Source organism: Arachis stenosperma, chromosome 6, assembly GCF_014773155.1.
Source record: "Arachis stenosperma cultivar V10309 chromosome 6, arast.V10309.gnm1.PFL2, whole genome shotgun sequence".
NCBI lineage: Eukaryota > Viridiplantae > Streptophyta > Magnoliopsida > Fabales > Fabaceae > Arachis > Arachis stenosperma.
Genome location: NC_080382.1, coordinates 120302705 through 120374793, shown reverse-complemented (window position 1 = coordinate 120374793; position 72089 = coordinate 120302705). Strand labels below are relative to the sequence as shown.

General features: G+C 38.3%; 5 protein-coding genes across 5 annotated transcripts; 3 read left to right on the top strand and 2 right to left on the bottom strand.

The window, feature by feature from the left end:
* Positions 1-5492: 5492 nt before the first annotated feature.
* LOC130934498 (vegetative cell wall protein gp1-like) lies at positions 5493-6113 on the top strand. Its single transcript, XM_057864062.1, has one exon. The coding sequence runs from the start codon at positions 5493-5495 to the stop codon at positions 6111-6113; it is 621 nt and encodes a 206-aa protein (XP_057720045.1).
* A 12329-nt stretch (positions 6114-18442) lies between these two features.
* LOC130934497 (uncharacterized) lies at positions 18443-19626 on the top strand. The gene is made up of 2 exons (XM_057864061.1): positions 18443-19390; positions 19606-19626. Exons 1-2 carry the CDS (start codon positions 18443-18445, stop codon positions 19624-19626), a joined length of 969 nt encoding a protein of 322 aa, XP_057720044.1.
* Positions 19627-25442: 5816 nt separating this feature from the next.
* On the top strand, positions 25443-26045 carry LOC130934495 (uncharacterized). Its single transcript, XM_057864060.1, has one exon. The coding sequence runs from the start codon at positions 25443-25445 to the stop codon at positions 26043-26045; it is 603 nt and encodes a 200-aa protein (XP_057720043.1).
* Positions 26046-28619: 2574 nt separating this feature from the next.
* Positions 28620-29608, bottom strand: LOC130934494 (uncharacterized). Its single transcript, XM_057864059.1, has 2 exons — positions 29164-29608; positions 28620-28699 (listed from the first exon to the last, which is right to left on the bottom strand). Exons 1-2 carry the CDS (start codon positions 29606-29608, stop codon positions 28620-28622), a joined length of 525 nt encoding a protein of 174 aa, XP_057720042.1.
* Positions 29609-52741: 23133 nt separating this feature from the next.
* LOC130934493 (uncharacterized) lies at positions 52742-65845 on the bottom strand. Its single transcript, XM_057864058.1, has 3 exons — positions 65680-65845; positions 54222-54716; positions 52742-52812 (listed from the first exon to the last, which is right to left on the bottom strand). Exons 1-3 carry the CDS (start codon positions 65843-65845, stop codon positions 52742-52744), a joined length of 732 nt encoding a protein of 243 aa, XP_057720041.1.
* Positions 65846-72089: the final 6244 nt, after the last annotated feature.

Genomic DNA, 72089 nt, shown 5'->3' with positions numbered 1-72089 from the left:
TTCATCTCAAGGGTGCATCAAGACCACTTCTATGAAGTTGTGGCCTTGAAGAAGGTGATCCCCGAGGTCCCTTTTTCACTCAAAAAGAGTGAATATCCGGAGATCCGACATGAGATCCGAAGAAGAGGTTGGGAAGTTCTCACCAACCCCATTCAACAAGTCAAAATCTTGATGGTTCAAGAGTTCTATGCCAATGCATGGATCACCAAGAACCATGATCAAAGTGTGAACCCGGATCCAAAGAATTGGCTTACTATGGTTCGGGGGAAATACTTGGATTTTAGTCCGAAAAATGTAAGGTTAGCATTCAACTTGCCCATGATGCAAGGAGATAAACATCCTTACACTAGAAGGGTCAACTTTGATCAAAGGTTGGACCAAGTCCTCACTGACATTTGTGAAGAGGGCGCCCAATGGAAGAGAGATTCAAGAGGGAAGCCGGTTCAATTGAGAAGGCATGACCTCAAGCCCGTGGCTAGAGGATGGTTGGAGTTTATCCAACGCTCAATCATTCCCACTAGCAACCGGTCCGAAGTTACTCTAGACCGGGCCATCATGATTCATAGCATCATGATTGGAGAAAAAGTGGAAGTTCATGAGGTTATAGCCCAAGAACTCTATAAGGTGGCAGACAAGTCATCTACCTTGGCAAGGTTAGCCTTTCCTCATCTCATCTGTCACCTCTGTTATTCAGTTGGAGTTGACATAGAAGGAGACATCCTCATTGATGAGGAAAAGCCCATCACTAAGAAAAGGATGGAGCAAACAAGAGACCCCTCTCATCATGAAATCCCTGAGATGCCTCAAGGGATGCACTTTCCTCCACAAGACTATTGGGAGCAAATTAACACCTCCCTAGGAGAATTGAGTTCCAACATGGGACAACTAAGGGTGGAGCACCAAGAACATTCCATCCTCCTCCATGAAATTAGAGAAGATCAAAGAATCATGAGAGAGGAGCAACAAAGACAAGGAAGAGATATTGAGGAGCTCAAGCACTCCATAAGACCTTCAAGAGGAAGAACAAGCCGCCATCACTAAGGTGGACCCGTTCTTTAATCTCCTTGTTCTTTATTTTCTTGTTTTTCGAAAATTTATGCTTTATGTTTGTCCATGATTGTGTCTTACGATCATTAGTGTCTTAGTGTCTATGCCTTAAAGTTATGAATGTCCTATGAATCCATCACCTTTCTTAAATAAACAATGTTCTTAATTGAAAAAGAGAAGAATTGCATGAATTTTAAATTTTATAACAGTTTAATTATCTTGATGTGGTGGCAACACTTTTGTTTTCTGAATGTATGCTTAAACAGTGCATATGTCTTTTGAATTTGTGGTTCATGAATGTTGGCTCTTGAAAGAATGATGAAAAAGGAGATATGTTACTGAGGATCTGAAAAATCATAAAAATGATTCTTGAAGCAAGAAAAAGCAGTGAATACAAAAGAAAGAAGAAAGAAGGAGAAAAACGAAAAAAAAAGAGAAAGAAAAAAAGAAAGAAAAAAAGAAAGAAATAAAGTTGTGATCCAAGGCAAAAAGAGTGTGCTTAAGAACCCTGGACACCTCTAGTTGGGGACTCTAGCAAAGCTGAGTCACAATCTGAAAAGGTTCACCCAATTATGTGTCTGTGGCATGTATGTATCCGGTGGTAATACTGGAAGACAGAGTGCTTTGGGCCACGGCCAAGACTCAATAAGTAGCTGTGTTCAAGAATCATCATACTTAACTAGGAGAATCAATGACACTATCTGGATTCTGAGTTCCTAAAGAAGCCAATCATTCTGAATTTCAAAGGATAGAGTGAGATACCAAAACTATTCAGAGGCAAAAAGCTAAAAGCCCCGCTCATCTAATTAATACTGATCTTCATAGATGTTTTTGGAATTCATTGCATATTCTCTTCTTTTTATCTTATTTGATCTTCAGTTGCTTGAGGACAAGCAACAATTTAAGTTTGGTGTTGTGATGAGCGGATAATTTGTACGCTTTTTGGCATTGTTTTTAGTATGTTTTTAGTAGTTTGAGTTGAGTTTTTAGTATATTTTTATTAGTTTTTAGTCAAAATTCACTTTTCTGGACTTTACTATGAGTTTGTGTGTTTTTCTGTGATTTCAGGTATTTTCTGGCTGAAATTGAGGGACCTGAGCAAAAATCTGATTCAGAGACTGAAAAGGACTGCAGATGCTGTTGGATTCTGACCTCCCTGCACTCGAAGTGGATTTTCTGGAGCTACAGAAGCCCAATTGGCGCGCTCTCAACGGCGTTGGAAAGTAGACATCCTGGGCTTTCCAGCAATATGTAATAGTCCATACTTTGCCCAAGATTTGATTGCCCAAACCGGCGTTCAATGTCACCCTCAGAATTCCCAGCGTTAAACGCCGGAACTGGCACCAAAATGGGAGTTAAACGCCCAAACTGGCACCAAAGCTGGCGTTTAACTCCAAGAAGAGTCTCTACACGAAAATGCTTCATTGCTCAGCCCAAGCACACACCAAGTGGGCCCGGAAGTGGATTTTTATGTCATTTACTCATCCTTAGGCTACTAGTTTTCTATAAGTAGGACCTTTTACTATTGTATTTTCATCTGGAGAGCTTTTGATCATGTTTTTATGATTGAACTCACTTTGGGAGGCTGGCCATTCGGCCATGCCTAGACCTTGTTCTTATGTGTAACAACCCCGGTTTTCGAGTACGCGAGATCTTTTCTGAAAGTACGGAGAACTCCGGAGGATCAGTAAGGGGAGAAGCTCTGATATATTATCAAGTATCTCAATTCTAATTGTCATTATGTCATCTTTAAGCTAGAACCTTTTATGAGGCAAGCTTGATAATGCAGTTACGAAGAACATAGTTTTTGAACCGTATCGGTTAGGAGTTTTGATCCGGTTTTTCGTAAATAGTCTCAGTTTGACGAACCGGACTCGATTCATGAGAGAAGAGAGATAATAGGGTAATATCATCATTATATGAGTATTAGAAGTTTCTTGAATGATATTATAAGGTTACCTGGTTAGTTTTAGTTAAAAACAGAAAATCGGTTTAACCGGGTTCACAGTTTACTGGTGCAGCTTAGCACCAGCACTCTCTGATGACTTTAGCAATGCTAAGGCCTCATTATTCATGTTTTATTCTTATAATAAATATGTTACTAGTGTCATTTATGCTAGTAGCTCAGAAAATAATTTTTAGAGATGTTTTTGCAAGTGTTCCGATACACCTAGTTTTAGTAGTTATACACCTGAGATATTTTAATATTATTTTAATCCACCTCCAAGCCAACCAATCACAACTCACCCTACACCCCCAAAACCCCCAAGGCTGGCTCATTTTCACTTTGTGGCCGAAAATAGGTAGAGAGAAAAAGAGAGAAAAGTTCTTAGTTCCAAATCTTCAAAGCTTAATTCCTGCTGAACTAAAACTCAAATCAAAATTCCAATCCGACCAAAATGATCCTCTCTTCTTTCTCTACATGATCATATGACTTATCAAGGCTGGGATCAAGGTGAGTTGGCTGCACCATCTCTCTTTTGATTCGGTTTCAAGGAAACATGGTTAAATATGTGTTTCTTGGTGTGATTTAGGAAGAAAAAGTGCTTAAGGACCACCTGAAAGTTTGATTGAATTAAGAGCAGCAAAACCAGGTAGGGTGTCACGAAATTAATCTTGATTATTTGTGTTTGAGATGTGTGAATGTTGTATTATTTGGCTGTGCTAAAAATTGGTTGCATATATGATTGATTCTTGGTGAAAATTTGGTGAAATTTTGATGAAATTTGATGAAATGCAAGCTTTATGTTGATGTTCTTGGAGCAGCTGGAAAAACGAAACCCTAGGCTTAAATTGAGGTTCAATTTGTGAAGAAATCATGTAGAAAAGATGGGGTTTTAGTGGCTGCTAATTTATTATGAATTATAGTAAAAATCGATTGCTGAAAAGACTGAAAAACGGGTAAAAACAGAGAAAGAATTTGAAGAATATATGAAGAACATGAAGAACACTTTAAGTGTGGTGAAGAACATTGAAGAACACCTTTTAGATCTTAGAAAGGGCAAGGAAGTAATTATTTTGGTGTTTTAGGGGTTGTTTGGTAATTTCTGAAAGTTAGGGTGGTAAAAGTAGAAATATTAAAAGTTACGGGTGGTAAAAAGTGAATTTTAAAGGTTAAAAGTAAAAGTGAGTTAATTTTCGAAAATTTAATAATAAAATAATAAATAATAATAAAATATTAAATAATAATATTTAATTAAAAATAATATTTTAATAAAAATAATAAAATAATGCAAAAAAGGCAGTTTTCTGTAAAAGCTTTAGAAAGACAACTTTAAGTGCAGAATCTCATAATTACCTTCATAACACACTTAGGGAGTGGTAAGAACATATTAGTGAGGCAAAGATAAATAAAAGATAAAAAGTTGAAGAAAAGATAAAAATCGAAGAAAAAGTCTGTAAAGTTTTAATGACAGAAAAGCAGACAGACATTAGTGAACAAACTAGGGCAACATAGTTAGTCCTTGAGTTGCGACTAGGATTAGGTATTATATGAAAAGTTAAACTGTTTCAGTATAGACTTAATGAACCTATACTTGGGACAAGCTAACTATTCATACCGAAATTTACATAAGCTTTAAATACGTACGTTAAGCAGAGAAAAGAGTAACCAGAGCAGAGTAAAGAGATACAGAGAATAGAGTAACCAGAATAGAGAAAAGAGATCAAGAGAAAAGAGTAATTTGATAAAGATGGTTTGAATTAAGATGTTGTAAAAGTGAAAGATGTAAAGTTTGTACAGAATGATTGAACAGAGAAAGAAAGAGGTACTGCATAAGAATGTGAAAATGATGATGATTAATGAGAATGATGATGAATGATGATAATGAGAATGATTATGTGATGATCTGTTGCTTGAGGCAACCCAAGAGCTTCTGTAGGGAAACTAGGATACCTACAGCAATTTTCCGTTCACAAGAGCTTCTGTAGGGAAACTAGGATACCTACAGCAAGTTTCCGTTCCCAAGAGTATATTTCCTGCGAGTAGAAAGCAGAGGCTGTCTCAATAGAGCTGCTAATAATTATATGCGCATTTATTTGAACGGAAAATCGTATCCGGGAAATCGTGAACTCGTGACCGGATAAATGTCGGGAATGCAGGTGCTAACCGACACATGAGCTCATGGCCTGTGCTAGGACTAGACATGCATCATTTTTGTCTGCGCATCACTCTCTGTTGCATTTCTTTCTGTGTGTGATCTATTTCTTTGTGTTTGTCTGCTTGTATGCTATTTCTATGTTTTATTTTCTTGTATTCTTTTGTTTGTGTTCTGCTTTCTATTGTCTCTACTTTCTCTTTCTGTTTTTATCTTTTGTTTAATGTTTCGCTATATTATGTTATTCGTCTGTTAATTGACCCCAAATAAATGAACGTAACTAATAACCCCGACCCTACTAAGAACTCCCCAGTTCTTACCCCTTCTCTCTCCCTTCCTCCCCCTCAGATGGAGACGGGCGTGATCTTCTATGAGTTCGAGGACCCTTACGTCTACGAGGATCCAGTACATCACAGTTATTTCATCATGGGATTGGAGCCTCGTATTAGACGATACGCGTTACCTGATCGAGCCTTTCAACATCCTCTGTCTAGCCCGCATTTTGACCCTGATGCTCCTTACGACTTTCCCTTATCCTGGTTACATCCTGACGCACCTGTACATCCTTTTCCTGATGACCCCGAGCACCCTATACCAGCTCAACCTTTGAATGAGGTGGAACCTGAGCCTATCATTCCTGATGAGCCCGAGTTAGCTGGTGACTACGTACCTGTGATACCACCAGAGTGGGACCTTCCTCCTGAGCCGATCCCTGACTTTCCACAGCCTGATGAGCCGGCACTACCGGATGATGGGGTAGCTCCTATATACGCGAACGGACCTCTGCTCGCGAACGGACCTGTGCTCGCGAATGGTTTTGTACATAGTGACAGCAGTGTTTCTGGTGGATCTGAGGGTACAGTTGTAGCTGCGGATGATGAGGAGGAGGAGGAGGATCCTGAGATAGGGATAGAGCAGGATGAGGAGATGGACGAGCCTCACGGCGATTCTCCGAACGGCCACGAGTAGATATAGTTTGACTACGAAAGGGGCATTCTTTTGATGACACTCTAGTCTAACATTATCGGATAGATAGTCTCTCACTTGTGTTAGTACACCCGAGAGCTAGGAGCTATATAGTGGTTAGGCTAGCCTGGGTGCCAGTTTAGCGGCTTTTTGTATGGGCCAGGCCCTGGGAGTGTCGTGTATATATTAGCTACGTAGGTTGACGAGGATGTAAACTGACTTGATCTTGTGTAAACGCTACATGTTTTGTTATAGTGTACATGATGTATATTATCTGCTATATTTCTATATTTCTCTATGCTTGCTTTTATTGCTCTCAATGTATGCTTGCTTATTTTACATTAACATCCGCAGTGAATAAAAAAAAAAGTTACTCGTAAAATTGGCAACGTTCTAACAAGGAACAGGCTCATATATTAAGTAATAGTTAATAATTAGGAAAAATAAGTTAGTAACACTTAGCTTCTTGTATGACCATGGCATACTGGGAGTTGGGTCGTTACAAGTTGGTATCAGAGCAGTTCGTTCCCAATAAAGCCTGGGGAGTGGACTGACTATGCTTCATTGCATGCTCTGTTGTGTGTCTCATGCTTATAGGATATCTATGTGATATGTGTTGCATGATTGTCTCTGTGTTTTCATTCTGGGATTGTTCACACTTGACTTGAAGTATTAAGACTGATCACCTTAATAATGATTGTTTGGTGTGAACAGGACCACGATGGGTTCACAGAGACGAGGCGTACGGGAAGGAATTCCTAATGTTAACTACGAGAGGGAACAGGAGACGTTTATGACTACCATGAACGCTGTGGCTGAGGCAGTGCGTGAGGCTGCAGTAGCAGCGGCTAGGGCTGTTGATCGTCTTGGAGTGAGAAACGGGAATGAGAATGAGCATGGGGAAGATAGTGGAAATGATGAGAATAACTTAGGGCATCTCGAAAGACCTATGACCCTTGCGACTTTTCTGAAGGTTAAACCGCCTAAGTTTAAAGGTACACTTGTTGCGACTGATGCTGACAATTGGTTTCGAGCTATTGAACGATCACTGCGAGCACAGCATGTTCCGGAAGGCCAACACGTGGAATTTGCTACTTATATGCTGGAAGGAGAAGCTGAGCATTGGTGGCAGGGGAAAATTAGATTTCACGTATAACCGGCAAGTATACCGGGTCGCATCAAGTAATAAGACTCACTAGGAGTGAGGTCGATCCCACGAGGATTGGTAGATTAAGCAACTTTAGTTAAATGGTAGATTTAGTCAAGCGAACATAGTTTTGATTTTATGAGCAATGTGACTTTTGAACATAATTGCAAGAATTTAAATGGCAAGGAGTTTAAGAACAGGAATGTAGAAATAAAATGAAAGTAAATAACTGAAACTTAAATTGCAAGAAACTCAAATGACATCAAAGATAAATGGCAAGGAATTAAAGGGTGCAGAAATTTAAAGAACATAAGAGTAAATAGCAAGAATTAAAAGAACAAAATGTAGATGACAAGAATAATAAATTGCAAGAATGTAGAAAGGAATTGGGCAATGGGTATTCAAACACTAAGAGCAAAAGAAATGAGAATTAGTAATAGAGAGGATCATTAGGGATTAGAGATGCAAGTTTTCATGAATTGATGTTAGTCAAGTCCTTCTCAATCATGGGTATAGATCCATGGCAAGTGGGTAATTGAATCCCAATCTCTTGGTGATTCAATTTCTCTCAACATAACCAATTGCCACTCTCGTGATCTAATTGTTCATGAGAAGAGATGAAGCTCAAATCTAATCCAGCCACACAACTCCCATAACCTCAACCCAGGAGAGTTACATCTCACATACTAACCAAGGTGTATTGATTAAAGAAATCATGAAAGGATGAACTCTAAACTGAATTATGTGGCTCATTCCTCAAATTCACCACATAATTCATATAGATTAACCCCTCTCTCGATGGTGGTTGAATCTTTGAAGAACAAGAGTTCCCTCTTTAGATCAACCACTAGAATTGAGGAGGAAAAGATGAGTTCACCAATGCATTCCAACAAGCAGAGCTCTTCCCCCTAATGAAAGTGGGGTTTAGTGAGTCATAGCTCCAATTTCAACAACAATTGCCATAAACCAAAATTAAACTAAATGCAAAGAAAGATGAAGAAGAATAAGGAAATGCTTAAAGCTTAAGAAATGAAGAAGAGAAGTTCCAAGAAGAACCAAAAATGCTCTCCGGGTATCCTCCCGGAAGTGCTAAAAAGTCTCAAAATAAAAGTGCTAAGAGTCTAAAAAGTCTAAGTGTCAAAAAGTCCCCAAAAAGTACAAACTCAATCTCTATTTATACTAGTCCCAAAACTCTTTCAAAGATCTTGAATTGGGTTGGAAATATGGGCTTCCTCTTTGTTGAATTCTTGGCTCAATTGGAAGAAGTGTTGCTAGACTTGGAAAGGAAGAGTTCATTCATCATGCTTCTGGCCCAATGGCTTGGCGTTTTTGTCAATAACGCTGGCCTTAATGCACGTTGGCAACGTGCATCACAATTTCCTGGGAGTTAGCTTTGAGGCTTGGGCGTTGCTAGCCCAAGTTGTTGCTAACAACTTGCTTCTCCTCTTCTTGGCTCTACTTTCATGCTAAATGTAGCCCAGAATTTGAGTGTCACCCTTCTGCTTCAATATGGACTACTATACATCATTGGAAAGCTCTTGATGTCTATTTTCCAATGCCACTGGAATCACCTCAATTGGACCTTCCTAGCTCAAGTTATGGTTCCTCAAAGAAGGTAAGGTCAAGCTGCCAAGTTGTTGCCAAAAACGCACCCATTTTGCCAAGTTGGCAACGTGCCCGTGCCTAGAGCCTCCCAAAGCAGGGAAATGAGGCTGGCGTTGTTGCCAAAAATGCACCCTTGCTAGCACGTTGGCAACGTGCTCGTGCCCCACTCCAAGGCTCATCTCTAGCCTTCTTGAATTTCAACTTCATGTTCTTGTTTTCAGGGCCTAAAGATGACTCTGGTTTGGCTTCAATTTTGTGCTCCACCATGGACTATTATATATGGTTGGAAAGCTCTGAATGTCAGCTTTCCAACGCAACTGGAAGCACTCAATTTGGATCTCTGTAGCTCAAGTTATTCTTGTTTGAAGGAGACAGGGTCAGGCTGCCAAAATCGCACACGTTTTTGGTGAAAACGCCCTTGTTTCCAGCGTTGCCAACGTGCTCAGATTCTGAAGCTCTAAATGAAGCCAACTTTTGAAGCTTCAAATGAATGCCAATCCCATACTATGATATATGGTTGGAAAGCTCTGGATGTCTACTTTCAAATGCCGTTGGAATCACCTCATTTGGAGCTTTGTAGCTCAGGATATACTCCATTGAAGGAGGTAAGGTCAGGCTGTCCAGCTCACCAGCGTTTTTGGCAAACACTCCTTTGTATTTCAGCGTTGGCAACGTGGTTAGTAGCCTTGCTTGGCGTTGGCAACGTGGTTGGCACCAAGACTTGGCTGGCAGCACGTCCTGGCGTTGGCAACTTGAATGGTGCATGTCCCTGGCGTTGGCAACTTGAATGGTGCATGTCCCTGGCGTTGGCAACTTGAATGGTGCATGTCCCTGGCGTTGGTAACTTGAATGGTGCATGTCCCTGGCGTTGGCAACTTGAATGGTGCATGTCCCTGGCGTTGGCAACTTGAATGGTGCATGTCCCTGGCGTTGGCAACTTGGCTGGCACCCAAGACTTGGTGCCTAGCCAAGCAACCATTTCTGGCGTTGCCAAGGATAACGCCAATGATAGTGGCGTTGGCAACGTGCTCGAGGTTGTTTCCTATGGTGCCAAAGTTGCTTGGCGTTGCCTTGAATAACGCCTATGGTTCTTGGCGTTGGCAACGCCCTCGAGCTCCTCTTCAAGGCTTCATTCTTGTGCTTGGCGTTGCCTTGAATAACTCACTCCTTTCTCCAAGTTGGCAACGCCCAAGTGCTCTCCAGGGGCTGCCTTGGCGTTGCCTTCAACAACGCAGCCTATTCCTCAAGTTGGCAACGCCAACTTTGCTTCTCCAGGGCTGCCAAGCTTGCTTCACAAATTGGCGTTGGCAACGCCCTTCTAGAGTTGGCAACGCCCAACTTTGCTTCTCCAGGGCTGCCTGGCGTTGTCCTCAACAACGCACCCTATTCCCAAGTTGGCAACGCCAACTTCTTCTTGCCCAGCTTGCATCATTCTTGCTTCCATGCTTCCTTGTTTAATCACCTATCATCAACAAGGGAAATAGCTTCAAAGTCTTACCAATTCATGCAATAAATTTCATGAGATTCATTCATACTCATTCATATATGCATTCCTTAAATCATTTGCATGAATTTGGCTAGAATCACATGTTCCTTGGTATTCTCATGCATGGAGACAAAACTCATAAAAGGACTTGTTTATTTAGAGAAAATGAGTGAAATTAAGCTAAACTACTTAAACTAACTAGCTAATATAGAAAATATGCAAACGCATCACAACACCAAACTTAAACCTTGCTTGTCCTCAAGCAAGAAGAGAATCATGCAATAGAGATTGACAATCCAAGGTAAGAAGAATAACAACTCAATGTTCATGGTAAGCTAGTTTTTCTAAGAATGCTACAATCACAAAAGAAATGTAAATGATTGATGCTTCTATCTAGCTCAATTTATGAAATTTTTTTCTTATATTTCTTCCTTGAATCAAGCTTTTGATTTTTTTATTAGCTTCTCCTTTTGGGTGCTTTGCCCCATGAGTTGATAACAAAACTACGACTCTAAATGCTTTGTTTTCAAGTCTTACCACTTGATACATAAGCACCACAAGCATTTAATTAGAGGACTTCATTAAGCTCATTTATTTCTTTTCTTGACTCTCTAATCATTGATGCTCAGAGCCTTGAGCTTTGAGGGAGTGCTTTTGCACTTGAGCCTAGCCTTGACTTCTAAGTGTTTTGTTTTCAAGCATTTTACTTGATACATAAACACCACAAGTACTTAACAATGGAATTGTCATTGGTACTCAGAGCCTTCAACTTTCTCATTCTTTCCCTTTTTCTTTTCTTTGCCTTCTTTTTTTCAAGGTTTTCATGATTTCAAAAGATTTCACAAAATGTCCTAGATGAAAACTTCAATTAAATCAAATCTAATGCAATTGAGCAACAATCAAACATACTAGCCTTCCAATACTTGTATGCACATGCCAAGTTCTTCTTTAATTCCTTGTTTGTTTATGATCATGATGCCTTTTTTTGCTTTTGAATTCACAAAACTCAAGTTGGTAGTCATAATGCCACAGCAACATATTGCAAATCAAAATTCAAGCTATGCTTATTCATACCACACATGCATATAGAGAAGGTAATAAGACAATCATGCAATTTAAAGTGCTGGAAACAAATGAGAGAAAAAAAAAGAACTTTACAACCTTGTAATTTATCTTCTCTATTGTTGTCCTTTTCCTCCTTTTCTTTCCCTTCCCACACCAAACTTAGAATAATTGCTTGTCCTCAAGCAACAATTAGAACCATGGCTATGGGGCTAAGATAGATCATGAATGTCTTACACAATGAAACATTAGTAGCACATGTGTTTCAAGTAAGCAAAATTAAAGATAACAATTAAGGAAATAAAATCTAAATTAAAAGTAGCAATTGTTAAGTAGTTTTTCTGATTGTTTGGAGCTAGTGACTAATCATGCAAAGGGTTAAAATGTGTCTTTAATGAAACTTTTTGGTGGAACACCAAACTTAGCACCTCACATTCACCTTTGAATTCTGTTGGTGTGTAACACCAAACTTAGCTCCTTGCAATGCAGATAAATATACTTAACTCTTTATTGAATTAACTAAGAAAAGAAGACTACCTTTGGTTGGGTTGCCTCCCAACAAGCGCTTTTTTATCGTCATTAGCTTGACGGTTGTCCCTCTTTAGGGCGGATGATGATCATAGTGCCTTAATCCTTCCCCTCTCACCGTGAGCTTCCTTCCAGTATCATTCTTGATGATTTCCACATGTTCAAGTGAGAGGATTTTGTTCACTGTGTAGTATCCAGAAAAGTGTGGAGATGTCTCTATTGGTTGGTAAGTTAGCATCACTTTATCCCCTGGTGAGAAGTCTTCAGTGGAGATTTTCTTGTTTCTCCATCCTCTTGGCATTTTCTTCTTGGGACTCTCTTCTTTTCCAGGAGATAGTTCAGGTTTTGGGATCTCAATTTTTGGACTGTCCTTGCTATGAATCTTAAATGCTGACTTTGATTGCAGCTTCTCCTCTATTCTTTGAGCTTGTTGCAGCACCTCCACCTCTTCATTTTCTTTCCAGCATGAGCTTGGAAGTGCCTCATCAGGTGCCTCTTTCAAGTTTGGATCTATGGAATCAATCTTCATACACTCTTCCTCTTGGGTGGAGTCTTGCAAATTCTTGAAGACATGGAACACTATATGCTCATCATGCACCCTTAGCATTAATTCTCCTTTTTCGACATCTATCAATGCCCTGGCAGTGGCTAAAAAGGGCCTCCCTAGAATAATGGGAGTGTTGTCATCTTCCTCTATGTCTAGGATGACAAAGTCAACTGGGAGGAAAAATTTATCCACCTTTACTAATACATTCTCTACAACCCCGAGTGCTTGCTGAATAGATTTATCCGCCATTTGAAGGGCTATCTTTGTAGGTTTCAATTCATGAATCTGAAGCTTCCTCATCAAAGATAGAGGCATCAGATTTATGCTTGCACCAAGATCACAAAATGCTCTCTCAATCATCATGTTGCCTATTGTGCAGGGGATGTGAAAGCTCCCTGGGTCTTTCATCTTCTTTGGCAACTTTTTCTGGATGATGGCACTACACTCCCTGGTCATCACAACCGTTTGTCCCTCTTTCAAGGATCTTTTCTTTGTTAACAATTCCTTCATGAACTTAGCATATAGGGGCATCTGTTCAAGTGCTTCAATGAAGGGGATGTTGATGTGTAGTGTCTTGAATATTTCCAAGAATTTGGAATATTGCTTCTCTTTGTTCTCTTCTTTAAACCTTTGAGGGTATGGGAGCATTGGTTGGTATGCTTTCACTGCCTCCTTCTTAGCTAATTTATCACTTTGTGTATAGGTTTTTTGCTCCTGCTTTTGTTCCTTCACCTCTTCTTTTAAGCCTTCTTTGATGTGCTCTTCCTGAGTAATGGCTTCTGTCTCCACTTTCTTCCCACTTCTCAGGGTGATTGCTTTACACTCCTCCCATTTTATGGCTTTTTCTATGTCTCTTGGGTTGGGTATCGTATCACTTGGAAGAACATTGGTTGGTCGCTCGGCTTGTTTGGCCAATTGTCCCACTTGTCTCTCAATATTCTTCATGATGACCTCATGTTCCTTGTGTCCCTTAGCTAAGGCTTGAGTGGTTTGAGCAAGTGCTTGCAAGGTTGCTTCCAGACTTGAGATTCTGGCCTCATGATGGTCAATTGGAGGTATGATGGGAGTTGATTGTTGTTGGAAGTTGTTGGGTGGATTAGTGTGGTAATTTTGTGAAGTGGATGTTGGTGCAGGAAAGTTGCTTTGGTGAGTTTGTGAGTTATTATGAGGGTGTTGATATGTGTTTTGTGTTTTTCTATATTGGTTAGTGTTGTTGGCATGGTGATTTTGGTTATTTGTGTTGCGGGAGTGATTGTGGTTGTTGTTCTTTTGCCAATGGTTTTCACCCCACTTTAGATTGGGATGATTTCTCCAAGATGAGTTGTATGTATCACCATGAAATTCATCCTGAGAATTTGAAGTATTCTGCATGTATTGAACTTGCTCTTGTGGTTGTTCAACAGTGGTCCCTTCACCTTGGCTCCATTCAAGTAATGGTTGATTTGTTGTGTTCACTGATGCTAGCTGGAAACCATCCATTCTCTTTGTTATCATCTCCATTTGTTGTTGGATTTGTTGGTGCATTAACTTGTTTTGTGCCAAGATAGCATCAACACCTTCGAGCTCCATTAAACCTTTCTTTGGGGTCGGATTATGCTGCCTCTCTGATGAGTAATAATATTGATTGTTTGCCACAATCTCAATGAGGTCTTGAGCCTCCTCGGCAGTTTTCATCATGTTAAGTGATCCTCCTAATGAGTAGTCTAGTCCCTTCCTTGCTTCTAAGTTTAAACCTTCATAGAAGTTTTGGAGTTTGACCCAGTCACTAAACATGTCAGGTGGACATCTTCTCATGAGTGCCTTATACCTTTCCCAGGCTTCATACAATGACTCCCCTTCCATTTGCCTGAAAGTTTGTACCTCTGTCTTCAACTTGATGATTCTTTGAGGTGGGTAAAACTTTGCTAGAAATCTGCCCATCAGGTCATTCCAATCATTGAGGCTTTCCTTGGGGAATGATTCTAGCCATTGAGTGGCTTTATCCCTCAAAGAGAATGGAAATAGTAACAACTTGTAGACATCTGGATGCACTCCATTTGTCTTCACTGTATTGCATATCCTCAGAAAAACAGATAGATGTTGATTTGGGTCTTCAAGAGGTCCCCCTCCATAAGAGCAGTTGTTCTGTACCAAAGTGATGAGTTGAGGTTTCAACTCAAAGTTATTGGCCTGAACTGGAGGAGTGGCAATACTACTCCCACAATGTCTTGGATCAGGGATGGTATAAGAAGATAGCACCCTTCTAGGTGGTCCATCATTGTTGTTGACCCCTCCAGGATTGTGCATCTCATCCTCCATGACTTGATCTTCTCCCTCTGAATCCTCTTCACCAACTATTCCCTTTCCTCTTTCTGCTCTCCTTATCCTTCGGCGGGTTCTCTCGTCCTCAATATTATGTCTATTAGCTCCTGACATACACAAACAAAACCAAAATCACAAGTGAAATATTCTAGAATTAGAGTGGAATTGGGGTTAGTGAAACAAAGTATCAAACAGTTAGTAGGCTTAACAAAAACACAAAAAAAAAATGCTCAATCTAAACCACCTTTCACTTAATCATTGTCAATCTAACCAATCCCCGGCAACGGCGCCAAAAACTTGATACGTAAAAATTAGATTTCACGTATAACCGGCAAGTATACCGGGTCGCATCAAGTAATAAGACTCACTAGGAGTGAGGTCGATCCCACGAGGATTGGTAGATTAAGCAACTTTAGTTAAATGGTAGATTTAGTCAAGCGAACATAGTTTTGATTTTATGAGCAATGTGACTTTTGAACATAATTGCAAGAATTTAAATGGCAAGGAGTTTAAGAACAGGAATGTAGAAATAAAATGAAAGTAAATAACTGAAACTTAAATTGTAAGAAACTCAAATGACATCAAAGATAAATGGCAAGGAATTAAAGGGTGCAGAAATTTAAAGAACATAAGAGTAAATAGCAAGAATTAAAAGAACAAAATGTAGATGACAAGAATAATAAATTGCAAGAATGTAGAAAGGAATTGGGCAATGGGTATTCAAACACTAAGAGCAAAAGAAATGAGAATTAGTAATAGAGAGGATCATTAGGGATCAGAGATGCAAGTTTTCATGAATTGATGTTAGTCAAGTCCTTCTCAATCATGGGTATAGATCCATGGCAAGTGGGTAATTGAATCCCAATCTCTTGGTGATTCAATTTCTCTCAACATAACCAATTGCCACTCTCGTGATCTAATTGTTCATGAGAAGAGATGAAGCTCAAATCTAATCCAGCCACACAACTCCCATAACCTCAACCCAGGAGAGTTACATCTCACATACTAACCAAGGTGTATTGATTAAAGAAATCATGAAAGGATGAACTCTAAACTGAATTATGTGGCTCATTCCTCAAATTCACCACATAATTCATATAGATTAACCCCTCTCTCGATGGTGGTTGAATCTTTGAAGAACAAGAGTTCCCTCTTTAGATCAACCACTAGAATTGAGGAGGAAAAGATGAGTTCACCAATGCATTCCAACAAGCAGAGCTCTTCCCCCTAATGAAAGTGGGGTTTAGTGAGTCATAGCTCCAATTTCAACAACAATTGCCATAAACCAAAATTAAACTAAATGCAAAGAAAGATGAAGAAGAATAAGGAAATGCTTAAAGCTTAAGAAATGAAGAAGAGAAGTTCCAAGAAGAACCAAAAATGCTCTCCGGGTATCCTCCCGGAAGTGCTAAAAGTCTCAAAATAAAAGTGCTAAGAGTCTAAAAAGTCTAAGTGTCAAAAAGTCCCCAAAAAGTACAAACTCAATCTCTATTTATACTAGTCCCAAAACTCTTTCAAAGATCTTGAATTGGGTTGGAAATATGGGCTTCCTCTTTGTTGAATTCTTGGCTCAATTGGAAGAAGTGTTGCTAGACTTGGAAAGGAAGAGTTCATTCATCATGCTTCTGGCCCAATGGCTTGGCGTTTTTGTCAATAACGCTGGCCTTAATGCACGTTGGCAACGTGCATCACAATTTCCTGGGAGTTAGCTTTGAGGCTTGGGCGTTGCTAGCCCAAGTTGTTGCTAACAACTTGCTTCTCCTCTTCTTGGCTCTACTTTCATGCTAAATGTAGCCCAGAATTTGAGTGTCACCCTTCTGCTTCAATATGGACTACTATACATCATTGGAAAGCTCTTGATGTCTATTTTCCAATGCCACTGGAATCACCTCAATTGGACCTTCCTAGCTCAAGTTATGGTTCCTCAAAGAAGGTAAGGTCAAGCTGCCAAGTTGTTGCCAAAAACGCACCCATTTTGCCAAGTTGGCAACGTGCCCGTGCCTAGAGCCTCCCAAAGCAGGGAAATGAGGCTGGCGTTGTTGCCAAAAACGCACCCTTGCTAGCACGTTGGCAACGTGCTCGTGCCCCACTCCAAGGCTCATCTCTAGCCTTCTTGAATTTCAACTTCATGTTCTTGTTTTTAGGGCCTAAAGATGACTCTGGTTTGGCTTCAATTTTGTGCTCCACCATGGACTATTATATATGGTTGGAAAGCTCTGAATGTCAGCTTTCCAACGCAACTGGAAACACTCAATTTGGATCTCTGTAGCTCAAGTTATTCTTGTTTGAAGGAGACAGGGTCAGGCTGCCAAAATCGCACACGTTTTTGGTGAAAACGCCCTTGTTTCCAGCGTTGCCAACGTGCTCAGATTCTGAAGCTCTAAATGAAGCCAACTTTTGAAGCTTCAAATGAATGCCAATCCCATACTATGATATATGGTTGGAAAGCTCTGGATGTCTACTTTCAAATGCCGTTGGAATCACCTCATTTGGAGCTTTGTAGCTCAGGATATACTCCATTGAAGGAGGTAAGGTCAGGCTGTCCAGCTCACCAGCGTTTTTGGCAAACACTCCTTTGTATTTCAGCGTTGGCAACGTGGTTGGTAGCCTTGCTTGGCGTTGGCAACGTGGTTGGCACCAAGACTTGGCTGGCAGCACGTCCTGGCGTTGGCAACTTGAATGGTGCATGTCCCTGGCGTTGGCAACTTGAATGGTGCATGTCCCTGGCGTTGGCAACTTGAATGGTGCATGTCCCTGGCGTTGGCAACTTGAATGGTGCATGTCCCTGGCGTTGGTAACTTGAATGGTGCATGTCCCTGGCGTTGGCAACTTGAATGGTGCATGTCCCTGGCGTTGGCAACTTGAATGGTGCATGTCCCTGGCGTTGGCAACTTGGCTGGCACCCAAGACTTGGTGCCTAGCCAAGCAACCATTTCTGGCGTTGCCAAGGATAACGCCAATGATAGTGGCGTTGGCAATGTGCTCGAGGTTGTTTCCTATGGTGCCAAAGTTGCTTGGCGTTGCCTTGAATAACGCCTATGGTTCTTGGCCTTGGCAACGCCCTCGAGCTCCTCTTCAAGGCTTCATTCTTGTGCTTGGCGTTGCCTTGAATAACTCACTCCTTTCTCCAAGTTGGCAACGCCCAAGTGCTCTCCAGGGGCTGCCTTGGCGTTGCCTTCAACAACGCAGCCTATTCCTCAAGTTGGCAACGCCAACTTTGCTTCTCCAGGGCTGCCAAGCTTGCTTCACAAATTGGCGTTGGCAACGCCCTTCTAGAGTTGGCAACGCCCAACTTTGCTTCTCCAGGGCTGCCTGGCGTTGTCCTCAACAACGCACCCTATTCCCAAGTTGGCAACGCCAACTTCTTCTTGCCCAGCTTGCATCATTCTTGCTTCCATGCTTCCTTGTTTAATCACCTATCATCAACAAGGGAAATAGCTTCAAAGTCTTACCAATTCATGCAATAAATTTCATGAGATTCATTCATACTCATTCATATATGCATTCCTTAAATCATTTGCATGAATTTGGCTAGAATCACATGTTCCTTGGTATTCTCATGCATAGAGACAAAACTCATAAAAGGACTTGTTTATTTAGAGAAAATGAGTGAAATTAAGCTAAACTACTTAAACTAACTAGCTAATATAGAAAATATGCAAACGCATCAGGGGATACAGCGACTGTTGCAACAAGATGAAGGCAATATTCCTTGGAATACTTTTAAGGATGAATTTTATAAGAAGTATTTTCCGAGGACAGCTCGTGACGCTAAGGAGATGGAACTTATGCAGCTGAAGCAGGGTAATACAACTATTGCAGAATATGCCCGTAAATTTGATGACTTGTGCCGTTTCTCCAAAATCTGCCAAGGGAATCCTGCTGACTTTGAAGAATGGAAGTGCTTGAAGTTCGAAGGGGGCCTTCGTGAGGATCTGATGAGTTCAGTAGTCCCATTGGAGATACGAAATTTTGCTGAGCTGGTTAATAAGTGTAAGTTAGTGGAAGAATGTGCTAAGAAGGTAACTGCCTCTAAAGCAAGTCGTCAAGGATTTCCACCAAGGAACTACAATAGCTATAGTTGGCAACCACGAAGGACAAACTTCAAGACCCCTGGTGTGCCACAACGAAGGAACCCACAAGCTGGTAACGCTCCTGCTCGCCCTATGGGTGGAAACGGAGGTAGACCAAGGCAGGATAATGGTAAACGACCCCAACAGGCACAGGTGAATACTGCATGTAGACAGTGTGGGAAGGATCATGGAAATAGACCCTGCTGGTTTGGAATAGCTAAGTGCTATATTTGTAACGAACCAGGACATAAGGCTAAGAATTGCCCGAAGAGGTTTATTCAGAATCCAGTGCGAACCCAGCAACAAGGTCGAGTGTTTGCCATGACTGCTAATGATGCTATGCAATCAGACGCCCTGATCCAAGGTCAGTGTATTGTCAAAGATCGATTTCTAACTGTACTGTACGACTCGGGTGCATCGCATTCCTTTGTTTCTTTAACTGTTGCTCGTGAGTTGGGACTAGATTTCTCTGAGTTGAACTTTGATCTAATTGTTCATACACCTGCATCTCAAAATGCTTTGACTAGTTTGGTGTGCCTGCAAGTACCATTCACTATTAGGAACAGAACTTTTATACATGATCTAATCTGTTTGCCTCTATGTGGTTTAGAAGTTATTCTAGGGTTAGATTGGTTATCTAAGTATCATGTTTTCCTTGATTGCTTTGAAAGAACTACTGTTATTCCGTCTGATAGTTTAGATATTAAACCATTTTTGTCATATACCTTATATCTGAATTCTGTAAGAGTTACCTTAGACGGGAGTGATTGTGAGGGGTACGTTCTGTTAGCGGCTAGCTCAAATGACAGTGAAGTAAGCTTAGAACAAATCCGAGTGGTGAAGAAATTTCCTGATGTTTTCCCGGACGACATACCTGAGTTTCCTCCTCAGCGAGAGATAGAATTCAGCATTGAACTTGTACCTGGAACCGGACCGATTTCCATAGCACCGTACCGGATGTCACCACTGGAACTTGCAGAGTTGAAGAAGCAGTTGGATGAGCTACTTGGCAAGAAATTTATTCGTCCCAGTGCATCACCTTGGGGAGCTCCGGTATTGCTAGTAAAGAAGAAGGATGGTGGAATGAGACTTTGCGTAGATTACCGACAGTTAAATAAAGTCACTATCAAGAACAAGTACCCACTTCCACGAATAGATGATTTGATGGATCAGTTAAAAGGTGCAACTGTGTTTTCGAAGATTGATTGCGATCAGGCTATCACCAGATTCGAGTGAAAGAATCAGATATACCGAAGACTGCATTTAGAACTCGATATGGTCACTATGAGTATACAGTTATGTCGTTTGGACTAACTAATGCTCCTGCGATTTTCGTGGATTACATGAATCGTATTTTCCGTCCGTACCTTGATCAGTTCGTAGTAGTTTTCATAGACGATATTCTCATTTATTCGAAGACAGAAGGAGAGCATGAAGAGCATCTAAGGGCTGTATTGCAGATACTGAGGACTCGAAAGTTATATGCTAAACTATCAAAGTGCGAGTTCTGGACAGAGAAGGTGGCATTTTTGGGACATGTTATATCACAGGGAGGAATTGCGGTGGATCCTTCAAAAATTGAAGCAGTAGTGCAATGGGAACCACCTACGACCGTTACAGAAGTTCGGAGTTTTCTCGGACTTGCTGGATATTACCGGAGGTTCATCAAAGGATTTTCACCGATAGCCTTACCTTTGACTTACCTTACACGAAAGAAAGTTCCGTTCGTTTGGACGGCTGAGTGTGATAGAAGTTTCAAGATGCTTAAGGAGAAGTTAACAACTGCACCTGTATTAGTACTACCCGACCCACAGAAACCTTTTGAAGTATACTGTGACGCCTTTCATAAAGGACTTGGATGTGTGCTGATGCAAGACAAAAATGTGGTGGCTTATGCTTCCCGGCAGCTGAGACCTCATGAACGAAATTATCCGACGCATGACTTAGAGTTGGCGGCAGTGGTGTTTGCTCTGAAGATCTGGAGGCACTATTTGTATGGCGCTCAACTAGAAGTTTTCTCTGACCACAAAAGTTTAAAGTATATCTTTGACCAGAAGGATCTTAATATGCGACAGCGAAGGTGGATGGAGTTCCTGAAGGACTATGATTTTAAGTTAAGTTATCACCCAGGAAAAGCAAACGTGGTGGCAGACGCCTTGAGCAGGAAGAATTTGAGTATTTCTTGGATGATGATAAAAGAAGAGAAGCTACTTGCGGAATTTGAGGACCTTAAGTTGGCTATGGCTGAGACGTCAAATGGAGTCTGTTTGGCGCAGTTGCATATAACACCAGATTTTAAGATTAGGATTCAGCAAGCACAAGCACAGGACTCAGAAATGATGACGATGCTGAGACGGATGAAAGTAGAAGAACCAGAAGCTGTAAGACTAGATCGTAGCAGTCTCTAGAGATACAAGAACAAAATTTGTGTGCCTAGCTCTGGAGATTTACGGCAAAGGATTCTTGCAGAAGCTCATCAAAGTAGATTTTCTATGCATCCTGGAGTAACAAAGATGTATCAGGATTTGAAACAAATGTTTTGGTGGCCGGGCTTAAAGAAAGAGGTAGCTGATTATGTCTCAAAATGTTTAACTTGCCAGAAGGTGAAGGTGGAACACCAGAAACCGTCAGGAACCCTGCAACCCTTAGAAATACCACAATGGAAATGGGAGCAGATCACTATGGATTTTGTTATGGGATTGCCAAGGACTTCAACAGGACACGATGCCATTTGGGTAATTGTGGACAGGTTGACACAATCAGCGCACTTCCTTCCGATTCGAGTTGACTATACATTAGAAAGGCTGGCACGGATATATATTCAAGAAATCATACGATTGCACGGAATACCTTCATCAATTGTTTCAGACCGAGATCCGAGGTTTACTTCCAGATTTTGGGGAGCTTTCCAGAAAGCTTTAGGAACAGAATTGCATATGAGTACAGCATACCATCCTCAGACAGACGGACAATCAGAGCGAACAATCCAGACATTGGAAGACATGCTAAGATCTTGTGTGATGGATAACCAAGGTAGTTGGGATAAATATTTGCCGTTAGTCGAGTTCGTCTACAACAACAGTTACCAACAAAGTATCGGGATGGCACCATATGAAGCTCTCTATGGAAGGAGATGTCAGACACCATTGTGTTGGCATGATGATGGAGAAGCTAGTGTCTTGGGTCCAGACTTAGTGCAAGAAACTACTGAGAAGATAAAGGGGATTCGCCAGAAGATCCAGACAGCACAGAGTCGTCAAAAGAGCTATGCCGATAATAGACGTAGACCCTTAGAGTTTAGTGAGGGAGACCATGTATTTCTTAAAGTAACCCCGACTACTGGAATAGGTAGAGCCCTTAAGACTAAAAAGCTTAACCCTCGATACATAGGACCTTTCCAAATACTTAAAAGAGTCGGTCTAGTAGCTTATCAAGTAGCCCTTCCTCCAAATCTATCAAACCTTCATGATGTTTTCCATGTCTCACAACTTAAGAAATATATTCCCGACGAGAGTCACATTTTAAAACCAGAGACGGTACAGTTACGAAACGATTTGACATATCAAGCATCACCAGTTCAGATCATAGAAAGAAGTGATAAGCAGCTGAGAGGCAAGACTGTTCGCTTAGTCAAAGTAGCTTGGGGACAAAGAGGAGAAGAAGAATACACTTGGGAATTGGAGGATAAGATGAAAGCTGATTACCCGCATCTATTCTCAGGTAACTGAAATTTTGAGGGCAAAATTTTCTTTTAGGAGGGTAGAATGTAACAACCCCGGTTTTCGAGTACGCGAGATCTTTTCTGAAAGTACGGAGAACTCCGGAGGATCAGTAAGGGGAGAAGCTCTGATATATTATCAAGTATCTCAATTCTAATTGTCATTATGTCATCTTTAAGCTAGAACCTTTTATGAGGCAAGCTTGATAATGCAGTTACGAAGAACATAGTTTTTGAACCGTATCGGTTAGGAGTTTTGATCCGGTTTTTCATAAATAGTCTCAGTTTGACGAACCGGACTCGATTCATGAGAGAAGAGAGATAATAGGGTAATATCATCATTATATGAGTATTAGAAGTTTCTTGAATGATATTATAAGGTTACCTGGTTAGTTTTAGTTAAAAACAGAAAATCGGTTTAACCGGGTTCACAGTTTACTGGTGCAGCTTAGCACCAGCACTCTCTGATGACTTTAGCAATGCTAAGGCCTCATTATTCATGTTTTATTCTTATAATAAATATGTTACTAGTGTCATTTATGCTAGTAGCTCAGAAAATAATTTTTAGAGATGTTTTTGCAAGTGTTCCGATACACCTAGTTTTAGTAGTTATACACCTGAGATATTTTAATATTATTTTAATCCACCTCCAAGCCAACCAATCACAACTCACCCTACACCCCCAAAACCCCCAAGGCTGGCTCATTTTCACTTTGTGGCCGAAAATAGGTAGAGAGAAAAAGAGAGAAAAGTTCTTAGTTCCAAATCTTCAAAGCTTGATTCCTGCTGAACTAAAACTCAAATCAAAATTCCAATCCGACCAAAATGATCCTCTCTTCTTTCTCTACATGATCATATGACTTATCAAGGCTGGGATCAAGGTGAGTTGGCTGCACCATCTCTCTTTTGATTCGGTTTCAAGGAAACATGGTTAAATATGTGTTTCTTGGTGTGATTTAGGAAGAAAAAGTGCTTAAGGACCACCTGAAAGTTTGATTGAATTAAGAGCAGCAAAACCAGGTAGGGTGTCACGAAATTAATCTTGATTATTTGTGTTTGAGATGTGTGAATGTTGTATTATTTGGCTGTGCTAAAAATTGGTTGCATATATGATTGATTCTTGGTGAAAATTTGGTGAAATTTTGATGAAATTTGATGAAATGCAAGCTTTATGTTCATGTTCTTGGAGCAGCTGGAAAAACGAAACCCTAGGCTTAAATTGAGGTTCAATTTGTGAAGAAATCATGTAGAAAAGATGGGGTTTTAGTGGCTGCTAATTTATTATGAATTATAGTAAAAATCGATTGCTGAAAAGACTGAAAAACGGGTAAAAACAGAGAAAGAATTTGAAGAATATATGAAGAACATGAAGAACACTTTGAGTGTGGTGAAGAACATTGAAGAACACCTTTTAGATCTTAGAAAGGGCAAGGAAGTAATTATTTTGGTGTTTTAGGGGTTGTTTGGTAATTTCTGAAAGTTAGGGTGGTAAAAGTAGAAATATTAAAAGTTACGGGTGGTAAAAGTGAATTTTAAAGGTTAAAAGTAAAAGTGAGTTAATTTTCGAAAATTTAATAATAAATAATAAATAATAAATATTAAATAATAATATTTAATTAAAAATAATATTTTAATAAAAATAATAAAATAATGCAGAAAAGGCAGTTTTCTGTAAAAGCTTTAGAAAGACAACTTTAAGTGCAGAATCTCATAATTACCTTCATAACACACTTAGGGAGTGGTAAGAACATATTAGTGAGGCAAAGATAAATAAAAGATAAAAAGTTAAAGAAAAGATAAAAATCGAAGAAAAAGTTTGTAAAGTTTTAATGACAGAAAAGCAGACAGACATTAGTGAACAAACTAGGGAAACATAGTTAGTCCTTGAGTTGCGACTAGGATTAGGTATTATATGAAAAGTTAAACTGTTTTAGTATAGACTTAATGAACCTATACTTGGGACAAGCTAACTATTCATACCGAAATTTACATAAGCTTTAAATACGTACGTTAAGCAGAGAAAAGAGTAACCAGAGCAGAGTAAAGAGATACAGAGAATAGAGTAACCAGAATAGAGAAAAGAGATCAAGAGAAAAGAGTAATTTGATAAAGATGGTTTGAATTAAGATGTTGTAAAAGTGAAAGATGTAAAGTTTGTACAGAATGATTGAACAGAGAAAGAAAGAGGTACTGCATAAGAATGTGAAAATGATGATGATTAATGAGAATGATGATGAATGATGATAATGAGAATGATTATGTGATGATCTGTTGCTTGAGGCAACCCAAGAGCTTCTGTAGGGAAACTAGGATACCTACAGCAATTTTCCGTTCACAAGAGCTTCTATAGGGAAACTAGGATACCTACAGCAAGTTTCCGTTCCCAAGAGTATATTTCCTGCGAGTAGAAAGCAGAGGCTGTCTCAATAGAGCTGCTAATAATTATATGCGCATTTATTTGAACGGAAAATCGTATCCGGGAAATCGTGAACTCGTGACCGGATAAATGTCGGGAATGCAGGTGATAACCGACACATGAGCTCATGGCCTGTGCTAGGACTAGACATGCATCATTTTTGTCTGCGCATCACTCTCTGTTGCATTTCTTTCTGTGTGTGATCTATTTCTTTGTGTTTGTCTGCTTGTATGCTATTTCTATGTTTTATTTTCTTGTATTCTTTTGTTTGTGTTCTGCTTTCTATTGTCTCTACTTTCTCTTTCTGTTTTTATCTTTTGTTTAATGTTTCGCTATATTATGTTATTCGTCTGTTAATCGACCCCAAATAAATGAACGTAACTAATAACCCCGACCCTACTAAGAACTCCCCAGTTCTTACCCCTTCTCTCTCCCTTCCTCCCCCTCAGATGGAGACGGGCGTGATCTTCTATGAGTTCGAGGACCCTTACGTCTACGAGGATCCAGTACATCACAGTTATTTCATCATGGGATTGGAGCCTCGTATTAGACGATACGCGTTACCTGATCGAGCCTTTCAACATCCTCTGTCTAGCCCGCATTTTGACCCTGATGCTCCTTACGACTTTCCCTTATCCTGGTTACATCCTGACGCACCTGTACATCCTTTTCCTAATGACCCTGAGCACCCTATACCAGCTCAACCTTTGAATGAGGTGGAACCTGAGCCTATCATTCCTGATGAGCCCGAGTTAGCTGGTGACTACGTACCTGTGATACCACCAGAGTGGGACCTTCCTCCTGAGCCGATCCCTGACTTTCCACAGCCTGATGAGCCGGCACTACCGGATGATGGGGTAGCTCCTATATACGCGAACGGACCTGTGCTCGCGAATGGTTTTGTACATAGTGACAGCAGTGTTTCTGGTGGATCTGAGGGTACAGTTGTAGCTGCGGATGATGAGGAGGAGGAGGAGGATCCTGAGATAGGGATAGAGCAGGATGAGGAGATGGACGAGCCTCACGGCGATTCTCCGAACGGCCACGAGTAGATATAGTTTGACTGCGAAAGGGGCATTCTTTTGATGACACTCTAGTCTAACATTATCGGATAGATAGTCTCTCACTTGTGTTAATACACCCGAGAGCTAGGAGCTATATAGTGGTTAGGCTAGCCTGGGTGCCAGTTTAACGGCTTTTTGTATGGGCCAGGCCCTGGGAGTGTCGTGTATATATTAGCTACGTAGGTTGACGAGGATGTAAACTGACTTGATCTTGTGTAAACGCTACATGTTTTGTTATAGTGTACATGATGTATATTATCTGCTATATTTCTATATTTCTCTATGCTTGCTTTTATTGCTCTCAATGTATGCTTGCTTATTTTACATTAACATCCGCAGTGAATAAAAAAAAAAGTTACTCGTAAAATTGGCAACGTTCTAACAAGGAACAGGCTCATATATTAAGTAATAGTTAATAATTAGGAAAAATAAGTTAGTAACACTTAGCTTCTTGTATGACCATGGCATACTGGGAGTTGGGTCGTTACATTATGTATTTTCAACGGTGGAGTTTCTACACACCATAGATTAAGGTGTGGAGCTCTGCTGTACCTCGAGTATTAATGCAATTACTATTGTTCTTCTATTCAATTCAGCTTGTTCTTATTCCAAGATATTCATTCGCACTCAAGAACTTGATGAATGTGATGATTATGTGACACTCATCATCATTCTCACTTATGAACAAGTGACTGACAACCACTCTGTTCTACAAGCAACAAGGCTCTAATGTTTATCTCTTGGATTCCTGATACACGATGCATGGTTGATCGCCTGACAACCGAGTGCTCGCCTGACAAACGAGCCAGCCATTCCGTGAGATCAGAGTCTTCGTGGTATAGGCAAGAACTGATGGCGGCATTCAAGAGAATCCGGAAGGTCTAACCTTGTCTGTGGTATTCTGAGTAGGATTCAATGATTGAATGACTGTGACATGCTTCAAACTCCTAGCAGGCGGGGCGTTAGTGACAGACGCAAAAGAATCACTGGATTCTATTCTGGCCTGACCGAGAACCGACAGATGGATAGCCGTGCCGTGACAGGGTGCGTTGAACATTTCCACTGAGAGGATGGGAGGTAGCCACTGACAACGGTGAAACCCTTGCATAAGCTTGCCATGGAAGGGAGTAAGAAGGATTGGATGAAGACAGTAGGAAAGCAGAGAGACGGAAGGGAAAGCACCTCCATTCGCTTATCTGAAGCTCTCACCAATGATATACATAAGTATCTCTATCTTTATCTTTATGTTTTATTGATATATCATCTATACCCATTTGAGTCTGCCTGACTAAGATTTACAAGGTGACCATAGCTTGCTTCATACCAACAATCTCCGTGGGATCCACCCTTACTCGCGTAAGGTTTATTACTTGGACGACCCAGTGCACTTGCTGGTTAGTTGTGCAAAGTTGTGTTTATGCCATGGTATTGAGCACCAAGTTTTTTTGGGGCCATTACTAGGGATTATTTGAGTTGTGAAAAGTAGTGATCACAATTTCGCACACCAAAGTGTTAATTGGAAAAAGAGCAAAAGCACCCCAAAAAAATAACTAAAAAGAGGGAGGAGAAAAGGAAAGAGGCTACCTAAAAGAAAATGAAACTAAATGACTAAGAATCAAAAAGAGAGAGGTAGAGCAAGAGGGAAGCTTAGTATAGTACCTTGAGAGATGGAAATGGGTATGGAAGAAGAAGTTGTAGAGTGGAGTGATGGAGAGTGGAGAGACAATGTAGGGGCCACCGGAGGTAGGTGGTAGGAGGTGGTTGAATGGAAGAAGAAATGGTAGTAGGTGGATGGGTAGTAGAGAGAGTGAGAAGAAAAAGGGAGAAGAAGAATGAAGGGGGCAAGTGTGCTCCCTGTTATATTGACGTCGATTACCCACGCGTGCGCGTATGGTGCGCGCTCGCGCAAGGAAGTGGGGTGGTGTGGTGGCGCGCGCGCGCACGTTGCGCGCACGCGCCCATGTGCTTGTGCTGGTAGCGCAAGGGTGGCTTAGAGGTGGCACAACTCTCTGGACGAAGTACCAGAAGTTGGCTGCAGAAGTTGGCAATGTGGTTATGCCCCAGACATGAGATGGGCCTGGGGTGGGCCTAACTCTCTGTGGAGTGGCCTAGAGGAGGGTGCAGGACGAGGGATGCGTGCGCGGCATAGGCGCGCGCGCGCACATCGTTTTGTGAGCATATGGACGCGTGCGCGCCAAGTGCGCGCACGCGGCAGAGGTGGTGGGCTGGTGGCTTAGTGTAGGCCCGAGAGTGGCCTAACTCTCTGGAAAATATGTACCAGGAGTGCACAAGGGTGATCGGCGCGCGCGCGTACGGTGCGCTAGCGCGTCGATCTGCAGAATTGTCAAAGCGTGCGTACGCGCCATGTGCGCGCACGCGTGATTGACCTGTGCCTCAGGCACGGTGCTAGCGTGGTGTGGGCGCAACTCTCTGGAAAATGTATGGAGGGGTGCTTTTTGCAACCCACGCGTCCGCGCACGGTGCGCGTCCGCATGGATGGTCGTCAAATGCTTCATGGACTCGCGCGCGCCAGGTGCGCGCACGCGCAGAAGGGTGCCTTTTTCAAAGTTTGCATGTTTTCGCACCACTTTTAGCATTCCAACCCTCCAAACAGCCACTTAAGCATGTTTTAACTTGATAAACTACCAAATGAACTCAACAAATGAAGCAAAATTAGAATTGAAATCTAGCTACAACTACATCTATTACCTAGCTACCAAACATGAAGTCAAGTGTTAAGCAAGTGTCAATCAAAGAACGATGCAATGACTATGTACAAAGGAAGATCTTACCATGATGGGGTGTCTCCCACCTAGCACTTTTGTTTACCGTCCTTAAGTTGGACTTCCACTGGCTTAAAGTTCTTGTTCAAGAGATGCATCCCTCAAGAGGAACACTTCAAATTCCTTGGAGTTCTTTCTTTGCTCACCATGGTACAATTTGAGACGTTGCCCATTTACCTTGAAAATGTCCGGACTTGATGGGTGGCGCAAGTGGTAGACCCCATAAGGTTCTACTTTCTCTACTTGGTAGGGTCCATCCCACCTTGATCTAAGCTTTCCGGGTAGCAATCTCAACCTTGAGTTGTAAAGAAGGACTAGTTCACCGGGTCTGAATTCCCTTCTCCTAATGTTCTTGTCATGGATGGCTTTCATCTTTTCCTTGTAAAGTTTAGAATTGTCATAGGCTTCTAATCTTAAGCATTCCAATTCCGCCAGTTGAAGCTTTCTCTCTACTCCGGCTCCACCCAAATTCATATTGCATTCCTTTATGGCCCAATAAGCTTTGTGTTCGATTTCTACTGGTAGATGGCATGCTTTACCATATACAAGTCTAAAAGGGCTCATTCCAATGGGTGTTTTGTAGGCCGTGCGATATGCCCAAAGTGCATCGGAGAGTTTAGCGCTCCAATCCTTCCGATTCGGCTTCACAATCCTTTCCAACACATGTTTGATTTCCCGGTTAGAAACTTCAGCTTGGCCGTTTGTCTGAGGGTGGTAAGCCGTGGCGACTTTGTGTATGATGCCATACTTTCTCATGAGGCCGTCCATTTTTTTGTTGCAAAAGTGGGATCCTTGGTCACTTATGATTGCTCTTGGGGAGCCAAAGCGACAAATGATATTGTTCCTCACAAAAGAATAAACAACATGAGCATCATCCGTTCGGGTGGGGATTGCCTCCACCCATTTTGACACATAATCGACGGCTAACAAGATGTAGAGAAAGCCATTGGAATTTGGAAATGGTCCCATGAAGTCGATTCCCCATACATCGAAGATTTCACAAAAAAGCATATTTTGTTGGGGAATTTCGTCCTTCTTAGAAATATTTCCAAACCGAATGCATTGGGGACAAGATTTGCAATAGAGAGAAGAATCTTTGAGAAGGGTTGGCCACCAAAATCCGCAATCAAGGACCTTTCTTGCCGTTCTTTGGGGGCCATAGTGGCCACCTCCTTCGGAAGCATGGCAAGCGTCCAAGATTGCTTGGAATTCGATTTGATGTATGCATCGTCGCACTATTTGGTCCGCTCCACACCTCCACAAATAGGGATCGTCCCAAACATAGTATTTGGATTCGCTTTTCAGCTTATCCTTTTGATGTTTGTTGAGATTGGGAGGGAGAGTGCGTGAAACCAAGTAGTTTGCTATTGGGGCATACCAAGGAACTACTTCCGAGATTGCGTGCAAACCATCTAGAGGAAAGGAGTCATTGATAGGAGTGGTGTCGCCTTTTGTGTGTTCGAGGCGACTTAGATGGTCCGCCACTAGGTTTTGGGAACCACTCCTATCCTTGATCTCCAAGTCAAATTCTTGTAACAAAAGCACCCAACGAATTAATCTCGGTTTTGATTCATTTTTGGCCAACAAATACTTTAGTGCCGCGTGATCCGAGTACAGTACAACCTTGGAACCTAGAAGATAGGCTCGGAACTTGTCCAAAGCAAAAATAATAGCTAGGAGTTCCTTTTCGGTAGTAGTGTAGTTGGATTGGGCTCCGTCTAGTGTTTTGGAAGCGTAAGCTATGACATAGGGAATCTTACCCTCGCGTTGTGCTAACGCGGCTCCTATCGCATAATTCGAAGCATCACACATGATTTCAAATGGTTGAGTCCAATTCGGTCCTTGCACAATAAGAACTTGTGTCAATGCTACTTTAAGTTTGTCATATGCTTCCACACATTCCTTGCTCAGCTCAAATTCAGTGTCCTTTTGTAGTAGTCGAGAGAGGGGTAAAGCCACCTTGCTAAAGTCTTTGATGAATCTCCTATAGAATCCTGCATGTCCAAGAAAAGAGCGGACTTCCCTCTCGGAGGAGGGGTAAGGTAAACTAGATATGACATTTATTTTTGTCGGATCTACGGAGATGCCTTCTTTTGAGACTATGTGTCCCAAAACAATGCCTTGTTTGACCATGAAATGACATTTTTCAAAATTTAAGACAAGGTTTGTTTTGGTGCATCTCTCTAAGACTTTTTCAAGGTTACCTAGGCAATGATCAAATGAATCACCGTACACACTAAAGTCGTCCATGAAAACTTCCATACATTGTTCTAGAAAGTCCGCAAATAAGCTCATCATGCATCTTTGAAATGTTGCCGGTGCATTGCATAGGCCAAATGGCATACGCTTGTAAGCATACGTTCCAAAGGGGCAAGTAAATATGGTTTTTTCTTGGTCCTCTAGAGCAATGTGAATTTGGAAGTATCCGGAGTAACCATCAAGAAAGCAATAATATGATTTACCGGCTAGTCGATCAAGCATTTGATCAATGAACGGTAGTGGGAAGTGATCTTTTCTTGTGGCCGCATTCAACCTTCGGTAGTCTATGCATACTCTCCAAGAATTTCGCACTCTTGTTGCTATAAGTTCACCGCTTTTATTTTTGATTGTGGTCACCCCGGATTTCTTTGGCACCACTTGGACCGGGCTTACCCACTCGCTATCCGAGATAGGATAGATGATGTCCGCTTCAAGTAGCCTAGTGACCTCTTTTTTCACAACCTCAAGAATGGTTGGATTAAGTCTCCTTTGAGGTTGTCGGACCGGTCTTGCTCCTTCTTCAAGAAATATGCGATGCTCGCATACTTGGGGGCTTATTCCCACTAGGTCCGCCAAACTCCACCCAATCGCCCTTTTGTTTTTCCTCAATACATCTAGCAACTTTTCTTCTTGTTGAGGAGTTAACTCTTTTGCAATTATCACGGGGAGCTTTTGGGCTTCATCAAGATATGAGTACCTTAAGTGGGGTGGTAGTGGCTTCAATTCCATCTTTTTGTCATTCTTTGAAGTTTGAGTTTCCGGATGGTTTGTATGGTGTGTGATGTTTAGTTTGCTTGGACCTTCATTTGCTTCTTCAATCATGTACTTCTCATCTAACTTTGCAAGGTGCACTTCGTCAACCATGTTGTCAATTGGGTCACACCGAAATAGAGAGTGATTCTCCGATGGGTGCTTCATTGCTTCTTCTAGGCTAAAACTTACGACTCTCCCATCTATTTCAAATGACTAGGTTCCCGAGTAGGCATCTAGCTTAAATCTAGAAGTTCTCAAAAATGGTCTTCCAAGTAGGATAGATGATGCTCTCTCGGTTTCGATTGATGGCATTTCAAGGACATAGAAGTCAATCGGAAACACCAACCCTTTGATATTCACCAATACATCTTCCGCGACACCCGTCACGGTTATTATGCTTTTATCCGCTAGGACAAATCTTGCCGTCGACCTTTTTAGTTGTGGCAACTTCAATACCCGATAGACGGAGAGCGGCATGATGCTAACACATGCTCCGAGGTCACACATACAATCTATAAATTGAACTCCATTGACGGTGCAAGTGACCATACAAGGACCCGGATCATCACACTTCTCGGGCAATGCTCCCATTAAAGCGGAAATAGAACTCCCCAATGGGATGGTTTCCAATTCAAGAATTCTATCCTTGTTCATGCATATATCTTTAAGGAATTTTGCATATCTAGGAACTTGATGGATAGCATCAAAGAGGGGGATGGTTACCTTAACTTTCTTAAACATTTCTACCATTTTGGGGTCGAGTTCTATGCGCTTCCTAGCTTTCTTTGCAAGTGTTGGAAATGGGAGTGGTTGAGCAATTTCTTCTTCCAAGGTTCTCTTGGTCTTGGGGGTCTCCTTTGTTGGTTGAGCTTCATCCTCAACTATGACTTGTGGTGTCTCCTCTTCCATTACCTCTTCTATATCTATTCTCTCCTCCTCTTGAGCGATTGTGATAGGATTTGAGTCTTTTGCTCCCTTCTCTTTTAATTGTGTTCCGGATCTAAGGGTGATGGCATTGATGCCCCCTTAGGATTGGGTTGAGGTTGAGAGGGAATGGCGCTTTGGATTGGGGGTTGAGGAGTGGTATTTGTTGGTGTGTCCATTCGTGCAAGAAGAGCTTGTAGTGTAGAGGTGAGGCCGGTAAGGCCGGAAGCAAGTGTGTTTTGTAGTTCCTTTTGGCCTTGGATGATGGTCCGGAGTGTTTCGTCTTGGTTGGAGGGGGTGGTTGCATATGTGAGTTGAGGGGTTTGTGATTGGTTGGGTGATGGTCTTTGATGTGGTGGTTGGTATGTTTGGTAGTTTCTTTGTGGGTTTTGTTGGTTGTATGGTTGATTTTGTTGGTTGAATGGTGGCCGGTTTTGTGAGAAATTTTGTGAGTTGTTGCTCCATCTTTGACCTCCTCTATTGTTGTTGTTGTCTATTCCCTTGTTGATGATTGTCTCTCCAATTTTGGTTGTGATACCCACTCCCTTGATTGTAGCTTCCTCCTTGATAAGGGTGCCTTGATTAGGATTACCGCCTTGGTAGTACCCTTGATTTGGGCGGTCATAGAAATTATGGATAGCCGCCAAAGTGTTATCTTCTTGAAGGCTCGGGCACTCATCCATGTAGTGGGAATAACAAGAACAAATGTCACACACTTTGTGAGGAACCAATTGTTGGTTGTGTTGTTGAGGGGGTGGGGAGTGTTGTTGGTATGATTGAGGTTGTTGTGGTTGTTGTTGGTTCAATTGGGGTTGCCTCAAGATGGATGTCATTTCGCTCAAGGATTGAGTTAGAGCGGTGGTTTCACTACTAGTTGATACCTCATTCACGGTTCTTGGGCGGTTGACTCTTCGTCTCATATGTTGATTGGATTCGGCTAAGTCAATGATAAGTTGCCATGCCTCCTCCGCTGTTTTATATTTAGACAAAGAACCATTGCAAGAGGTGTCCAAGAGAGTTCTATCTTGTTCTTGCATCCCTTGACATATGTATCCAAGCAATACTTGAGTGTCAAGCATGTGATTAGGGCATGCGTCTAGTAGCTTACGAAACCGTTCCCAATACTCGTATAGCGGTTCCGTTTCACCTTGCACAATACAAGACATTTCCTTCCTTAGCCTATCCATCTTCTCCGGGGGCAAGAATTTTTCCAAGAATCCTCTTCTAAGTAAGTCCCAATCGGAGATGACTTCACTAGATAGAGTGTAGAACCATTCTTTAGCCTTGTCCTCAAGAGAAAAAGGGGAAGCAAACAACCATATAGCAACTTCATCGGATCCTTCCCGTCTAGTTGTTGAGCATATACGATGAAAGTCCTTGAGATGTCGAATAGGATCTTGTGCGGGAAGCCCATGAAACTTAGGTAGGAGGTTGATCAAAGCGGTCTTAAGTTCAAAGTTTGCATTCAAGTTGGGATGAGTCACATGAAAGGGTTGAAGGACATAATCCGGTGCACCCGCTTCCTTGATGGTAACTCTCCTCGGAGCATCCATGGCGTTAGTACCTAAAACAAAAGAAGAGTTGTTAGTGATATTGATGGGAGAATGACTAATGCCTTCTTTGAGTGACGGTTCAATGTTCACTTTTAGTAAGGTGGTTGAGGTGATGAAAACCTCTTCACCTTTTCCAAGCTTTAGCCGCCTCCGAGCTTGTCTAATATGAAACAAAGTTCGTTCTATTTCCGGATCAAAGGGGACTAAGCTCGGATTCGGTTGTGAACGCGTCATGCAATGAAGGGAAAGTGAGATTCATGGTAACGATGAGGGGTTAGTCACTTGAACAATTTACAATGAAATGCAACTATGTACATATATACACACATTTACTCCAAACAATAACATGGCACACTAATTAATGAAGGAACATTATAGCGAGACAAAGGAACATTTATGTAAAGTATGACAGAGTTAATTAATGAAACATTATAGCGAGACAAGGCACGACAGAATAACCTTATCAGAGGAACAAGAGACTGGAATTGCAGCAGCTCGATGACCCTCACCGGCAAGAACAGAACCGACAGTAACTTCAAGGGGGCTGAGATAGCAAACCCTAAGAAAAAGAAGCAGAATTTTGGAGTAGCAACAGCGACGCTGGTGGCTCAAAGCTGCAAAAATGCGACGCCGGCTCACCTCAAGTGACAGTAAGCTATGCCGACGGCAGAGGCGTAGCCAGAAGCTTCGGCAGCGGCAAATCTGGTGGTGGTTCAGACGAAGACGACACCGGCGACTGGGCGAAACTGGCTCCGACGGCGCACGGGTGTCCTTCCTCCTCTCTTTAATCGCGTCACTCCCTCTCTCCGCGGCGGTGGCATGGCAGCAGTGATGAGATTCAGCGGCGGTGAATCACTGGCGACGGAGGTTTGGCAATGGTAAACAGCTTCTCCTCCTCTGTGCACGCTCTGCTATTCCCTTCCACCAATTAGTGACGACAACGCGGATAGGGTGCGGCGGTGCAGACGACAGCAGCTCCTCTCTCTCTCTCTCTCTCTCTCTCTCCTTGGTTCTTTCCTACGATGGTGGTGCGGCTCGACGGCAACGGAGCGGCGGCATGGCGGTGATGACTGCACGCGGTCTCCCTCCTTCCCGGTCTCTCTTTTCCCCATATCTCTTCCTTTCTGCCCTCACAGTTTCTTTCTTTCTTTTTCTTTCTTGCTTTCTATTATTGCTGCCGTATGTTAGATTAGAAAGGGGAAACAAAGGCGGCTAGGATTAGCTTAGAAGGAATTAGGGATTTTTATTTCAATTAGGGTTTTATTTTATGAAATTAGAGTTTGGGTAAAATTCATATGAGTAATATAACAATTTTATAAAATCAAGAGTAATAGGATAATTAAAAACCTATTTTAACCCAACATTAGTATTTATTAAAAAAAACTATTTAATTATCAACTTACAAATTATTTTCAAATAAATATTCTACTTCGATAATTAAAGATAGTATAATTAATTTTCTTTATTCATAAAAATTAAAGTATTAAATTTTCAAATCAAAATTATTTAAATCAAACCATGTAAATTCTTATTATTCTACAATTCTTAAATTTTATAATTTAAATATAAAACTTATCCAATAATTATAAAATTAGATAAAATTTTTAATTTAATTATCAAAATTTGATTGAGTTAGCTTTAATAAAATAATTTTTAAAATTAAAATCTTTAATAAATAAATAAATTGAAATTAACTCATAACAAGATCTTTTAAAAGTTTTGAATCTTACATCATACCTGTATCTTTTTGGATGTAAATATTTATTTTTAAAATTTTTTGATAAATTATATTGTAAAACAACTATATTATTATCCGATAGAAATGAATCATATGCATAAACCTTAAAGATGGCTAGCTCCTACATGGTAGATGGTTAAGTGTCCCTTCTAAATTTTCTATTGTGACAATATCTTATTAAAGATAATAAAACTATTTAATAATAATAACAATAATTTTTAGAAAGTATATTATATTTTAATTTGATACATAAATAATATATTATATTAAAGATGGTAAAAAATACAATATATTATATTTTTTAGTCATACATTAGTGGTAACAAAACTTAGGTGAATTTTATTAAAATTTTTATATTTTAAAAGTTTATAATTAAATCGTTATTAGTTATTATTTAAAAAAATATGATATTAAAATATTTAGTTATACAATATTTTTAATTTATTTAATATTAAATAAATATTTTAAAAAATTATATTTTCTAAAATATAAGAACATAGTTCAAAATTTAATAAAACTATAAAAACTATAAAAGTAATTATTAAAGCTAATATTTAAAGTAACAACTCGTATATGCTATTCAAATTCTTTATTATTGGACCAATTCTAAAGGTTTTATTCTTTAATTATTACAAAAAATTGTATTTTCTAAAGTAATTATCTGATTCTTTAATTCATTAATTTTGATAAACACAGAATTCTTATTTAACCGTTATTTTTTAGGTATTTTAATGAGTGGAATAGTGGAAATAAAATGATTGAGTGAATACTCCACTCGTTCTGACAATTATCTTGAAAGGACGATAAGGTCTTTAAGAAAAAAAACACCTAACCCGACTTCTGATTTTTTTTTTGGATTAATTAGTCTCTATATCAAGAAAACAACATTGATTTTTTTGTACAGGGACTAATCAGTCCCGTAAAAATAAAGTTTAAGAGTTGGATTAGATATTTTATTTTCTCAAAAGTTTCGTTGTCTTTTAAACTAATTGTCAGAGACTGTTTTTGGGTTTTTTTTTAAAATGATTTAACCGTTATTTTTTAGATATTTTAAATCATTCTATGTACAGAAAATATATTTTTTAGATATTTTTTAGATATTTTTTAGATATTTTAAATCATTCTATGTACAGAAAATATATTTTTTAGATATTTTTTAGATATTTTAAATCATGCACTTCGTAATAAACCGTACTCAAAAATACAAAGAGATATGTTTATATTTGAAAAATATATTTTTATTTAATTATCATTGTCTATTACAAATAATAAAATTTATTTTTCAAATGTCATACTTATGTCTTTTTGGGATGTCAATATTTATTTTTAAAATTTTTTTTGATAAATTATATGGTAAACAAACTATATTATTATCCAATAAAAATGAATCATATGCATGAATTTTAAGATGACTATCTTATAAATAGTAGATGATTAAACGTCACTTCTAAATTTGATGGTGTGACAAATCTTATTAAAGATTGTAAAACTATTTAATAATAATAACAATAATGTTTAGAAAGTATATTATATTTTAATTTGATTTATAAACAAAGAATAATACAAATGCTTCAAATATTTTTTAGTCGTACATTGATGGTAATAAAACTTAGCTTAATTTTATTAATTTTTTTATATTTTTATATTTTAAAAGTTTATAATTAAATCCTTATTAGTTATCATATGAAAAAAAATAATATTAAAATATTTAGTTATTTAATATTTTTAATTTATTTTATATTAAAAAATATTCTAAAAATTATAATTTTTAAAATATAAAAATATAATTAAAAATTTGATAAAATTATAAAAATTATAAAAATAATTATTAAAACTAAAATTTAAACCTAACAAGTCATATATGCTATTCAAATTTTTTATTATTGGACCAATTCTAATAGTTTTATTCTTTAGTTATTACACAAAAATAATTGCATTTTTTGTAGTGATTATCGGATTCTTTGATTTGTTAACTCTGATAAACACAAAATTCTTATTTAGCGGTTACTTTTTAGGTATTTTAACTGGTAGAACAGTGGAAACAAAATCAATTTGAAGCTAAGTCATTCTATATACAGAAAATATGTTTTTGATTTGACGTGAGACAAAAGTATCCACAAAAATAAAGAAAACAAGAGGAAAGCATAAATTAAGTATAGTATGTATCTGATTTGTCGTGAGACAAAAGTACCTACAAAGGTAAAGAACACAAGAAGAAAGCATAAACCAAGTACTTATCATGCACTTCGTAATAAACCGTACTCAGAAATACAAAAAGACTATTTATACATGAAAAATATATTTTTATTTAATTATCATTTCCTATTACATAATAAAATTTATTTTTCAAATGTCATACTTATATCTTTTTGGAGTGTCAATATTTATTTTTAAAAATCTTTTGATAAATTATTTGGTAAACAAACTATATTATTATCCAATGAAAATGATTCATATGAATGAATTTTAAGATGACTATCTTATAAATAGATGATTAAACGTCACTCCTAAATTTTATAGTGTGACAAATCTTATTAAAGATTTTAAAATTATTTAACAATAATAACAATAATGTTTAGAAAGTATATTATATTTTAATTCGATTTATAAATAAAGAATAATACAAGTGATTCAAATATTTTTTTAGTCCTATATTGGTGGTAATAAAACTTAGCATAATTTTATTAAATTTTTTTATATTTTTATATTTTAAAAATTTATAATTAAATCATTATTAGTTATTATCTGAAAAAATATAATATTAAAATATTTAGTTATACAATATTTTTAATTTATTTTATATTAAATAAATATTTTTAAAAAGTATATTTTCTAAAATATTTGAACATAATTAAAAATTTGATAAACTTATAAAGAGTACAAAAAATAATTTTTAAAACTAAAATTTAAACGTAACAACTCATATATGCTATTCAAATTCTTTATTATTGGACCAATTCTAATAGTTTTATTCGTTAATTATTACAAAAAATAATAATTGCATTTTTAAAGTAATTATTTTGATTCTTTAAAAATAATTCATTAATTCTGATAAACACAAATTATCTGTTGTTTAGTTGGTTTTTTAATGGATAAAACAATGGGAACAAAATAAATTTAAAATAGGTCATTTAATTTTACGGACAGAAATGTATCTTTGATTTGACGTGAGACAAAAACATATACAAAGGTAAAGACTAAAGAAAATAAGACAAACGAACCAAAAGTACTTATTCCGTACTCGAAGTACTCAGAATCCTGTTAACACTTCAATTTTGAAGTACAGGTAGTTAGTGATCTAGGTACCAGAGAATAAGACAATCTGAGAAAAGGTTATACTCTGACAAAAATAATTTGTAACTGTATGATGTGTTTGTGGCATTCAAAGCAGAAAACTAAAGACTCGTACATATACATATGAAGAATGGATTCTACGTTTGTCACATTCCCCAAAAGACGTTAATTATTAATAATTTATATTTGGATATTGCATAGGATTTTTTTTGAAAAAATAAAAATGTAACAAGAATCTAATGAAGACAAAAGTATATCTTTTTGTATATCTGTTTTACAAGAATCATGCGGAATGAACTCCGTTGTACGATGGGTTCCAACTTTCAAGTTCTTGTAGAGTATAACCTGTGGTTTGTTTTTCATATTTGACCAATTAAAATGTTACAATAATTTTTCATAATATGATGGTTAAAAGCTGAAAAAATACGAGAAAATTTTATTACATGATAAAAGACGATCGTATCCATTTCTAAAAAATTGAGTGGATAAATTCAGACAAAATAAATAATGCTACATTCTTTTATGAAGAAACAGGTTTATATGATATGATATTCAAATGAACAAAAATATTTCAATTAAAATTTTTCAGTTACAAAATCTTTTAGTTGGATGAATTAATTAAATTATGCATTAAATTATACATTTGTAATATTTCAATCAAATTTTATTTGCAATATTCACAAAGTATTTTATCCAAATAAAATAAAATAATAAATTTATTTCATTAATATTTGTCTATTTAATGTGGTTGATTTATTTTTTGTTAGTTTTATGAAATAATTTAAAGTTAGTTTAATGCATTATAGATTTAGAACTGTAGCAAGAATAACAAGAATAATTTTGATAAAAGAATAATTTAAACTAGTAATTTGAAAAATATGATGGTTATATTATTTATAAGTTAAAGGAGAGAGTACAACGTATTGTGAGACTTAAACATTTTTTCACCTGATTACGATTTACAATGGGTCTTATGGTCGATTTATAAGCTTCTCATCTTATATAATCCTTCCTAATTATTATATTTTAGATACTCCTAAATACTATCCTATATATTTATAGAACTTGATTTATTTATTTTCTAGTTTTTTAATCATAATATTTATATATTTATTTTTATATATATTTTTATTTATTTGTAGGATTATTATAGTTTTATTGATATTTTGGTGTTGAAAATTTAAGATATTTTATTTTAGAAATGGTATGCTGATTTTTTATTGATCTTGAGAGATGCAAATACCGCAGCAGACATCATGATAAAGACTACAATAAAAACAATTTTTTATTTATTTTTTTTGTTATTGTTTATTTTCTTTTCCGTCACAAAAAAATGAGATAGAGAGAAGAAAGAAATGAAATTTTCTCCTAGCAAAGAAAGTTAAAGCCTCCTTTATATTTTGGGTAGTTAAAATTTCATTAAAATTTCTTGAAATTTAAAATTTTTCTATTAATTGCCCAAAGATATTTATTTTTTTAGATCAATTTCTTATAACTGGATTCGGGGAGAGAAACATAACAACCATGTACCAATTGTCAAAAAGCGAATCCCCTTCAACATTGTCAATAAGGATTAATTATTCACCATTTGGAACATTACAGAGGTACACGAGCAAACAAAAGGAATTGCAATACATATATAATCTCCAATTAATCATCCCTATATAAAATCAGATGTTGCAGGCCTATCTAATTTATCTAACTAATTATCTTAATTTACAACTAAACTAACCTAACTTGATTTAATTTTTAATTAGACTAAAATAATGTAACAAACAATATACTAAATCTCTAAAGATACATTTTATTAAAAAATTTAATAAAAGTCATAATATAAATAAAGAAACTTCATTGGAAAATTACTTCTCGTGGTCGGAGTGCGGTGGTGACGGTGCAATGATAAAAGGATACAGTAGTGTTTTCTGCGGTGGTGGACACCAGGGCCTAGGATTTTCTCTTTTTGCAAAAAATAATATCAATGGAGAAATTACTTACTTTTGGTGTGATGATCCTTAGCGACGACGATGATAGCACAGTGAGGATCTCCAACGGCGACAGCATAGTGACAGCGGTGAGTTGAAATGCGGCTTAGTTGTGCTCCAATGCTTCCACAGTAGTGCGATGACGTTCTACATACCGGCGATGACTGACGAGCGGTTGTGGCAGTGATGGAGGAGGCTAACAGCAGCTACCTTCAATGGAGGAAAGAGAAAGAGAGAGAAGAGGAGAAGAGAGAGGAGAATTGTAGAAGTGATGGAGATGGAGAGAGCATTTCAAATTTTTTTCAATTTTTTCATTGAAATTATCCATGAAAAAATCTAACAGTAATAAGCTAACAGTTATCAAAATGACACGTTTTATTTATTGGCTTTATCGTCGAATTTTTCACTAGTAAATTTGACGGTAATATTGGAGCCAAAAAATCCAAATTCACACCAAAAATTACCATCGTACTGAATCTGACAGTAATTTTTTGGCCAAACAAATTTTTGTGCCAATCCCTAGAAAATTCCGGCAATAATGTCCCACCCAAAATTTAACGGTAAATAAATTTGACAGATTTCAGTGAATTTCTTATAATGACAAATCTCAACATTAACAACTCTTCTTGTACCAATACCATTTAACAAAATAACACAAGATCACTCTAACAAGCATGAATCAAAATCCAAATAAATCAAATTGAAAAGTATACAAATTGAAAAAAATTAGAGAACAGAGGGAGACAATAATGAGGAAGAAAGGCTAAGGCAAAGGAATATGACGGTTGAAGAGAAGTAGATCCAAATAAAGACAATCACATGGAGACTTGGCAGAGAAGTGGAGGTAGGGATAAAGGTAGATCGAGAGAAGGAAACGGAGGAGTAACAAAGGATAGGTGAATCTAGGAATCATCTTCAATAAGGATTGTCCTTAAAATAAAAGCTATGCACTATTGTAGTGGGAGATTTCATATTTTGAGAAAATTTGATATCTATTAACTATTATGCATGGTTGTACTTTATAAAACGTTAAAGTACAAATGCTCAAAAAGTTAAGGTGTTAAATTTCGAAAGATTTTTGATAAATACAAATGGGCGTTAAAAGATTATACACATGATTGATTGGCTCTAGTGCAAGTGGGAGATTATTGAGATAATAGTATGTCCAAGATCCAATTTATCATGATTAGCTCTTGTGCAAGGTGGAGATTGCTAGGAATAAGTAATATGACCACAATTCAATCTATCATGTGTCAAATAATTTGTTATTATTATTATATTAAAGGGTTAATATAAGATTTTTGATTAAATTTATATATTTACCATTATGATAGTGATCATAATAGATAAATATTTTATAATTTGTTTTTTCCAAAGACAATTATTTTATTCCAACAATGAGAGGAATACAAATAGTCCAAAATTCAAGACGACAGTAACAAAGAAAGTGGGGGTATCCCAGTAAAATCAACTAAGTGATGAATAATTAGACATAAACTTGCTTAAGAAAAAAGAAAGTGCCGAGAAGTTAGGGTTGTAGGGTTCTGCTATTTTTTCTAAAGGAGTAGAAGATCTTCGAAGCTGCCTCCAAGCTTTCCTCTAGTGTCACTTTCTTTCTCTCAAACACCCAAAGATTTCTAGCAATCCGATTTTGCCAGCAGATAATAGCCATAAAGCTAAGCTTGTCCTCTTTGTTGCTCTGTTGCCTAACGTTTACCATCAATCGCAGCCACCATTGATGGAAGTGAGCGTATGGTTGAGAAGGGAGGAATCTGGCCAAAGAGCTTTTCTCCTAAACGCTTCTTGTCTCCGCAAAAGTAAGAAGACAATGATTAATTGATTCACGGTCATTGCAGCAACGAGTACATTCTGGGCTTGAAGAAGCAAACCTGGCATTGAGGTTCAGCATCACTGGGAGGGCTCTATGGCATGCCTTCTAAAGAAACAATTGAATTTTTGGAGGGATTGCAAGTTTTTAGAGTTGAGTCCAGAGATAGGGGTTCCGCATTATGTCTGGGCAATGGTCAATTACAACATGGTAGAATTGGTAAGCAACGTTATAGCCTGATACGGCATCATAGTTGTTTGTCTTGTTGAGACACCATTGCAATTTATCTTCTTCACTTGCAGGTTTAATTGTGAGGATCTTGCTTGCTATTTCTGAGGGAAAAACACTGTGAATCAGGGTTTGGTTCTAATCGTGGGTTGAGCATATGGTCCTTCACCCAGAAAATTGAGCTACACTGCGGTTGGGTAGCTTGATTCCAGTTAATGCAGAAAGGGAAAGGAGGTGGTAGCTAGGGATCCCCAAAAACTTTAATGCCGCTACCAGATCCTACTTTCCAGTTTAAGCCTTTCTCTACAACTCTGTGTCCTTCCAAGATACTGCGCCAGTCCCATAAAGGTAAGCTTCCAACCTCTGTAGTTAATGCATTTTCATATCTGAAATATTTACCCTTTAACATTCTGCTCAGTAAAGAATTAGGCTGCATAGCTAGTCTCCAAAATTGTTTTTCCAATAGAGCTAGGTTCTGGGCACGTAAGTCCTTCACCCAAAGACCACCCTATTTTTTTACTTCGTGTCATCTTATCCCAGCTCACCCAAGCCATACGCCTCTCTGTCCCCTTTTATCCCCATCAATATTGGAAGAATATGCTATGAGTTTCTGATAGTAGAGTGTCTGGAAGTTGAAAACAGGAAAGTGTATAGATAGGAACAACTTCACCGATTGCTCTGATGAGAACATGTTTTCCTGCGTTAGATAGCACATTACGTTTCCAGCCCATAAGATTCTTTTGTACCCTTTCTTTGATTGAGTTGAAAGTGGATTTTTTAGATTTATTGATAATAGAAGGAAGCCCCAAGTACTTATCCTGTGCACCAATATGAGTTAAATTTAGCCGAGTTGCAAGGGAATTTCTGACGATTTCAGGGGTGTTATTACTGAAAAAAATTGATGATTTATCCATGTTAACTTTTTGCCCACTAAAGCTCTCGTAGTCAGTCAATAGGCCTAGGATGCTGTCACAAGATTCATCTAAGGCTTTGTGGTGCCGAAATTGTGATCTCTGACAACGGCACCAAAAACTTGGTACACGCGATTGTAATCTCAACACTTTCCATATAATTCCGCACAACTAACCAGCAAGTGCACTGGGTCGTCCATGTAATACCTTATGTGAGTAAGGGTCGATCCCACGGAGATTGTCAACTTAAAGCAAGCTATGGTCATCCTGTAAGTCTCAGTCAGACGGATTCAAATGGTTATGGGATTTTGATAACTAAAAGATAAATAGACATAAAATAAAGATAGAGATACTTATGTAATTCATTGGTGGGAATTTCAGATAAGCATATGAAGAAGCGTCATTCCTTCTGAATATCTGCTTTCCTACTGTCTTCATTCAATCATTCATACTCCTTTCCATGGCAAGCTGTATATTGGGGATCACTGTTGTCAATGGCTACCTCCCGTCCTCTCAGTGAAAATGGTCCTCTACGGTTTTTGTACGGCTAATCAACTGTCAGATTTCTCGTCTCGGATGAAAAATACCAGGCATAGCTACTGCATGGCTAATTAGCTGTCGGTTCTCGATCGTGTCGGAATAAGATCCAATGATCCTTTTGCGCACTATCACTGCGCCCCACAGTGGCGAGTTTGAAGCTCATCACAGACATCCTTTCTCAGATCCTACTCGGAATACCACAGACAAGGTTTAGACTTTCCGGATCTCAGGAATGCTGCCAATTGTTTCTAGCCTATACCACGAAGGTTCTAATCTCAGATTTAGATGCCCCATTATCAGAGGGGAAACGATGTGAATCGTTGATTAGAGTCCCAAGAGATATGCATTCAAGCTTGTTTTCCTGTAGAACGGAAGTGTTTGTCAGTCACTCGTTCATAAGTGAGAATGGTGATGAGTGTCACTTGATCATCACATTTATCATGTTCTTGTGTACAAATGAATATCTTGGAATAAGAATAAGCTTGATATGAATAGAAGAACAATAGTACTTTGCATTAATACTCGAGGAACAGCAGAGCTCCACACCTTAATCTATGAGGTGTAGAAACTCCACCGTTGAAAATACATAAGTGATGAAGGTCCAAGCATGGCCGAATGGCCAGCCCCCATAAAAGTCTAAGATAGCATAAGACTGATTGAAGATGATCTAAGGATAATCCAAAGATGAAAATACAATAGTAAAAGGTCCTATTTATACTAGACTAGTTATTAGGGTTTACAGAAATAAGTAAATGATGCAGAAATCCACTTCTGGGCCCACTTGGTGTGTGCTTGGGCTGAGCATTGAAGCTTTCATATGTAGAGACTTTTCTTGGAGTTAAACGCCAGCTTTTATGCCAGTTTGGGCATTTAACTCCAGCTTGTATCCTATTTCTTGGGTTAAATGCTAGAATAGGCAGGAAGTTGGCGTTTGAACGCCAGTTTGCATCGTCAAAACTCGGGCAAAGCATGGACTATTATATATTTCTGGAAAGCCCTGGATGTCTACTTTCTAAAGCAACTCAGAACACGCCAATTGGTATTCTTTAGCTCCAGAAAATTCATTTCGAGTGCAGGGAGGTCAGAATCCAACAACATCAGCAGTCCTTTTTCAGCCTCTGAATCAGATTTTTGCTCAGGTCCCTCAATTTCAGCTAGAAAATACCTGAAATCACAGAAAAATACACAAACTCATAGCAAAGTCCAGAAATGTGAATTTTGCTTAAAAAATAATAAAAATATGCTAAAAAGTAGCTAGATCCTACTAAAAACTACTTAAAAACAATGCCAAAAAGCGTATAAATTATCCGCTCATCACAACACCAAACTTAAATTGTTGCTTGTCCCCAAGCAACCAAAAATCAAATAGGATAAAAAGAAGAGAATATACTATAAATCCCACAATCTCAATGAAATTTAGTTATAATTAGATGAGCGGGGCTAGTAGCTTTTTGCTTCTGAACAGTTTTGGCATCTCACTTTATCCTTTGAAATTTAGAATGATTGGCATCTATAGGAACTCAAAATTTAGATAGTGTTATTGATTCTCCTAGTTTAGTATGTTGATTCTTGAACACAGCTACTTTATTAGTCTTGGCCGTGGCCCTAGGCACTTTGTTTTCCAGTATTACCACCGGATACATAAATGCCACAAACACATAACTGGGTGAACCTTTTCATATTGTGACTTAGCTTTGCTGAAGTCCCCAATTAGAGGTGTCCAGAGTTCTTAAGCACACTCTTTTGCTTTGGATCATGACTTTAACCACTCAGTCTCAAGCTTTTCACTTGGACCTTCATGTCACAAGCACATGGTTAAGGACAACTTAATTTAGCCACTTAGGCCTGGATTTTATTTCCTTGGGCCCTCCTATCCATTAATGCTCAAAGCCTTGGATCCTTTTTACCCTTGCCTTTTGGTTTAAAGGACTATTGGCTTTTTCTGCTTGCTTTTTCTTTTTCTTTCTTTTTCTTTTAATTTTCGCCACTTTTTTTCGCAAGCTTTTTTTCTTTTTCACTGCTTTTTCTTGCTTCAAGAATCAATTTCATAATTTTTCAGATTATCAATAACATTACTCTTTGTTCATCATTCTTTCAAGAGCCAACAATTTTAACATTCATAAACTTCACTATAAAAAATATGCACTGTTCAAGCATTCATTCAAAAACAAAAAGTAGTGCCACCACATCAAAATAATTAAACTAATTTCAAGATAAAATTTGAAATTCAAGTACTTCTTGTTCTTTTGTAATTAGGCATATTTTTCATTTAAGAAAGGTGAAGGGTTCATGGAATTATTCATAACTTTAAGACATAGCCACTAGACACTGATAATCATGTAGTGAAGACACAAACATAGATAGCACATAAGGCAAAAAATCGAAAAACAGAAAAATAAGAACAAGGAAATTAAGGAACGGGTCCACCTTAGTAATGGCGGCTAGTTCTTCCTCTTGAAGATCCAATGGTGCTCTTGAGTTCCTCTATGCCTTTTCCTTGCTTTTATTGCTCTTCCCTCATGGCTATTTGATCTTCTCTAATCTCATGGAGAATGATGGAGTGCTCTTGGTGCTCCACCCTTAGTTGGTCCATGTTGTAACTCAAGCCTTCCAAAGAGGTGTTGAGTTGCTCCCAATAGTTGTGTGGAAAAAAATGCATCCCTTGAGGCATCTCAGGGATTTCTTGATGAGGCACTTTCTCATGCTCTTATTGAGGTCCATGAGTGGGCTCTCTTATTTGCTCCATCCTCTTTTTAGTGATGGGCTTGTCCTCTCCAATGAGGATGTCTTCCTCTATGACAATTCTAGCTAAACTGCATAGGTGACAAATGAGATGAGGAAAGGCTAACCTTGCCAAAGTGGAGGACTTGTCAGCCACCTTGTAGAGTTCTAGAGGTATGATCTCATGAACTTCCACTTCCTCCCCAATCATGATACTATGGATCATGATGGCCCGATCTATAGTTACTTCGGATCGGTTGCTAGTAGGAATGATGGAGCGTTGGATGAACTCCAACCATCCTCTAGCCACAGGCTTAAGGTCCAGTCTTCTCAATTGAACCGGCTTGCCTCTTGAGTCTATTTTCCATTGAGCTCCTTCCACACATATATCCATGAGGACTTGGTCCAACCTTTGATCAAAGTTGACCCTTCTATTGTAGAGGCGTGTGTTTTCTTGCATCATTGGCAAGTTGAACGCCAACCTTACATTTTCTGGACTGAAATCTAAGTATTTTCCCCTAACCATTGTAAGCCAATTCTTTGGATTCAGGTTCATACTTTGATCATGGTTCTTAGTGATCCATGCATTTGCATAGAACTCTTGAACTATTAAGATTCTGAGTTGTTGAATGGGGTTGGTGAGAACTTCCTAACCTCTTCTTCGAATCTCATGTCGGATCTCCAGATACTCATTCCTTTTGAGCATGAAAGGGACCTCAGGGATCACCTTTTCTTGGCCACAACTTCATAGAAGTGGTCTTGATGGACCTTTGAGATGAATCTCTCCATCTCCCATGACTTGGAGGTGGAAACTTTTGCCTTCCCTTTCCTCTTTCTAGAGGTTTTTCCGGCCTTAGGTGCCATAAATGGTTATGGAAAAATAAAAAGCAATGCTTTTACCACAGCAAACTTAAAAGGTTTACTCATTCTCGAGCAAAAGAAGAAAGAAAGAAGGGCAAGAAGAAGAAAATATAGGAGATAGAGGGAGAAATAGGTTCGGCCAAGGGGGTAGGAGAGTGTTTGTGATGTGTGAAAATGAAGGAGTGAAGGTTGTGGTAGGCTTAGAGAAGGGGGGGTTGAATCTATGCCTTCCTTTTACAGATGCTGTTTCTGACCTTTTGATCAAAGTTACAAATCTGATTCTGTTTGAACTCAGCAGCGGAAATTTATGAGACAATTTATTTTTGTCTCATGAAAAACAGAAAACAGAACATGACAGAGAAGAAAAAGCTAACACCAGCATATATCCTGGTTCGGTTGCCTTGTGCTATGCAACCTACATCCAGTCTCCTCCACAAATGTGGAAGAATTTCACTATAGTTAACAGTTTTACATACACCAATTTCACACTCAAGTTCTAACCTAACTTGACATTGGCTATGCTAACATCTAACTATTTTCTCTTAGTGCTAACCCAACTAAGAAAGGGATACCAAACAGGAATAAGATACAAGACACTTTGCCAACCTAAAGAAATCTGAAAATAACTCTAGGCTTCTCTCCCAAGTGTATCTCTCAGCCTTTTTCCACTCATGGCTTTTTCTCAAGATTTCTCACAATGCCTTTTCTCTCAAGAAATTACAGAAAGATAAGCTTTAGAAAAGTACATTACAATCAGAACAACATGAAGGAGATTGACTTCATCAACAGCCTCTAAGCTATGTGATAAACCAGCTTTGCAAACCTCTGAATTTGTTCTTCAGTGTTGGCAGAATGCTTCTTTGATAGAGAGCATTGTCCAAGTAGAGGAACTTCACAGGGAATACTTCACAGAACTCAACTTTTCAAACTCTGGTTTTCTCTCCTTGTCTTCAATGAACAGCAAGCTCCTTTTTTATCTTCATGCACGTTCCTTGGTTCTTCATCCAAGGTCAACACCTTGAACCTTGAGCTTCACCAACTCACAGATTCACTTTTTCATTTTTAACATCAAAGAGTATCCTTTGCTTCTGACTTTTCTAACTTGACCGAAAGCCATGAAGATGTAACCGAACTTGTTTTCCAATGGTCAACCAAATCTGAACCCTTGAACACCAACTTGGTCCCCAAGTCTTGATTAAGACCGTAGATACACAGCAGAATAGGGCAGAGAACAACTTTCCTTTCAAGGCCATTTTCGGATAGAGCAGAGAGTAGGGAAGAAAGGATGAAGATCTGATGCATGCAAGATGATATGATTTACCTTTCTTAAGCTTGATTTAGCTTGGAATTTCTGTTTTAGCTTCTGTGCTTCAAGCTTCAATTCTCTCTCTCTTGCTTCTTTGGTTAAAGACTTATGGAAGAAGCTCTTTCTCTTTCTTACTTTTCTGAAGTCTTGATATGACCTGATTTGAGAGGAGAGGAACATTGCCTTGGTTGGATCAAGATGGTGGGAAATTGAAAGACAATTTCAAGCTTGGATCGGGTTCTTCTCTTTTTGGCCCGGTGTCTTGCTATGCTTCTTTGTTTGATATGAATGACTTGGGCTTGCCTTTATTCACACTTTCTATTCAACCCATTTGCCTTGTTTTGTTACTCATTCAACTTGGGCTGCCAAAAGTGAAGTGTGACCTGCAACATAGCATAAATAATTAGCAATGTGTACTTATAAATTTAACTACTCTAATTATTTATTTTGCCAAAAATAATGTTTGTCATCACTAATTATTTTAGTTAATTTCTTAACTCAACAATCTCCCCCTTGATGACAAACATGATTTAAGCAATAATCAAAAGGAAATAAGTTTGAGTTAGGTTTAGAAAACTCCCTTTGATTTTATGTTGCTCCCCCTTTCTTTTTGAAGATTAGCTCCCCCTGGATTCATGCTTTCCTCTTTGTTCCTGTTTATGCATTGTACTTAAAGAAAGCTATACACATTTATTTTGTCTAAGAGATATCAACTGAGCTACATCACAAAAAATTTGAATGAACTACTAGTAGCTGCATTAACATCAAAAAATACCAAATACTATCCAAATACTATCCTTAAAATACTATCCAAATACTATCCTTACTCCCCCTTTTGTCATCAAGGGTGGACAACTCAAAGGATCAACAAAAACATCAATTCAAACCCTGCAAGGAAAGGTTAGACAGTAGTTGAAAAGTTCTAACTAAACCAACAAAAGTGCAGCAGTATGTAGAGTTATTACAGTCATCCAAAAAGTTCAACAGATGCAAAATAAATAAAATTCATGAGACAAAATGAGAGCAGCAGCATTCTTCATGAGACAAATCTTAGGCATCAGAACCATCTCCTTCCGAGGCAGCATCCTCTTCAACATCAGTGGCAATGTCTTCATCATTGTTAAGGTTATCAATGAAGGTCATGAGCACAGCCACCCTATCCCGAGATTTCTTCAGAAAGTTCTCATGCTTGCTAGCTAACTTCCTTTGTTCCTTGCTCATGGCAATCATGTGATTTGATTGAGATACAAACTCTTGAGCTACATCCTTGACCACATTCAGTAGAGTGGATTTCTTCCCAGTGGAAATGGAGGTACCCTCGGTGGAAGGAGCAGGAGAATCTTCAGGAACACAGTCCTCATCTTCATCATCTAGGACGACTCTTTCAGATCGAGTGGGTCCTTTGTTCTGTTTCACTGAACCACCCCCCTTTAGGTATGAATGTCTATTTTCATATTTCTCATTGGTCAAGTCAACACCAAAATGCTCAAATATGCAAGTTAGAAACATGCCATAAGGAAGTGCTTTATCTTTTGTACTTCGAACAGAGTCAAACATGTATCTAGCCATCAAGTATGCAAAAGATATTTCTGTTTTTGTAATGAGGGCATATAAAACAAGTGTGTCAGTGTAAGAAACCCTTTGATATGAACCACTTTGAGGAATCAAAATGTGGTTGACAATGCGGTGTAATTGAGCACGTTCATATCCTAGGGCTTTGTGTGTGGGTGTGATGCCATCAATTAAAGAAACATGTTCACAAATGTGAGCCAATGCATCAAGATAAGAAATTCCAACACCTTCATCCCACTTAACCGAGGTGTAAGCACAAGGCCCAACATCAGTATATTTCAATGCATCACTGACAGTTTCATTGTTTAAAAAGATGTCTCTGCCCTTAACATAAGAATGCACACTTCCTTCATGATAAGTCATGTTCGCATAAAATTCTTTGACCAACTTAGGATATACAGGTTTTTGATGTCAAAAAGGTGATTCCAGTCTAAAAATTCCAAGTTTGCAACAAAAGGAAAACCTTTCTTTTTCAAATCAGGTAAATCAGCCAGAAAAGATGGACATAGAGTACGATACTGAATAACTCCCTCATAGAAATCGTGGTTCATGGCAGATTTGAAACGATGGGGGTTAAAGTCAGAGTGAGATGTCATATAGTGTGATTTGTGAGCAAAAGGATCAACTTCTGGTTCTCTAACAGATGAGAGAGGAACTCGAGCTTTACCTCTTTGAGAACGTGAAGGAACAGACCTAGATTTTGGTTGTGTGGACTCAGGTGGAGGTTCTGGTGCTGCAGGTCGCTTCCCTTTGGATGAACTCGGTTTCGATGAACCTGGCTTGGATGGTGTGACTTTTGGTGGTGGCGTTGGCTTGGCAGAAGCAGGGAACCTTGGAGTATTTTTTGTTCGAGCCATGGGGTCACAGCGAGGAGGAGAGGTTGGAGGTGAAGGAGAAGGCGTAAAGGTTCGGTCTTGAGAGCGAGTGGAAGGCTTTGTGGGTAGTTTGTATATCTTCTCACGAGGAGCCCTTTTTGCAATAACTTTCTTCCTCATTTTGGTTAAAAATGATGTCTTTGATGAAGGAGAGATAGTGGTGTGAGAGGGAAGTAACCGAAGGGTTGAGGAGAAGTTATGGTGGGAATAGAGGGAGTGTTGGTAACCGTACCCAAAAGCAAATTTCCAAAACCATGCAACTGCATCACCATTTGAAAAGACTTGACACGACATGACCTCATAAAAGAAAGATTTTATTTGATTTTAAAAAAAATTTGAAAGCAACAGAAATAACCTGAAACCTTTTTCGGCCAAAATTAAATTTTCTTGAAAACCTTTTGGGCCACAAAACATTTAGTGAAAGCCTTTTATGAAACATAAAAGAAAAACAAACAAGATTGTAACATTCACATTTGGGCCTAGAGGTGGTATGAAATCAATGAAATACACTTGAACTACTTTTGATCTGAGTAATGAGGTTGGCCCAGATTGAGATTTACTTGAAACAAGCCCAGATTACACGGACTAGAAGGAAACGTTCATCACCTGCCCAGAATTGTCTCATGCCTGTTTATGAGACAAAAAGCTCCAGCAAATACATCAGTGTTTTTCAAACAAGGAATCATAACTCAGAATTCCTAGACAAGTCCTAAGCATGCAAAATCTATCCTCCGCCAATGGTTTTGTAAAAATATCTGCTAATTGCTCTTCTGATTTAACAAATTGAATGCAAATATCCCCCTTTTGGACATGTTCTCTTATTGAGTGAAATTTCACTTCAATATGCTTAGTCCTAGAGTGCAAAACTGGATTTTTAGAAATATTGATGGCACTCATATTATCACACATTAAGGGAATATTTTCAGCATTTAACTTGTAATCAGCAAGCTGTGTTTTTAACCATAAAAGCTGAGAACAACAAGAAGAAGCAGCTATATACTCAGCCTCTGCAGTGGAAAGGGCCACTGTTGGTTGCTTCTTACTTGACCATACATTTAAGGACTTCCCAAGGAAGCAACATAAACCAGAAGTGCTCCTTCTATCAACTCTATCACCAGCAAAATCTGCATCACAATACCCAACTACAGAAAAATCATCAATCTTAGGATACCAAAGACCAAAATTGGATGTGCCATGAACATATCTAATGATCCTTTTAACTGCAGAAAGATGTGACTCTTTTGGTTTGGATTGGAACCTAGAACACAATCCAACACTTTGCACAATATCGGGTCTAGAGGAAGTTAAGTACATAAGAGATCCAATCATTCCTCTATACCTAGTCTCATCAACATCTTTCTCAGTTTCTCCCTTATCTAATTTGGAATTTGGATGCATGGGAGTTCCCATGGGTTTGGCATTTTCCATACCAAATTTCTTAACTAATTCCTTGGCATACTTTTCTTGATGAATGAAAATGCCCTTTTCAGTTTGTGTAATTTGCAGCCCAAGGAAAAAATTAAGTTCACCCATCATACTCATGTCAAATTCACTTGTCATGAGTTTTCCAAATTCAGTACAAAGGGATTCATTTGCTGATCCAAAAATAATGTCATCAACATATATTTGGACTAAAATAAAAGAATCATTAGAATTCTTGATAAATAGAGTTGTATCAGTGGTGCCTCTTTGAAAACCATTTTTCAAAAGAAAAGAGCTAAGTCTCTCATACCAAGCTCTAGGAGCTTATCTTAAACCATAGAGAGCTTTAGACAATTTAAAAACATGATTAGAATGCTCTTTATTTTCAAAACCCGGAGGCTGCTCCACATATACTTCTCTATCTATCACACCATTTAAAAATGCACATTTCACATCCATTTGGTATAATTTAAAACCACAAAATGCAGCATAAGCTAAGAGAAGTCTTATGGCTTCCATTCGGGCAACAGGGGCAAAGGATTCATCAAAGTCGATTCCTTCTTCTTGGTCATATCCTTGTGCCACTAGCCTTGCTTTGTTCCTTGCAATGCTACCATCTTCTCCCAACTTGTTCCGGAATATCCACTTGGTGCCGGTCACTTTCTTTCCACTAGGCCTTGGAACCAACGTCCACACTTGGTTCTTTTCAAACTCAAGAAGCTCATCCTCCATAGCCTTAATCCAAGATGGGTCACTTAGGGCTTCCTTGACGTTTTGAGGCTCCATTTGTGAAAGAAGGGCAATGTTTGAACCTTCATTTGCCTTTCTAGTGGAAGACCTAGTTTGCACTCCATGAGAGACGTCCCCAATGACAAATTCCTCAGGATAATTCTTTAAGAACCTCCATTCACGAGGTCTAGTGGACTTGGAGGCAGATTCGGTCACCAAAGGAATCTGTATGCTGCTTTCTGCTGAATTTCTTTCAGGTTCATGAGACAAAATGGAATTGTCTCTTGACTTTTCAGCATTTGCTGTTTCTGGTTCAGCTTGTCCAGAATTTCCTTTTTCATAATTCTGAGCAGTTTCATCATCCTTTTGAGCTTGATTTCCTGCATCACCATCTTCCAAAATGCTTTGCACCAAGTTAGTATCACAAAATGTAACATGTATGGACTCTTCAATAATTCTAGCATCTTGATGATAAACCCTATAAGCTTTACTAGTTGTGGAATATCCTACAAACAAGCACTCATAAGCCTTTGGATCAAATTTTCCCAAATTTTCTTTGTTGTTCAAAACAAAACATTTGCATCCAAAGATGTGCAAGTAATCTAAGTTTGGTGGGTAGCCTTTCCAAAGTTCATAAGGGGTTTTCTTCAAAAATTTCCTTATGATTGTTCTATTCAAAATGTGGCAAGCTGTGTTAACCGCTTCAGCCCAAAGGAATTTTGGAACATTACTCTCACAAAGCATAGCTCTTGTCATCTCTTGTATGCTTCTATTTCTTCTTTCAACAACACCATTTTGTTGTGGTGTTCTTGGACAACAGAAGTTGTGAGATATTCCATATTCCTCACAAAAGGATTCAAACAAATTATTTTCAAATTCAGTTCCATGATCGCTTCGTATAGAAGAGATTTTCAAATCTTTTTTATTTTGAATTTTCTTGCAAAAAGGTTCAAAGGCCGAAAAGGCTTCATTTTTGTGTGCAAGAAATAAAACCTAACCAAACCTAGTGTAGTCATCCACAATTACTAATCCATAATGTTTACCACCTAGGCTTTGAGTTCTAGTTGGACCAAATAAATCAATGTGTAGCAACTCAAGTGGTCTTTTAGTAGAGATGTCTTCCTTTGGTTTAAAAGAACTTTTTGTTTGTTTTCTCATTTGGCAAGCATCACAAGTGATGTCTTTGTCAAACTTTATCAAGGGAAGACCTCTTACTAATTCTTTCTTTACAAGTTTGTTTATTTGAAACATACTTGCATGGCCCAATCTCTTGTGCCATAACCACTTTTCAGAATCTTTAGAGTGGAGACAGGCTACATTTTGATCTTTTAGTTCATCAAGAGAGAGTCCATACATATTATTGAAACGCTTGGCAACAAACATTACTTCATTTGTCTTTTCATTTATAACACAGCATTCAAGTCTTTTGAAAACAACTAAATATCCTAAATCACACAGCTGACTTATGCTCAAAAGATTGTGTTTTAAACCACATACCAAAAGCACATCATCAATGAAAGTAGATTGCTCATTACCTACTTTTCCAACAGCAATGATTTTACCTTTACCATCATCTCCAAAGGTCACAAAACCTCCATCATACTTATTCAGTTTGATAAAGTAAGCTGACCTTCCAGTCATGTGCCTTGAACATCCACTATCCATGTACCACATGTCCTTTTTGTTCTTGGATGCTAGGCAAATCTGCATGAAGAGTTTCAAGCAGCTTTAGGTATCCAAACTAGTTTGGATCCTTTGAAGTTAATCCATCTTGGTTGCCCAAGAGCATTGAAATCACAAACAACATTGTAAACTTTGTTTCCTACAACTCTCTTTTCAATGAAGCATTGTGCATATGAGTGACCAAATTTCTTGCAATTAACACAATGATTTTCTGATGTGTGCCGCTGAAATTGAGGTGAGTTATGTTGCTTGAAATGATTAAAGCTTTGAAATTTTCTGGTTTTTGGAGGAGATGCATTTCTTTTAACAAACTGATTTTTATTAAAGTTATTCCTTTTTGCAAAAGTATTTTCACCAGAATTTTTTTGAACATTATTGCCTTTCGAATATGAGGTTTTGTTATAAAATGGTGGTTTCTTGAAAACAACCTCATTTTTCGAAACATAACCCAAACCTGGTCGGTTTGAACTCGGACCAGTTCTTGGTGAAATTTCAGTTTCATTTGTGTATTCTTCATCAGATTTTTTTTCACATGTGAAAACATATCCAATACCTGATTTATTTGGTATGGATTTAGTGTTTGATGAAGAGGCCACAAATTTTATAGAGGAAGTGTTGGAAACAGCATCTTCCTTGGCTATGTAGCCTAAACCAGATTTTTCAAACAATGGTCTTTGACTTGCAAGTAATTTATCCAAGTTACTAGAACCTTGTGCAAATTTTGCCAAGTCACCATTTAGTCTTTTAATCATATCTTTTAATCTTTCATTTTCAGCAATTAACTCATGAGAAGGATCCACAATGTGCTTTCCTTTTAATCTTTCAAGTTCAGATTTTAAAAATCTGTTTTCTTCAATGATGTCCAAAGCACATTCAGTTTCCTTTACTTTTTCTTTTAAAAATTCATTTTCAGCTCTTAACACATCTCTTTCAGATCTGCAACCATTGTATTTATCAAGCAGTTTTGAGGTATTTAAAGTGAGATCATCAATAATAACATGCAAGTCCTCAATGGTCAAATCATAATAATTTACCTCATCAAGATTGTTGTTTCCAGCCATGAAACAGTCTTTGTCATCTCCTTCAGATTCTTCTTCTTCATTTGAGTCATTCTCAAGATCCTCCCAAGCCGCCATGAGTACTCTCTTCCTTTCCTTCTTTCCTTTGTCCTCCCTTTTGAGCTTTGGACAGTTTGACTTGAAATGTCCAGCCTCCTTGCAATGATGACATGTCACCTTGCTCAAGTCTATCTTGTGCTCCTTTGAACTCGAGCCCTTGTATTTGCCTTTGCTCTTCAACATCCTTCTAAATCTCCTAGCAAAAAACAAAAGTTCGTCATCTGAAATACCATCACTTAACTCACTCTCTTTCGGTTCTATTTGTGACTTAAGAGCTATTCCCTTTTTCTTTGAGTCTGTGTTTGTGTGTGTGGCTTCATAGGCAAGGAGTTTTCCTCTCAGCTCATCATAGGTTATTGGACTTATGTTGTTACTTTCGGTTAGGACAGTGGCAGTGTTTTTCCACTCTTTTGTGAGGCTTCTAAGGAGTTTTCTCACCAAGGTTTGTTCTGCGTAGTTTGTACCCATAGCATCAAGGTTGTTGATTATGATTGAGAATCTCTCAAATGCTTCATCAATGCTTTCTCCATCCTTCATGCTGAACATCTCATACTCTTTTCGCAGCATATCAATCCTCGTTTCTTTGACTTGTTTGGTGCCTTCATGTGTAACCTGGAGTTTTTCCCAGATTTCTTTGGCTGTCTTGCATCTAGACACCTTCCGGTACTCTTCAAAGCTGATAGCACAGTGAAGAAGGTTGATCGCTTTCGCGTTCAGCTCTATCTTCTTCTTATCATCTTCATTCCATTCAGCTTCTTCTTTTGGAGTCACCACTCCATCAGCACTTGTTTTTGTTGGGATCTTTGGACCGCTCACAACGATCTTCCATAGGTTGTAGTCAATGGATTGGATGAAGATCCTTATCCTTTCTTTCCAGTAGGAATAGTTCTTCCCGTTGAAGAAAGGTGGTCGATTGTTTGACTGACCTTCAGTGAGGGTGTAGGCAAATGTGGTTGTGCCCAAGTTGTTCGCCATTGGATCTTTGCTCCAAGCGGTTAAGCTTGATTCTTGAGACCTTTGCTCTTAATACCAATTGAAGGTTGTGGTAGGCTTAGAGAAGGGGGGGTTGAATCTATGCCTTCCTTTTACAGATGCTGTTTCTGACCTTTTGATCAAAGTTACAAATCTGATTCTGTTTGAACTCAGCAGCGGAAATTTATGAGACAATTTATTTTTGTCTCATGAAAAACAGAAAACAGAACATGACAGAGAAGAAAAAGCTAACACCAGCATATATCCTGGTTCGGTTGCCTTGTGCTATGCAACCTACATCCAGTCTCCTCCACAAATGTGGAAGAATTTCACTATAGTTAACAGTTTTACATACACCAATTTCACACTCAAGTTCTAACCTAACTTGACATTGGCTATGCTAACATCTAACTATTTTCTCTTAGTGCTAACCCAACTAAGAAAGGGATACCAAACAGGAATAAGATACAAGACACTTTGCCAACCTAAAGAAATCTGAAAATAACTCTAGGCTTCTCTCCCAAGTGTATCTCTCAGCCTTTTTCCACTCATGGCTTTTTCTCAAGATTTCTCACAATGCCTTTTCTCTCAAGAAATTACAGAAAGATAAGCTTTAGAAAAGTACATTACAATCAGAACAACATGAAGGAGATTGACTTCATCAACAGCCTCTAAGCTATGTGATAAACCAGCTTTGCAAACCTCTGAATTTGTTCTTCAGTGTTGGCAGAATGCTTCTTTGATAGAGAGCATTGTCCAAGTAGAGGAACTTCACAGGGAATACTTCACAGAACTCAACTTTTCAAACTCTGGTTTTCTCTCCTTGTCTTCAATGAACAGCAAGCTCCTTTTTTATCTTCATGCACGTTCCTTGGTTCTTCATCCAAGGTCAACACCTTGAACCTTGAGCTTCACCAACTCACAGATTCACTTTTTCATTTTTAACATCAAAGAGTATCCTTTGCTTCTGACTTTTCTAACTTGACCGAAAGCCATGAAGATGTAACCGAACTTGTTTTCCAATGGTCAACCAAATCTGAACCCTTGAACACCAACTTGGTCCCCAAGTCTTGATTAAGACCGTAGATACACAGCAGAATAGGGCAGAGAACAACTTTCCTTTCAAGGCCATTTTCGGATAGAGCAGAGAGTAGGGAAGAAAGGATGAAGATCTGATGCATGCAAGATGATATGATTTACCTTTCTTAAGCTTGATTTAGCTTGGGATTTCTGTTTTAGCTTCTGTGCTTCAAGCTTCAATTCTCTCTCTCTTGCTTCTTTGGTTAAAGACTTATGGAAGAAGCTCTTTCTCTTTCTTACTTTTCTGAAGTCTTGATATGACCTGATTTGAGAGGAGAGGAACGTTGCCTTGGTTGGATCAAGATGGTGGGAAATTGAAAGACAATTTCAAGCTTGGATCGGGTTCTTCTCTTTTTGGCCCGGTGTCTTGCTATGCTTCTTTGTGTGATATGAATGACTTGGGCTTGCCTTTATTCACACTTTCTATTCAGCCCATTTGCCTTGTTTTGTTACTCATTCAACTTGGGCTGCCAAAAGTGAAGTGTGACCTGCAACATAGCATAAATAATTAGCAATGTGTACTTATAAATTTAACTACTCTAATTATTTATTTTGCCAAAAATAATGTTTGTCATCACTAATTATTTTAGTTAATTTCTTAACTCAACAAGGAGTGAAGAGGGATATTTATAGGAAAAGAGAGGGAGAGTGGCCAAATGGAATTGGGACAGGTTTTGGAGGGAAAAGTGTTTGAATTTGAAAAGTGAGGTAGGTGGGGTTTTTGGGGAAGAGGGATGGAGGTGATTGGTGAAGAGAATATAGGGAAGAGGATAGGATTTGATAGGTGAGTGGTGTTTTGGGTAGAGTGTTATAGAGATGTGTGAGGGAGAGAGAGAGAGAGAGAGGTGGGGTAGATGGGAATTCTGTGGGGTCCACAGATCCTAAGGTGTCAAGGATTTTTCATCCCTGCACCATTTAGGCGTGTAAACGCCCTCTGTATGCAATACTGGTGTTTAATGCCAGACTGCTGCGTGCTTTTGGTTTTGAACGCCAGCTTTTATACATTTCCTGGCGTTTAACGCCAAGCTGTGGCATTTAATGCCAAGCTGTAGCCTGTTTCTGGTGTTAAATGCCAGTCTGGTTCTTCTTTCTGGCGTTTAGACGCCAGTAAGCTCATCCTCCAGGGTGTGCTATTTTTAATGCTGTTTTTGAATTTGCTTTGATTTTTGCAGTTATTTTTGTGACTCCACATGATCATCAACCTAAAGAAAACATAAAATAATAATGAAAAATGGAAATTTAACATAGATAAATAAAAATTGGGTTACCTCCCAATAGGCTCTTCTTTAGTGTCAATAGCTTGACAGTGGGCTCTCATGGAGCCTCACAGATAAGCAGAGCATGGTTGTGGCCTCTCAACACCAAACTTAGAGTTTGGTTGTGGCCTCCTGACGTTAGGATTTTTTCTAGTAAAGAATTTTATAAAATTGTGTTGTAAGTATAGATTCTAAACCAACAAGAATCCTTTCATACAAACGTTTTGGTTGTCACAAGTAACAAACCCCTAAATAAATTGATAACCGAAGTATTTAAACCTCGGGTCGTCTTCTCAAGGAATTGTAGGGAGGTATGTTCTTATTATTGGTTATGGAGATTGTAAATTGGGGTTTGAGAATGAAGACTTAATATGGCAAATAATTTAAATGGCAATTAAAATAAATAAATACTGTAAAGCAAACCCTTTGGCAAGGTATGAAAAATTGGAAGTCCAGACTTAGTTATTCTTATCAATAATAATGAAAGTTGAATCTTAATTCCACTTAGTTAACCTTTGCTAAAGCAAAGGAAAGTCAAGGGACTAATTAGTTTGACCTTCGAATCCTATTTATTTCCTAAGAAAAGGTTAGGATTATTGAAGTTCAATTCAATTAGCAAAGATAACAGTTATCAATTATGTTGAGCTAAGATAACTCCTGAGTTACTGATTTCTTAACCAAGACCAAAAGGAAAGGGATTAAATCTACTAGAATAAGAATGTCTTCAGATTGGGAATAATCAATAACATAAATAAAAGAAAACAATATTAACTGAAATACCTCAAATAACATTAATTCGAAAGAGTAATCTGTAACATAGAAGAATTCATAAACTAAATTGAGAAAGCAAGTAATGAAAAAGGAATATTGAACCTGATAAAAAGATAATCCTCAAAGCATATAAATCCTAAATCTAAATCCTAATCCTAAAGAGAGAGGAGAGAACCTCTCTCCAACTAAACCTAAATCATGGAAAGTGACTAAAAATTCAAGACTCCCCTCAATGGATGCATTCTCCCACTTCATAACCTCTGGTCTATGCCTTCTAGACTTGGATTTGGGACAAAAAGGGCTTCAGAACTCGCTATGAGCATTTTCTGCAATTTCTGGTGCGTGGCCTCTGTCACGCGTCCGCGTGGGTCACGCGGTTGCATCAATTGGAGTTTTCCTTGTCACGCGGTCGCGTCAGTCATACGGCCGCGTCATAGGTGTTCTTCTTTAGGTGCGCGGTCGCGTCAATCATGCGGCCGCATCGCAGCTTCTTCGCGCTTGGCATGCAACCGCGTCGTCCATGCGGTCGCATCGCTGCCAGTTTCTTCAGAAACTCTGTTTTGTGCTTTCCTTCCATTTTTGTATGTTTCCTTTCCATCCTTTGAGTCATTCCTGCCTTAGAAGATCTGAAACTACTCAACACACTAATCATGGCATCAATAATAATAAAGGGTAACTAAAATAATTAATTTTAAAGCATAGGAAACATGTTTTTCACATACATCACATAATAAGGAAGGAAAAGTAAAACCATGCAATTAATATGAATAAGTGGGTGAAGGATTGAATAAATCACTCAAACTAAGCACAAAATATATCACAAAATATGGGTTTATCAACCTCCCCACACTTAAACAATAGCATGTTCTCATGCTAAGCTCAAGAGAAACTATAAAGATGAAGAGGAATGGTAGGATGTATGAAATGCAACCTATCTATATGAATGCAACTACATGCAAAAAATGTTTCTACCTACTTGGTTAAAAATAAATAAGTTCTCCAAGACAAACATAAATCAGATTTCACTAATTCAAATCATATAAAATAAAGACAAGTAAACTTGTAAGAAGATAGCTCATGAAAGCAGGGAACATAGAATTAAACACTGAACCCTCACTGGTAGTGTATATCATTCTAATCTCTCTAGTGTATAGGGTAATCACTCTACTCTTCCCTAGTCATGCTTTCTAAACATTGTTCTTCATTTAACCAATCAACAAATATTTAATGTACCAATGCACACATCATGAGGTCTTTTCAAGGTTGTAATGGGGCCAAGGCAAGGGTGAGGATATATGTATGGCTAAGTGATCTATAAATTGAATCTTTGAGTAACCTGAGCTATCACCTAACATACATACATTCTATATAACTTCTAAAATCATGCCTAGCTACCCATAATTCCCACTTTTGTATAATTCCCATACTCATGTACCAAAATTTTTTTTATATTTCTTTAATTTTATCACATGTGCATCGATCTTTATTAAAGCTTAACATTGGGGTAATTTTATCCCCTTATTCACTTACTTATTTATTGATTTTTTTTTGTCTGAAACATAACTTATCAATGCACATGGATTTTCCATTATATATATATATATATATATATATATATATATATATATATATATATATATATATATTTTTTTTTTCTATTTTGGTTTTTCATCAGTAGGCTCCCAAATTCCCAATATTCAAATAAATTAGAAACATGATACATTCCCTTATTAACCCATGTTCCCACAGTTTTCCCACACTTAGTTGATACATAATCTCTATCTTAAGCTAACCAAAGATTCAATTTGGAATTTTTACTTTTGTTTTTCTGCTTAAGGCTAGTGATGTAGTTATAGAACAGAAGGGGGTTAAAAGGCTCAAGGTGGCTAACAAGGGTGATGTAAAGGGTAGGCTTATTTGGGATAAGTGAGCTAAAATCAAATAATGGCCTCAATCATATGCAAACATATAAATACACTAAATATTGGACATATAGAATAGAACAAAGCAGAGATGGCAATTATAGAGAAGGAAACACATAAGAATAAAAATTTATGGTTAGATAATGTAACCATATAAATAAGCTCAAAATCTCACAGGTTATGTGTTCTTTGGCTCAAAAACCATGTTCCAAATACAACTTCAAACAAGTGTAACAAAAAATTTTTATTCAAATTAGTGAAATGCTATAAAAAGTTTCTTGCAAAAGAAATTATTACTTTAACCAAGTGGTAAAATATGCAAAAATCAAACAAATATGCAAATGCAACAATGAACTATCAAATAAAATAAAACATTGGTGTTGAAATAGGAAATAACTAACCCATGGAGATCGGTATCGACCTCCCCACACTTAAAGATTGCACTGTCCTCGGTGCATGCTAAGATGTGCAGGTGGACGGGTTGTTCCAACTGATGCTTTTCTCCAAAGATTATGCAGATGGACTTGTCTTCTCTCCCCATGTAAACGTCTTCCGCTTCCCTTCCAGGTGGCCATCCTGAAAGAAAATAGAGAAGAAAAGTAACCCAGAAATAAAGATAAGAAAATAAATGAAGTATGGTTGGGTTAATGCCAAATGATAAGGGTCTCATTTACATGGAAGCTTCAACATGTACGTGAGAAAACAATAGAAGCCATGGCATGCCAGTGGGACAAAATGTACAACAATGGGGAAGAGAGTGGGTAATGAAAGACAATGTGAGTTCATGCCAATGTAAAATGAATACAGGTATAAAAGATTGACATTGACAGAAAAATAGCATCACCCAACATTGTAAAACAAGTCACTAAAAATTAAACCAGAAAAGATGCAACAGTTAAATAAGAAAATCATCACTAAAGGAAAAATAATAAATTTAGAAAAGAAATGAAAAAATATGTACTAAATTAAAATGCAATGAATGAAATATGCAAATAAATAAAATGAAAGATAAGAAGAATGAGAAGGGAAAGAAGTGAGTAAGAAAGGAGGGAGGGAAAAATTAGGATTAGGGAAGAAAAGATAAGATATTTAGCAAATTAGGATAAGTTGTGCGGCGCAAGCGACGCAGTCGCGTGACTTGCACTTTAAGTTAATCGACGCGGTCGCGTCGGTCACGCGGTCGCGTGACACATGTTATGCTTCTGGCGCGAGTGCAGCCTCGCGCCTGCACAACTCTCTGTTAGAATTATTTTATTTGCCAAATTTGGGGTGACGCGATCGCGTGGGGCATGCGATCGCGTGAGTGAGATTTAGAAGGGAATGATGCGGACGCGTGAGCCATGCGTCCACGTGGGTAGAATTGTGCGTTCAGCACCAATCCAGCACCACTCTCGCACAATAATTCGTTGTGCACCCTTTTTACGTCGAAAATCAGGGCACGCAGCTGCGTGGGTCACGCGGTCGCGTGGGAGGCCATTATTCCCATGTGACGCGAATGCGTCGGCGACGCGGTCGCGTGGGTCGATTTGGGCCACTGACACGCCTCCAGCTACGCTCCAGCGTGACTCTCTGTTCATTTTTATTTTCTCCCCTCTCCTTTCGACGCGGACGCGTCGCTGATGCGGTAGCGTCGCGTGGCATTTTTTTTAATATGCAGTATGCAGAATTCAAAATGATATGAATGTTATGAGTAATTCCAGGTTCAATGAAAAACTTGAAAACAAATAAAACTATATAAAAATGAAAAAGGAACGATCATACCATGGTGGGTTGTCTCCCACCTAGCACTTTTAGTTAAAGTCCTTAAGTTGGACATTTGATGAGCTTCCTGTTATGGTGGCTTGTGCTTGAATTCGTCCAGAAATCTCCACCAGTGTTTGGAATGCCAGCATCCTCCGGGGTCCCAAACAAAGTACGTAAAGCCCTTGTGTGAGTTCAAACAGGCTTGTAGGCTCCCGGAGTGTTGAATGTCAGAATAGACTCCAGGATCCCAAACTTTTCTTCTACACCTGTCTTTGTCTTGATCTACATCGTTTCAGCCGGGTGATGAGTAATCTAAATTCTCACTGCAGTGACCAAACAGCTTCCGAGATCCTTTAGATTGAGCTTGACACCAATTCCTGCACCTCAAATTGAAGTACGAAACCGCATTGAATCTTGCATACCATCGCTGAGTGCGAGTCATTTCCCTTTTTCTCTTAAAGTCGCAGAGAGCTCTAAGCTGGCCATCTGTTTCAAGTAAACCATATTCAAGTGGAAAAGTAAAGATAAAAGCTAAGGATTTTACCCACTTGAAGTCTGTAATTGGTGGTAATGGCCTTGGGATAGGTGTTTCCAGTGGTTCTGCAAGCTCTACTCCCTTGTGGTCTTCTGTGAATTCCTCTACTTCTTTGCAAATCTTTTCCATTCCAGCCATGTCCTGGTCAAAATCTTCCATATCTTCCTCATCACTCGAGTCATAATTAGGAGGTTGAGAAAAGTCGACCTCTGCATCATCTTCGTATTCACTTGGGGAAGATTCTTCTATCTCAAAGAATTAACTTGCAGATGCAAGTTCATCACTAGGAGGACTTGACTGGTGTCTGTCATCATCAAGGAAACATGCGTCTTGAGTTACTCCGTCCAGTTCTTCATAAGATATCTGCATTGGAGGCTGTGCAACCTCCTCTTTAGCGTCAATTGTAACATCCTTGACGGGGTCTTCCATGACTCTATATTTCCTAGGAGGTTCAGCATCTTCTAAATCTTCAACCAACTCTTCTTCTTCTACAATGACAGCGCCCTCTACTTGTTCCAGTACGAAGTTATGCTCTATGCTGTCCACTGGAGTCTCTAGTGTCTTCTTCGTGCTGCGTTCTTCATTAGATTCTCCACATGAAGCCATGGGAGTCTGTTGAGTGTCTGAACGTCTGGAAGATAATTGATTTATTGCTTGCTCCAGTTGATGAAGGGTTGCATTGAACTGGTTTACTGATTTTTCGAAGCGAACCTGTGATTTTTGGCTTGATGGATATGGACATGGTGCGTAGGAGAGTGGTAGTTCTTGGGAGTAATTGGATTGGCATTGGGGCAGATAAGGATCATGTGGTAGTGAATAGTGAAAAGAAGCTTGTGAGTGTGGTGGTTCGAAGTTATGTCGAGAGGATGGTCTCTAAGCACAGGGTGGGGCTTGTTGGTAGTTACAAGGCGGTCCACCAAATCTATCAGTTGGGAATGCATTGTAAAATGGTCTCTGTCCATGATATCTAGGAGGATGTTGTTGCCTAAAGAGTTGATCGGATCCTTGTGGCTCCATCCATCTTTGATTGCTTAGACCTTGATGCATAGTCCTGTTATAGCTTCCATTCCTTGCAACAAAATTAGAACCAAACTCAAAGCGAGAGGGGTGAGAATTCATAATAGCTATCAGAAATAAGAGGGAAGAGAGAAAACAAATAAACAAGTAAAAGAAAAATATCTTTTTTTTAAACTATTTACAATAACCAATAATAAGGCACACGTTTGCAATTCCCCAGCAACGGCGCCATTTTGACGTTAGGTTTTTGCTAGTAAAGAATTTTATAAAATTGCGTTTTAAGTATAGATTCTAAACCAACAAGAATCCTTTCATACAAACGTTTTGGTTGTCACAAGTAACAAACCCCTAAATAAATTGATAACCAAAGTATTTAAACCTCGGGTCGTCTTCTCAAGAAATTGTAGGGAGGTATGTTCTTATTATTGGTTATGGAGATTGTAAATTGGGGTTTGAGAATGAAGACTTAATATGGCAAATAATTTAAATGGCAATTAAAATAAATAAATACTGTAAAGCAAACCCTTTGGCAAGGTATGAAAAATTAGAAGTCCAGACTTAGTTATTCTTATCAATAATAATGAAAGTTGAATCTTAATTCCACTTAGTTAACCTTTGCTAAAGCAAAGGAAAGTCAAGGGACTAATTAGTTTGACCTTCGAATCCTATTTATTTCCTAAGAAAAGGTTGGGATTATTGAAGTTCAATTCAATTAGCAAAGATAACAGTTATCAATTATGTTGAGCTAAGATAACTCCTGAGTTACTGATTTCTTAACCAAGACCAAAAGGAAAGGGATTAAATCTACTGGAATAGTAATGTCTTAAGATTGGGAATAATCAATAACATAAATAAAAGAAATCAATATTAACTAAAATACCTCAAATAACATTAATTCGAAAGAGTAATCTGTAACATAGAAGAATTCATAAACTAAATTGAGAAAGCAAGTAATGAAAAAGGAATATTGAACCTGATAAAAAGATAATCCTCAAAGCAAACAAATCCTAAATCTAAATCCTAATCCTAAAGAGAGAGGAGAGAACCTCTCTCCAACTAAACCTAAATCATGGAAAGTGACTAAAAATTCGAGACTCCCCTCAATGGATGCATTCCCCCACTTCATAACCTCTGGTCTATGCCTTATGGACTTCGATTTGGGCCAAAAAGAGCTTCAGAACTCGCTATGAGCGTTTTCTGCAATTTCTGGTGCGTGGCCTCTGTCACGCGTCCGCGTGGGTCACGCGGTCGTGTCAATTGGAGTTTTCCTTGTCGCGCGGTCGCGTCAGTCATGCGGCCACGTCATAGGTGTTCTTCTTTAGGTGCGCAGTCGCGTCAGTCATGCGGCCGCGTCGCTGCTTCTTCGCGCTTGGCATGCGGCCGCGTCATCCATGCGGTCGCGTCGCTGCCAGTTTCTTCAGAAACTCCGTTTTGTGCTTTCCTTCCATTTTTGTATGTTTCCTTTCCATCCTTTGAGTCATTCCTGCCTTAGAAGATCTGAAACTACTCAACACACTAATCATGGCATCGAATGATAATAAAGGGTAATTAAAATAATTAATTTTAAAGCATAGGAAAGATGTTTTTCACATACATCACATAATAAGGAAGGAAAAGTTAAACCATGCAATTAATATGAATAAGTGGGTGAAGGATTGAATAAATCACTCAAACTAAGCACAAAATATATCACAAAATATGGGTTTATCACCTCCCAACACCAAACTTAGTGTTTGAATGTGGGGGCTTTGTTTGACTCTGTATTGAGAGAAGCTTTCCATGCTTCTTCTCCATGTGTACAGAAGGAGAACCTTGAGTCTTGAATACAAGGTAGTCCTCATTCAATTGAAGAACCATCTCTCCTCTGTCAACATCAATCACAGCTTTTGCTGTGGCTAGAAAAGGTCTGCCAAGGATGATGGCTTCATCCTCATCCTTCCCAGTGTCTAGGATTATGAAATCAGCAGGGATGTAAAGGCCTTCAACCTTCACTAACACGTCGTTTACTAGTCCATAAGCATGTTTCATTGATTTGTCTGCCATCTCAAGTGAGATTTTTGCAGCTTGTACCTCAAAGATTCCTAGTTTCTCCATTACAAAGAGTGGCATGAGGTTAATACCTGACCCTAGGTCACACAGAGCCTTCTCAAAGGTCATGGTGCCTATGGTACAGGGTATTAAGAATTTACCAGGATCCTATTTCTTTTGAGGTAAAGTTTGCTGAACCCAGGTATTCAGTTCATTAATGAGCAATAGAGGTTCATCCTCCCAAGTCTCATTACCAAATAGCTTGGCATTCAGCTTCATGATTGCTCCTAAATATTGGGCAACTTGCCCTTCAGCAATGTCTTCATCTTCTTCAGAAGATGAATAGTCATCAGAGCTCATGAATGGTAAAAGGAAGTTCAATGGAATCTCTATGGTTTTTGTATGAGCCTCAGATTCCTTTGGTTCCTCATTAGGGTACTCCTTGATGGCTAGTGGACGTTCCCTGAGGCCTTCCTCACTGGGAATCACTGCCTTTTCACTCTTTCTAGGTTCGGCCATGTTGGTCACAGTTATGGCCTTGCACTCTCTTTTGGGATTCTCTTATGTATTACTTGGGAGAGTGCTAGGAGGAGTTTCAGTAACCCTTTTACTCAGCTGACCCACTTGTGCCTCCAAGTTTCTGATGGAGGACCTTGTCTCATTCATGAAACTGAAAGTGGCCCTAGATAGATCAGAGACTATATTTGCTAAGCTAGATGGGTTCTGCTTAGAATTCTCTATCTATTGCCGAGAGGATGATGGAAAAGGCTTGCCATTGCTAAATCTGTTTTTTCCACCATTATTATTGTTAAAGCCTTGTTGAGGCTTTTATTGATCATTCCATGAGAAATTTGGATGATTTCTCCATGAGGGATTATAGGTGTTTCCATAGGCTTCACCCATGTAATTCACCTCTACTATTGCAGGCTTCTCAGGATCATAAGCTTCTTCTTCAAAAGATGCTTCTTTAGTACTGTTAGATGCATTTTGCAATCCGTTCAGACTTTGAAAAATCATATTGACTTGCTGAGTCAACATTTTGTTCTGAGCCAATATGGCATTCAGAGCATCAATTTCAAGAACTTCCTTCCTCTGAGGCGTCCCATTACTCACAGGATTCCTTTCAGAGGTGTACATAAACTGGTTATTTGTAACCATTTCAATGAGTTCCTGAGCTTCTGTAGGCGTTTTCTTCAGGTGAATAGATCCACCTGCAGAATAGTCCAATGACATCTTAGACAATTCAGACAAACCATCATAGAATATATCCAGGATGGTCCATTCTGAGAGCATGTCAGAAGGACACTTTTTGGTCAGTTGCTTGTATCTTTCCCAAGCTTCATAGAGGGATTCACCTTCTTTCTGCTTGAAGGTTTGAACATCCACTCTAAGCTTGCTCAGCTTTTGAGGAGGAAAGAATTTGGCTAAAAAAATCGTGACCAGCTTATCCCAAGAGTTCAAGCTATCTCTAGGTTGAGAGTCCAACCAAATTCTATCTCTGTCTCTTATAGCAAAAGGGAAAAGCATAAGCTTGTAGACCTCGGGATCAACTCCATTTGTTTTAACAGTATCACAGATCTGCAAGAATTCAGTTAAGAACTGAAAATGATCTTTTGATGGAAGTCCATAAAACTTGCAATTCTGTTGCATCAGAGAAACTAATTGAGGCTTAAGCTCGAAATTGTTTGCTCCAATGGCAGGGATTGAGATGCTTCTTCTATGGAAGTTGGAGGTTGGTGTAGTAAAATCACCAAACACCTTCCTTGCATTGTTATTGTTGTTGGGTTCGGCCATTACTTCTTTTTTGAGATTCTCTGTAAGGTTTTCTTTGAATTGTTGTGCTTTAGGTTCTCTTAACTTCTTCTTCAGAGTCTTTTCAGGTTCAGGGCTAGCTTCAACAAGAATGTTCTTGTCCTTGCTCCTGCTCATATGAAAAAGAAGAGAACAGAAATAATAGGGATCCTCTTTGTCACAGCACAGAAAGTCTCTTATGTGAGTAGAAGAGAAAAAGAATAAGAATGAGGAAAGAAAGAGAGAAATTCAAACTCAGAGAGAGAGAGAGGGTTCAAATTTTTTATGAGTGGAGGAGAAGTGTTAGTAAATAAATAAAATAAATAGAAGGAGAAGAAGGGGGGAGAGAGAATTCGAAAATTAGTTAAAAGAAAGGAAAAATATTTTTTTGTTTTTATTTTAATTTGGAATTCGAAATTATTAAAAGAAATAAGATAAAATTTAAAATAATTAGTTAATTAAAAAATTTTTTGAAAAATGGTTAATGGTTTTCAAAAATCAAAAGTGAGAAAGTGGTTAGGTAGTTTTGAAAAAGATAAGAAATAGTAAATTTTGAAAAGATAAGAAGTTAGAAAAAGAGTTTGAAATTAAAATTTGAAAAAGATATGATTGAAAAAAATATTATTGAAAAAGAAATTAAAAAGATTTGATTTTTTAAATTAAAGTTGATGACTTGACTAACAAGAAACTAAAAGATATGATTCTAAAATTTAAAGATTGATCCTTTCTTAATAAGAAAGTAACAAACTTAAAAGTTTTTGAATCAAATCCTTAATTGTTAGCAAAGTTTTCAAAAATATGAAATAAAAATAAGAAAAAGATTTTGAAAATCAATTTTTAAAATTTTTTTTCGAAAAACATAAAAATGAAAAAGATTTGATTTTTGAAAAAGTTTTGAAAATATAGGATTTTTTAAATTGAAATTTTGACTTGACTAACAAGAAACAACTAAATTTTAAAAATTTTTGACTCAGTCAACCCAAAATTTTGAAATTTATGAGAGAAATAAGGGAAAGATATTTTTTATTTTTGAATTTTTAATGAGGAGAGAGAAAAATACAAAATGACTCAAAACATGAAAATTTTGGATCAAAACCAATGATGCATGCAAGAACACTTTGAATGTCAAGATGAACACCAAGAACATTTTAAAGATCATGATGAACATCAAGAACATATATTTTTGAAAATTTTTAAGAAAAGAAAGACATGCAAGACACTAAACTTAGAAATTTTTAAACTTTTGACTCTAAAAATTTGAAAATGCATATGAAAAATAAGAAAAGACACAAAACAAGAAAATTTTAAGATCAAACAAAGAGACTTATCAAGAACAACTTGAAGATCATGAAGAGCACCATGCATGAGTTTTCGAAAATTTTTTTACGAAAATAAAAAAAACATACAATTGACACCAAACTTAAAATTTGACACTAGACTCAAACAAGAAACAGAAAATATTTTTTTTTTGTTTTATGATTTTATAATTTTTTGTATTTTTTGTATTTTTTTTTTTTGAAAAAGAAAATAAGAAACTCAATTTTTAATAAGAATTCCAAGAATCATGCAATGTTAGTCTAAAGCTTCAGTCTAAAAAGATTAGACATGGCTAGCCAAGCTTCAGCAAGACATTACATACAACAGCCAAATTGATGGGAATCAACTAGCTCCTGTGATGATAAAAGTATCATCCGAAACTCTAGAATTCATTCTTAAAAATTCTAAAGACAAAATAAAAAGAAAATTACCTAATCTAAGCCACAAGATGATTCGTCAGTTGTCCAAATTCGAACAATCCCCGGCAACGATGCCAAAAACTTGGTGCACGAAATTGTGA

Bases quoted from the DNA above. Each gene is read 5' to 3' on its own strand.
- LOC130934497 (XM_057864061.1), top strand. From the start codon at position 18,443: ATGCAAACGCATCAGGGGATACAGCGACTGTTGCAACAAGATGAAGGC. The intron at 19,391-19,605 runs GTGTGCCTGCAA...GAATTCTGTAAG, and splicing joins AAAATGCTTTGACTAGTTTG to AGTTACCTTAGACGGGAGTG.
- LOC130934493 (XM_057864058.1), bottom strand. From the start codon at position 65,845: ATGGAAGACCCCGTCAAGGATGTTACAATTGACGCTAAAGAGGAGGTT. The intron at 54,717-65,679 runs GTTAATTCTTTG...ATGGTGATGCAG, and splicing joins TGATGAACTTGCATCTGCAA to GAAATCAAGCTCAAAAGGAT. The intron at 52,813-54,221 runs GTAGCATTGCAA...TCTCATAAACAG, and splicing joins GAACAAGTTGGGAGAAGATG to GCATGAGACAATTCTGGGCA.
- LOC130934498 (XM_057864062.1), top strand. From the start codon at position 5,493: ATGGAGACGGGCGTGATCTTCTATGAGTTCGAGGACCCTTACGTCTAC.
- LOC130934494 (XM_057864059.1), bottom strand. From the start codon at position 29,608: ATGGACGGCCTCATGAGAAAGTATGGCATCATACACAAAGTCGCCACG. The intron at 28,700-29,163 runs GTGAACTAGTCC...TTCATTTGGTAG, and splicing joins GAGAAGGGAATTCAGACCCG to TTTATCAAGTTAAAACATGC.
- LOC130934495 (XM_057864060.1), top strand. From the start codon at position 25,443: ATGGAGACGGGCGTGATCTTCTATGAGTTCGAGGACCCTTACGTCTAC.